The 72,089-nt window shown below is 41.7% G+C and overlaps 1 long non-coding RNA gene across 3 annotated transcripts; it reads left to right on the forward strand.

Annotated features, from left to right (window-relative positions):
• Positions 1-32,051: 32,051 nt before the first annotated feature.
• Positions 32,052-55,459, forward strand: LOC139364295 (uncharacterized). Of its 3 annotated transcripts, none has more exons than XR_011625901.1 (3): positions 32,052-32,091; positions 51,785-51,905; positions 54,371-55,459. It is a non-coding gene; the product is annotated as an uncharacterized lncRNA (long non-coding RNA). The 3 variants fall into 3 exon arrangements; XR_011625902.1 differs by lacking the exon at positions 32,052-32,091 and adding an exon at positions 32,161-32,385; XR_011625903.1 differs by lacking the exon at positions 32,052-32,091 and adding an exon at positions 38,851-39,747.
• Positions 55,460-72,089: the final 16,630 nt, after the last annotated feature.

Raw genomic sequence — 72,089 nt, forward strand, 5'->3', positions numbered from 1 at the left:
TGTGTGGTTGCTTTAACATTGGTAATGCAGGTGACTGACATGAGATGGAATAAATGAAGGTAGGTGAAAATTCTTGGGACTTGACATGCTGTCATCTGGAAGTCTATTAGAAATGCCCTGTTTGGGTATACCCTGTGCCTCCTGAATTGGTGTACATTTGAACAAGAGCCCCTATGTGATCCAGGTTTGGAAAGTAGTGTTCTATCACTTGTGGACAATAATTGTACAAATACTTGAGTTCCTATATGCCAGACAGAATTCTGTAGTGAATGAAAAGTTCTCTTTTGAATTTATGTGTTGATAGAGCAGCAATACATGATAATGTGCGGTATTTGAAGAAAAGCAGGGTAAAAGAGGTATATGTGCCAGATGTTGAGGTCAGAGAAGAAAGCCATACTTATATTTGGCTTTTGAACTTAATAGACGTGACAGCATAGATTGTGTGGGGAAGAGAATTCCTGAATGGAATCAGAAATGGCAAAGTTGTGGATGAAGAGTGAGAAAGTCGGTCAGGGTCTGTAGTAGCCTTGTAGGTTATAGTTAGATATTGTGAGATTAGCATCCATTTGGAAACTTATTTTCGTAGAGGTGGGGTATTACTGTGCTGTCCAGGTTAGTCTGAACTCTTGGGATCAAGTGATCCTCCTGCAGCCTCCCAAATAGCTGGGACAACAGGTGTGCACTACTGTGCCCAGCAGTGAACTAAGTTCTTAAGAACCAAACATATTTCAGTGAGGCAGAGGTAGAAATAAAGCTATTGCAATAGTCTAGGCAAGTGATTTTGGCTTGCATTAGGATAGATGGGAGTGGTTGAGATAGTCACTACTTTTTTTTTTTTTTTTAGACAGGGTCTTGCTCTATCACCCAGGCTGGAGTGCAGTGGTGCACTGCAGCCTCAATCTCCTGGGCTCAAGCTATCCTTCCATTCAGCCTTTTGAGCAGCTGAGACTACAGGTGTTCACCACCATGCCGGGATAATATTTTGTGTTTTTAGTAGAGACGGGGTTTGTTGTCCAGGCTGGTCTTGAACTCCTGGGTTCAAGTGATCAGCCTGCCTTGGCCTCCCAAAGTGGATTACAGGCGAGCGCCACTGCAACCAGCCTTACCGTGGGAGACAAGGTTTGTTGAAGGAACCGATATGGGAGATAGGAGTAGATAATGACTCCTAGGGGCTGGGCGTAGTGGCTCACTCCTGTAATCCCAGCAGCTGGGGAGGCCTAGGCGGGAGTATAGCGAAAATTTAAAAGAGAAAATTAGCCGGGTGTGGTTGTGCATGCCTAGCTACTTGGGAGGCTTGTGCCACTGCACTCTACCTGGGCAACAGAATGAGACCCAGTCTAAGAATGACTCCAAGGATTTTGGCCTGAGCAACTGGAAGGATAGAATTACTGTTGAGATAGGTCTTCCCAGATTTGGGAAGAATAGAAAGTTCAGTTTGGACATGTTGACTTTGAGACATGTCTTATACATCCAAATAGAATCTGTTTTAAGCAGAGAGTGAGTGATCAACTATATTGTGTGCCTCTGATTAAGACAGAATTGGTAACCCCAGTTTCATCTGAGAGGAGGGGAAGTGTGACAGAAGAGAAGCTGGAACGAGCATCTTAACTGGCTGCAGCTAAATTATCTTTGCCAATTTTTGTTTGTTTGTTTGTTTGTTTGTTTTGAGATGGAGTTTTGCTCATGTTGCCCAGGCTGGAGTGCAGTGGTGTGATCTTGGCTCACTGCAACCTCCCCCTCCTGGGTTCAAGCAATTCTCCTGCCTCAGCCTCCTGAGTAGCTAGGATTACAGGCATGTGCCACCATGCTCGGCTCGTTTTGTATTTTTAGTAGAGACGGGGTTTCTCCATGCTGGTCAACGGCTGTTCTCGAATTCCAGACCTCAGGTGATCTGCCCATCTCAGCCTCCCAAAGTGCTAGGATTGTAGGCATGAGCCACCGCGCCCAGCCTTTTTTTTTTTTTTCTTTTGAGATGGAGTGTTGCTCTGTTGCCTGGGTTGGAGTGCAGTGGCATGATTCCAGCTCACTGCAACCTCTGCCTCCCGGGTTCAAGCGATTCTCCTGCCTTAGCCTGCCAGGTAGCTGGGATTACAGGCATCTGCCAGTGTCTGGCTGATTTTTTGTATTTTTAGTAGAGGCAGGGTTTCACCATGTTGGCCAGGCTGCTCTCGAACTCTTGACCTGAGGTGATCCACCTGCCTCAGCCTCCCAAAGTGCTAGGATTACAGGCATGAACCACTGCACCTGGCCGCCAATTTTTTGAAAACATAATTGAACGCATTCCTAGTATGTTTCCCTTAGAAGGAGCTTGTAGAAGATAGGGACACTGGAGCTTAAGTTTCATAAGCTTCATAGTAAATCCACCTATGCGCCTAACCCTGAACCCCAGGTGTATGTGATGATAAAGTTGGTGTTGGGGAAGAGTCTAGGAAAGAACCAGGTTTCAGTCTGGGTAAGGAGGTGGGAAGAATATTGGGAGATGAGGTTGAGGATGTAAAAAACATTTATTGGTATTGGGATGAGCTGGTATTGCAGATAGAGTAGATGAGAAGCTGTGTCAGCTAAGCAAATGTAAAAAAAGTTTGGGAGATGTTGAGAGAAGCTTACATATGTAGTGGTAAGTTAGGTCCACAAGGGTGTGAGATGTGTTTGATTTGGTCATGAGAGTCTCTTGGATGAGCTGGGCTCTGGTCTAGTGGGATGGCCTGGTGTAAATTCCGTAAGAGACGTGCAGTGCCTTAGGTAATGGAAGGGAAACACCTCCTAGCCAGTCCTATCCCTGTGCGTACATGGTGGTAGTAAGTGGGAAGGCTGCTGTGGATAGGTGGTCTGGCTTTTCTAGTAGGGGTTGAATAATGCTTACTTGATAAATATTCTGTTTTAAAATTTGTCATGTGCCAGACATTATGCTAAGTGCTTTATGCACATTGCCTTTTTCAAGTCTTGGAGTACTTTTCAGTAGATGTTATCATCATTACATAACCAAGGAAACTGAGGCTTAGAGATTAAGTAATTTTCAAGGTCTCCCAAAGAAAGAGACAAAATGACTGGAACTGGGTCTGTCTGACATCAGTGCTTATGCTCTTAATATCCATAACACACTTATTGTAAGGTTAAAGGACTGTGCATCTCTTATTCCCAAAGATCACTTAGTTACTTGAGGGCAGGAGTAAATGTTTCCTTTCATATTTACATGTATACCAAGCACATAGCAAGATGCCTTGTAGATTAATAGGTCCTCATTTGTTGGGGAATTGAACTAAATTGCCTAGTAAAAGCTCAATAAGTGTTGATGGCAAAAGATAGTAGGTGCTATAGGAGAGGCCCAAACAACCATTGGAACATAGAGGATCTATTCTTTCTTTTTCAAAATTTATTGTAGAGACAGGGTCTTGCAATGTTGCCCAGGTTGGCCTTATACTCCTGGCCTCAAGTGATCCTCTTGCTGGGACTACATGTGTGAGCCACTACTCTGGCAGAGGATATATTCTTAGGTTTGGATTCTGTCTTAGTGTCTTTGGGCCACTGTAACAAAATCGAGTAGACTGAGTGGCTTAAATAACAGACATTTATTTCTCACAGTTCTGGAGGCTGGGAAGTCCGAGATGAAGGTGCTGGTAGATTTCATGTCTGATGAGAGCTGTTTCCTGACTCATAAATGATGCCTTCTCATTGTGTCCTTACATGGTGGATAGGGCAAATGAGCTTTCCTGGGCTTATTTTATAAGGGGACTAATCCCATAAGGGTTGACCTCTCATGGCCTAATCTCTGTCCAAAATGCCCCACCTCCTAGAACCCATAGGCTAGGGTTTCAACATGTGGATTTTATGGGGAACACAAACATTTTGGCTATGGAATCTCCTTTAATACAACAACTCCCTGAGGTACAGTTCCCATTTTACAAGTGAGGTGACTGAGGCACAATGAATAAGTAACTTTCCCAAGATTGTATAACTAGTAAGAGAGATTCAACCAGGTAGTGTGTCTTGAAAACTGCTCTTACCACTAAACTGTAAATGTTCAACAAAAAGTGAAAGCTGACTGGGCGTGGTGGCTCACACCTGTAATCCCAGCACTTTGGGAGGCTAAGGTGGGTGGATCACAAGGCCAGGAGTTCGAGACCAGCCTGGTCAACATGGTGAAACCCTATCTCTGTTAAAAATACAAAAATCAGTTGAGCGTGGTGGTGTGCGCCTGTAATCCCAGCTACTTGGGAGGCTGAGGCACAAGAATCGCTTGAACCTGGGAAAGGGAGGTTGCAGTAAATCAAGATCATGCCACTGCACTCCAGCCTGGGAGACAGAGTGAGACCCTGTCTCAAAAAAAAAAAAAAAAAAGTGAAAGCTTTGGTAAATATTGGTAGTCTACAAAATTGCCGAAAGAAATAATTTTTTATAAAAAGTGAAAGATTGTATATGTGCTACAATTTTATTATGTTAAACTACACAGGGAAAAAAAATCAGAAGGAAACATGTCATTATGTTAGCAGCATTTGACTTTGGGTGATGTGATTTAAGATTTGATTTGCAGCAGTGTCTGATTAAGACTCATTTAGAGATTGAGTATCCAGAGACTGCAGTATATAATGTCCCTGGTACCAATATTGCTAGCGAGGCTTCTGCTCCTCCTAAAAGAGCTCATTCTATTTTTAGATTGCTTTGATAGTAAGGTTTTTCTTAGGTTGCTATGATTTCATTCTACTGATTTTGACTGATACTCATTGATACTAATTCTGTGTTATCCTGTACAAACCAAGTGTAATCTCTGCCAAAAAAAAAAAAAGGGGGGGGGCTAAATATTTAGGCATGAAGGCTCTCATATATTCCTAGAATCTTCTTATTTCCAGTATAACCATCTCTGATTATTTCAACTGTTTCTCTAAGACATGATTTAGAGTGATCTTTGGTGTTCTCTGAATTAATTCCACTCAATCTAGATCCTGATAGTGACATAACATGTTTCACAGGGCAGGCATGCAGTAAAAATTTATTGAATTTGGTTGGGCATCATTGCTTTTTCACTTTTTGTGGGTCCTCTTTTACCATTACAGAAAGACCTGAGCTCTTTTCTTTGGCACTAGCCTATGGAGGTGACACCCATCTCCTCCATCATGGCCATCCTCAGACCCCTTGTGAAGCCCAAGATCGTCAAAAAGAGCACCAAGAAGTTCATTGGGCACCAGTCAGACTGATATGTCAAAATTAAGTGTAACTGGTGGAAACACAGAGGTATTGGCAACATGGTTCATAGAAGGTTCGAGGGCCAGATCTATGCCCAACATTGGTTATGGGAGAAACAAAAAAAAAAGACAAAGCACATACTGACCAGTGGCTTCTGGAAGTTCCTGGTCCACAATGTTAAGGAACTAGAAGTACTGCTGATGTGTAACAAATCTTACTGTGTTGAGATCACTCATGATGTTTCCTCCAAGAACTGCAAAGCCATCTTAGAAAGAGCAGCTCAGGTGGTCATCAGAGTCACCAATGCCAGTGCCAGCCTACACAGTGCAGAAAGTGAATAGACAGCGAATGTGTTTGTTTTATTGGGATTTAAATAAAACCAATAAAACTGTAAAAACAAAAACAACAAAAACCAGAGACCCTGCCTTTTAGACAGTTATTTGTGTGGCTAATGCCCCCAACAGTTTTATTTTTTTAAATTTTATTATGTATTGTTTTTGAGATGAAGTCTTGCTCTGACTGGAATGCAGTGGATGCAAGCTCAGCTCACTGCAACCTCCACCTCCCAGGTTCAAGCGATTCTCCTGCCCCAGCCTCCCAAGTGGCTGGGATTACAGGTGCCCACCACCACACCTGGCTAATTTTTGTAGAGATGGAGTTTTACCATGTTGGCCAGGCTGGTCTCGAACTCCTGACCTCAAGGGATCCTCCCACCTCAGCTTCCCAAAGTGCTGGGATCACAGGTGTGTATTAGTTCATTTTCACACTGCTGATAAAGACATACCCAAGACTGGGAAAAAAAAAATAGGTTTATTGGACTCACAGTTCCAAGTGGCTGGGGATGCCTCACAATTATGGTGGAAGGCGAAAGGCACTTCTTAGATGGCAGCGGCAAGCGAGAAATGAAGAAGACATGAAAGCAGAAATCCCTTATAAAACCATCAATTCTCGTGATACTTATTCACTGCCACGAGAAAGTATGGGGGAAACACTCCCATGATTCAGTTATCTCCCACCGGGTCCCTCTCACAACATGTGGGGATTATGGAAGTACATTTCAAGATGAGATTTGGGTGGGGACACAGAGCCCACAAACCATAATCAAGGCATGAGCCACCATGCCCGGCCTTCAACAGTTTTAAAGCAGACTGCTTGCATAACCTCTGCTAGGACATCGTTCTTTAAAACTATCTTTAATGGTAATTGGTATATTAGGGATTTGGGTTTTTAGGTAGGCAGAGAAAAAGCACTTCTAGTAGTACGATTAAGAAGGGTATAATAAAGTATTTTAATTTCCTCAATATCCACAAAAATTGAAAAAAAGAGGCCAGGCACAGTGGCTCATGCCTGTAATCCTAGCCTTTTGGGAGGTTGAGGCAGGAGGATCGTTTGATGCCAGGAGTTCCAGATCAGTCTGGGCAACATCAGGAGACCCCATATCTACCAAAATTAAACAAAAGTACCCCAAAACAATTAGCCAGGCGTGGTGGTGCATGTCTGTAGTCTCAGCTACTCAGGAGGCTGAGGTGAGAGGATCACTTGAGCCCAAGAGGTCCAGGTTTCAATGAGTCGTGTTTGTACCACTTAAAAAAAAAAAAAAAAAAAGGCTGTACTATTAGCTGTTTCTCAGGAAGGTTAATGTAGAACATAAAAGTCTCAGTTTGTAATATGTGTGTGTAGGAATCAAGGCTATACAGGGTCCAAAAATTAGCCTAGATTATGTGTGCTAGTTCCAGTTATCTTCTATCTTTTAGAATTTTAAAAAAATAGAGGCAGAAAGTCACAAGCTTAATCTAGATGAGGTAATTATCATTTAATGTCTTGAACATAAAGTCATTTGCTAAATTAGAATTTTTTTTTGGACATGGCCTTGCTCTGTCACCCAGACTGGCGTTTAGTGGCACAAACATGGCTTATTGCAACCTCAACCTCCTGGGCTCAAGTAATCCTCCTACCTCAGACCCCAAGTAGCTAGGACCATAAGTGCGCACCACAATGCCCAGCTAATTTTTATAAAATTTTCCATAGAGATGGAAGTCTCACCATGTTGCCCAGGCTGGTCTGGAACTCCTGGGCTCATGCAATCCTCCCTCCCTGGCCTCCCAAAGTGTTGGGATCACAGGGGTGAGCCACTGTGCTCAGCCAGGAAATAATTTAGAGAAGCCAGAACTGGCTTCCTTTGGTGAAACTCCTTTTGTTAAATTCAGCCTATTATGTATGTCGATGGTGACCACACTTTGAGCAGATTCTAGACTAGACCTTCTGACTGCTATAAACAAATGGTGGATTCCCATTATTAGTTTATGGGACAGAAATATTGAAGGCCTGTAGAACTATAATGCCTTCCCCTTCTTCTTTCACTCACCCACTTCATTGCTCCTATTAGGCCCCTTAGAAAGAGATCCCTGATGCCACGTACAGTGGCTCACACCTGTAATCCCAGCACTTTGGGAGGCTGAGGCGGGTGGATCACCTGAGGTCAGGAGTTCAAGACCAGCCTGGCCAACATAGTGAAACCCTGTCTCTACTAAAAATACAAAAAAATTAGCCAGGCATGGTGGGAGGTGCCTGTAATCCCAGCTACTCGGGAGGCTGAGGCAGGAGAATGGCGTGAACCTGGGAGGCAGAGCTTGCAGTGAGCGGAGATCGTGCTGCTGCACTCCAGCTTGGGCGACAGAGCGAGACTCTGTTTCAAAAAAGAAAAAAAAGAAAAAGAAAGAGACCCCTGGCTGCCCGTATAGCTGTGTAGTTTGAGAACCACTGATCCTGGGGCAAGGACTCAAAGTCTCTGGCTCTAGAAGTGGCTGGTGTGGACCTCAAGTGGACCCTGTTCCAAGGGTCCAAAGGACACATTTCAGGAAGCTGTGCTCTAAGCCTAAATGACCAACTTTGCCTTCACTTTGGACATATACAATCTGGTCATCTTCCTTGATTTCTGTTCTTTCCTCAGGCCTTCCAATTTCTTCGTGGGTGACCCCTCCTCACCAGTGATTTGTTCCGAGTCAGCTCACCAGACCCAGCAGGCTACCACTAAAGGTTTATTGTAAAACCATGATTAATTCAGATAACCTTGAAATACTTACATAACATCACTGACAAATAGGAAAGGGACTACATTTCCATTGATAGAGAGTATGGGCTAGAGTTGCTAAGGTCTGGAAAAAAGGCAGGAAAGTGAAGTATCTGGAGACGCAGGGAGAGAAAGAGACTGGTGTTAAGAGAAAAATCACACCTTTTTCCTGCTTGTATCTTACAGTGGTTCTACCACCAGTAATGCAGGATCCCTCTGGTCTCTCTGAACACATTTTAGGACAGGCCCGTATTCGGGAGCTGACTTTGTAACTTCTTACTGTATGTAATCTAGGTTCGAATGGGATCATCGTAGGTGTGTTTATGACCTTAACTGTAACAGCAATGAAATAGAAAAAAATGGTTTAGTTTAATAATAGTGTTGTAAGAGTATAAGTTCCAGTAGCTTCATGTACATTGTACAACCCAATAATAATTATGCTGACCATGTAAACAGCTCCCTCGTGTAGACTGAGACTCCATTGCCAAACATCAAGCATTAACAGCAAGTGCTAGAAAAATCAATAAGCCTTTACCCAGGGAACCAAAGATATGTGGGTTACTAAAACCCCTAACAGTTGCCCACAAAGAGTAATATCTCATTATTTTAATGCCAAAGGAGGTTTTCATTTCATTTCCTAAATAATAACAAGATCGCATATTAAGGGACAAGTTGATGGAGTGATGAAATTCCTGGCAGCACAGACAAATCAATAAGAGGCTAAAATAAAAAGAAAAGAAACTTGTCTCTTGGCAGTCTATTTAGTTGAATTTCATAGACTGAGTCTGATTCACCCTGGATTTTCTTTTCACACACCCACACTTCCCATTTCATGATGACACTTGTGCATCTGTTCTTCCTTTGATGGTAATTAACTCTTATTAACATTCATGAAGACTAAGTGTGGGCCTCTAGCACAGATGACATATTCAGACAACCACAAAAAGATAGGGTTTATAAAAACTAATGCATATTTGGAACCGAGGCCAAAAGATGGTCCACTCCAATAGTGCTGACATGCTTGAGAAATCCAAGGGGTGCTGACCCAATGTAAAAAGGATATAGGAGCCAAACTTTACCATTGTATAATTTTGTCTTAGGCCAGTTCTGTTAAGTATAGCTTCTGAAATTCTGAATAGTCCTCTGCCCAGTGTGGTTTAATTGTTGGTGTTGTCAGAACTCTTGGGGAGAAGTCACCTTTCTCTTTTTTTTTTTTTTTTTTTTTTTGATTCTAGCTCTGTCGTCCAGGCTGCAGTGCAGTGGTGCGATCTTGGCTCACTGCAGCCTCTGCCTCCTGGGTTCAAGAGATTCTCCTGCCTTAGCCTCCGGAGTAGCTGGGATTACAGGTGTGCACTATTACACCCAGCTAATTTTTATATTTTTAGTAGAGACGGGGTTTTGCCATGTTGGCAAACCTCTGACCTCAAGTGATCCGTCTGCTTTGGTCTCCCAAAGTGCTGGGTTTACAGGCATAAGCCACCATGCCTGGCCTATTTTTTTTTTATTTTTTGTATTTTCTTTTGGTAATTTTCTTTCTCTCTCTCTCTCTCTCTCTCTCTCTCTTCTTTCACAGGGTCTTACTGTGTCATGCAGGCTGGAGTGAAGTAGTGTGATCTTGGCTTACTGCAGCCTCAACCTCCCAGGCTCAATGCAATCGTCCCATCTCAGCCTCCCAAGTATCTGGGACCACAGGCATGCATCACCAGCCTGGCTAATTTTTGTATTTTTGGTGAGATAAAGTTTTGCCATGTTGCCCAGGTTGGCTTTAAATTCCTGGGCTCAACAGATCCACCTGCCTTGGCCTCCCAAAATGCTAGGACTACAGGCATGAGTCACCATGCCAGGCCAGGGTAATCTCTTTAAACACAATTTTCTTTAAAATTTTCTACATGGTCAGGAGACTTCAATATCTGATTTCTGAGCGCCATAGCTTCTTTACTGCCAAGGGAGCAAAGCATGATGACAATGACCATTTCTCATTTGTGTCCTTCATTATAGATTTTTCTAAATACACTTGCTCCTTGTTAATGACTTTAATTTGTTCCTGAAAACTCCACCACCAAGTTAAAAGCTATTAAGTGAAAAAATTCCATTGAGTTTTCAGAAAAAAATTTTTTTTTCTATGACACTACAAGGTACTTGAGTACTTTTCACAAAAAGAAGAATATACTAGTTAAACTGAAAAAAAGCTAATAAAAGTAATGTACAATAATTTGAAAGTATTCTGACCCCAACTGGTATATTGAAATTCAATTCTTGCACTAACTAGGGTTAGAGAAGACCCCACAAGTTAAAGGGCATGATCCCAAACGAGGTTGTCCTCACTTTTGATGCCAGTCACACTTTGGGAGTCCCCAGTCAATTGGCTACAAATCTAGGGGTTTGGCCGGGCGTGGTGGCTCACACCTGTAATCCCAGCACTTTGGGAGGCTGAGGCAGGTGAATCACCTGAGGTTAGGAGTTCGAGAGCAGCCTGGTCAACATGGTGAAACCCCATATCTACTAAAAATACAAAAATTAGCAGGGCATGGTGGCTGTCGCCTGTAATCCCAGTTACTTGGGAGGCTGAGGCATGAGAATTGCTTGAACCTGGGAGGCAGAGGTTGCAGTGAGCTGAGATGGCGCCACTGCACTTCAGCCTGGGCAACAGAGTGAGACTTGGTCTCAATAAAACAAAACAAAACAAAACCAAAAAAACTCAGGGGTTTCCTTCAGGTTTGCCGTTTTGCTAGAATGACTCACATTACTCAGGAAAATGCTGTATTTACAATTGTGTTGTATTATGAGATACAAGTTAGGACCAGCCAATGGAGAGACACATAAAGTAAGGTCTAGGAGGGCCCTGGATGTGAAGCTTTTATGTCCTGCATTGTGGAATCAGGGTGTGTCACCCTCTCAACACATTGATATGTTCACCAGCTAGGATGCTTCACCATGCTTCAGTATCTAAAGTTTTTATTGGGGTTTTATGATATATGTATAATTGATTGAATCACTGGGCAAGTGATTGAACTAAATCTCCACCCCTACCCCTTACTCTGGAGGTCAGGCTGACTCAAAGCACCAACTATCTAATCACATGGTTGGTCTTGCTGGTAACTGGCCTCCATCTTGAGTCATCTCATCTTCCAGCATAAATTCAGGTGTGATCCAAGAGGCTCATGAAAAACAAAGATATCCCTGTTAGTTAGGGAATTCCAATCATTTTGAGTCTGCCTCCTAGGAACCAGAGACAAAAGCCAGTAAATTCTTTACTATAAAACAGAAAGCATATGAAAAAATATTGTGCACACTATGTCACATCACAAACACAAGTTTATTGAACTTGCCAGTGGTGGAGTGTTGGTTGATAGGAGAGGTCTGAGAGCATCATTCTTCGCAAAGTGTATTCTTTCTGTACCATTTTCTTGACCAATTTTCACCTTTTCCAGGGATTATTACTGTTTTGCACTCAAACTACGGTTAAAAATAAAGTTACAGTGCAGGAAAACTTCTTCAGGGCACAATAAAGGCTAAACTCATGGAAATGGTACTCATTCATCCACACAGAATGAAGTCTCTCAAGATGTTTCCTTTTATTCCTACTCAGTTGGTGCATGTACCCAAAACAAACATTTTGAGTTCATCCAAACACAGTTCACTTTTGTTCTATATGTCCTCTGTTTTGTTGTGTAAATTGGTGAGTGTCTCTTTGCCTGAAGTTGTAGTGTTGAAAGATCAGTTCTGATAGTGTATTTATTTAGAGCGTTTTAGAGCAAAAAAAATGTATATTGGTATCCTGGGGGTTCCTAAGACCACTTTCAGACTCAGTGATTTACTAGAAGGCCTCAAAGGACTCAGAAAAGCTATTATACTCACCGATATGGTTTATTACAGTGAAAGGATACAGGTTAAAATCAGCAAAGGGAAAAGGCACATAGGGTGGAATCCAGGAAAAATTGGGTGGAAACTTCCAGTTGTCCTCTCCAGTGGACTCACGCGGACACTGCCTACTTCCCCGGCAAGGATGTGTGACAGCGCGTGCAAAGTGTTGTTAATCAGGGAAGCTAACCCAAGCCTTGGCGTTTAGGGTTTTTATTGGGGTCAGTCACATAGACATGCAGCACCCACTGACCTCAGCTCCTCAGACACTGCTCCTCAGAACTCACATTGACACAAAATGACCCAAGGCTTCAGCAATAGAAAAACATTCTTAATAGGCTTGTTATTCCAAGGGCTCAGAGTTTATCTTTTTGGAATGAGTCAAGGGCCAGTCCTCCTGAAGACAGGACTTTCTTTGGAATGTGTAGTGCCTGAACCACCTGGGCCTGCTGACTTACTGCTTTACTGCATAACTGAGAAAGAAGGTATTTTTTTTTCTTTCTTTTTTCTTTTGAGATGGAGTTTTGCTCATTGCCCAGGCTGGAGTGCAATAGCGCGATCTCGGCTCACCGCAACCTCTGCCTCCCAGGTTCAAGCGATTCTCCTGCCTCAGCCTCCTGAGTAGCTGGGATAACAGGCATGCGTCACCACGCCCAGCTAATTTTGTATTTTTAGTAGAGATGGGGTTTCACCATGTTGGTCAGGCTGATCTCAAACTCCCGACCTCAGGTGATCTGCCTGCCTTGGCCTCCCAAAGTGTTGGGATTACAGGTGTGAGCCATGGTGCTCGGGCCAAAAGAAGGTATTTTCAAGAGCCATTACGGTGGAAAATCATTTATGAACAATTGATGTGCAGGATACATCTGTACTTTGTTTAGAAGCTGGAGTCAGTGGACCATTTGTGCTGTATAGAAAGAACTAAAAACACTGGTTTGGGAGTCAGGATTCCCAACACTCCTGTCATAACCGTGGTGCGTGACCTTGACCTAGCCTCATTTGTATCTTCTGTGAAATGAAAAGGTTATTAGACCTTTAATAGCTAAGGTTCTTTCTGGCTACAAAAGTCTTTTTCTACAAAGCCTTGTGTTATGGTTGGAATGTATCCCCCAAAGTTCATATGTTGATCTCCAGTGCAGCAGTATTGGGAGCTTTAAGAAGTGTTTAAGTCACAAGGGCTCCACCCTCATGAATGGATTAATGCCATTATCTAGGGAGTGTGTTTGTTATCTTGGGGCTGGGCTCCTTATAACTGGGTTTGGCCCCCTCTTGCACTCTCTCTCTCTTTACCCTTCTGCCATGGTATGACATGGCATGAAGGCCCTTGCCAGATACTGGCACCCAGATCTTATACTTCCTAGATTCCTGAGCTGTGAGAAAATAAATTTATTTTCTTTATAGATTGCCCAATCTATGGTCTTCTGTTATACAGTACAAAACAGACCAAGATACCTTGCTAACTTGCTATATGCAATAATACCTCCTTCCTCTATACCAGATTTCTTACCTCTTTTTCGAAATTTAGAATAGCAGACCCAGGTGACTCATCAAGATTTCTATAACAGGCAGTTGTTAAACTTAGACTTTTCTGAGGCAAGAAAGTTACGACTCTACGACTCTGTGCTGGTTTATATCATGTTGCTCCTTTCTATTTTGTCTCTATGTGAAGAGCAAATGAACAGAATGGCTCTGAGGGTCTCACTATTTCCTGACTCTGTCATTCACTCTTTGTATGATCCATTTCTTAACCTCTGGGTGAAAAACATCAGGAAAATGGTGACTTCCTACTTCTGTTTTTTTTTTTTTTGAGACAGAGTCTCACTCTGTCACCCAGACTGGAGTGCAGTGGTGGAATCTTGGCTCACTGCAACCTCCACCTCCCAGACTCATGCAGTTGCCATGCCTTAGCCTCCCGAATAGCTGGGGCTACAGGCGTGTGCCACTACAGCTGGCTAATTTTCGTATTTTCTTTTTAGCAGAGATGGGTTTTGCCATGTTGGCCAGGCTGGTCTTGAACTCCTGGCCTCAAGTGATCCACCCACCTTGGCCTCCCAAAGTGCTGGGATTACAGGTGTGAGCCACCGCACCCGGCCCCTACCTCTTTCAATACAATGTTGAAAAAATGAGACAATATCTGTAAAGTTTCTTGAGAGTAATTGGCCTGTAAGTGCACATGCTCTGCCTTGTTATAATTGCAGGGGATGCTAGGTTTTGAGACCTTAACTAAACCTAATTGCATTATGTGGATGCCTGTGCCGAGAAGAATCCTCAGGCCTGCCTGGAATTAGTAGGTCTGCTTTTGGGCAAGACTGAAGGTGAATCTTCCTAGGAGATGAGGGAGGGAAGGGTAGAGATGGGGAGCGGTGAAGATAGAGGAGTTGGGAGATGCAATAAGTGAAGCTCATTTCCTGAATTTCTGTAAGGCAGGATAGATCAGCATCTGATCCAGTGGGGGCAACCTTCAGGCAAGAATATTTATTAAACTTTCTCCTGGTTAGTCTGAGACCAGCCTGGCCAACATGGTGAAACCCTGTCTCTATTAAAAATATAAAAATTAGCCAGGTGTAGTGGTGCATGCCTGTAATTTCAGCTACTCAGGAGGCTAAGGCAGGAGAATTGCTTGAACCCGGAAGGCGGAGGTTGCATTGAGACGAGATTGCTCCACTGCACTCCAGCCTGAGCAACAGACAAACAAACAAACAAAACCCTCTCCTGGCTGATATTGAAAGCTTAACTTCTTTTTTTCTCTTTTTGGTCTGTATTTACACAAAGACTAGCTGGTTTACAGTTATCTAATCACTAAAATAATCCTTCTTGTCCTAGTGAAAAATTCCCAGTTGGATAGTTGTTTTCATAATACAATGTCAATGAAATGCGGGTCAGTCTAGAAGATAATCTCATGTATAAAATAAGCACCGAAGTGTTGCAAGTACCAAATGAATTAATGTGTAAAAAGGGCACAGATAGCTGACTGTGGATGGTTTTGATGGTGCAGGACCTTGAAGGCTGGGGACTTGAGGTATAAATCATCTCCAGGCATCTGAGGACTCAAGGGGAGGCTGTACACATGAGGAATAAACATCTCACCCTTGTTGTTTTGCCAGATAATCAGCTAGAATGGGAATTACTATGACTCTGGGGGCCTGAAGAGTATGTTGGTCCTCCTGGCAAATCTTCAGGGAGCACAATCTCAACCCACTATGGAATGAGTGCCTCGGTCACCCCAAGGAGTCACACTTTTTCCAGAGATGCCTTCCTATTTTCATTGCCGCTGTTCTCATTCCAGTGGTCCTTGCAACATCCAGGCTCCTGATCGGGAGTGTTAGGCCTGCAAATAAACGGGCTTAGCATTTATTAGACTGAAACACTGAGATGATGGACTACTCAATCTCAGGACAGCACACGGGGGAAAACCAAAAGTGAATGAAACCAAACTGTCAAGAGCTTGAAGTTGAAAACATTATTGAGAAAGCTGTTGACAAGAACATTTTGAAAGCATTTGAACACAGGAAAATAGGGGGCTTAATTCGTTATTATTATTTTTATTTTAGAAATGGAGTCTCGCTCTGTCATGCAGGCTGGAGTGCAGTTGTGAAATTGTAACTCAGTGTAATGAACCCCTGGGCTCAAGGGATCCTCCTGCCCAGCCTCCCCAGTAGCTGGGACTACAGTCGTGCAACACCACACCGGACTAATTTTTTTTTTTTTTTGAGACGGAGTCTCACTCTGCCGCCTGGGCTGTAGTGCAGTGACATGATCTTGGCTCACTGCAACCTCCACCTCCCAGGTTCAAGTGATTCTCCTGCCTCAGCCTCCCGAGTAGCTAGGATTACAGGTGCCCAGCACCACGCCCAGCTACTTTTTGTATTTTTAATAGAGACGGGATTTCACCATGTTGGCCAAGCTGGTCCTGAACTCCTGACCTCAGGTGATCCACCTGCCTCAGCCTCCCAAAGGGCTGGGATTACAGGTCTGAGCCACCTCTGTGCCTGACCTTCTTCTTCTTCTTTTTTTTTTGAGACGGAGTTTCGCTCTTGTTGCCCAGGCTGGAGTGCAGTGGCACCATCTCAGCTCATTGCAATCTCTGCCTCCCAGGTTCAAGTGATTCTCCTGCCTCAGTCTCCTGAGTAGCTGGGATTACAGGTGCCCGCCACCATGCCTGGCTACTTCTTGTATTTTTAGCAGAGATGGGGTGTCACCATGTTGGCCAGGCTGGTCTCTAACCCCGACCTCAGCTGGTCCACCCTCCTCGGTCTCCCAAAGTGGTGGGATTACAGGCCTGAGCCACCTCTGTGCCCAGCCTTCTTTTTTTTTTTTTTTTTTTTGAGACAGAGTCTCACTCTGTCACCCAGGCTGGAGTGCAGTGGTGCAGTCTTGGCTCACTGCAACCTCCGCCCTCCAGATTCAAGCGATTCTCCTGCCTCAGCCTCTGGAGTAGCTGGGACTACAGGCGCCCACCACCATACCTGGCTAATTTTTGTGTTTCTAGTAGAGACGGGGTTTCACTATGAGCCACTGCGCCTGGCCTCTTTTTTTAAAGATGAGATCTCACTATGTTGCCCAGGCTGGTCTTAAATTTCTGTCCTCAAGTGATCCTCCCCCTTCATCCTTCTGAGTAGTATCATTTTAGAATCTGTAAATATCTGTTGGTCTTTTGTTTGATGCTTTAAATCTGCAAGGGCTGTATAGGACCATATTGCTGCCACACCAGGGAGGTATTGCTCGGCATACTATAGACTGCCGTTGCCTAAACCAATGATTTCATCAGCTTATTCTATAAGTTCAATTTTGTTTCTTTCCATAGCTGACTAGAATAGACTCCCATTCCTCACAGCAGTGAGGCACCAAAAATTTCTTTAAAGCAAAATCAGTTAGAATCCAGAAACTGTTGTCTTCTCCAGTGCACATATCCTTTAAAATCTTCTACAAAGATGCCAGCAAGGTGCTGAAGAGGGTAAAAGTTTCTATATTTAGGATGAAAGAGAAAGAATGAGTGAGAGAGAGAAAGAGAAGGAACCAATATGAAAAAAAATTTTTTTTGCTTTGATTGAAAGAGCCAACATTTTTGATTACCCATTAGATGAAATTCCTGGACCAGGAACTTTCTAAGTACCATCTGCTTTTACTTTTTTTTTTTTTTTTTTTTGAGACAGAGTCTTGCTGTGGCGCCCAGGCTGGAGTGCAGTGGCATGATCTTGGCTCACTGCAACCTCCGCCTCCCGGGTTCAAGCAATTCTCCTGCCTCAGCCTCCTGAGTAGCTAGGATTATAGGTGTGTGCCACCATGCCCAGCTAATTTTTGTATTTTTAGTAGAGACGAGGTTTTGCTATGTTGGCCAGGCTGGTCTCGAACTCCTGACCTTGTGATCCACCTGCCTCAGCCTCCCAAAGTGTTGGGATTACAGGCGTGAACCACCGCGCCTGGCTTTCTGCTGATAAACATTTGAGTCAGGCCAAAGCAGGCCAATCGGTTGAGCTCAGACGTTTGAGACCAGCCTAAGCAACATGGTGAACTCCTGTCTCTATAAAAATGCAAAAATTAGCTGGGCATGGTGCCATGTGCCTGTAGTCACAGCTACTTAGGAGGCTGAGATGGGATATTAGCATGATTTTTTTCCAAGTCTTTTTGTGGACACATGTCTTTATTTCTCTTGGATAAATTTCCAGGAGTAGAATCACTGGCTCATATGATAAGTGTATATTTAATTTTTTTTTCAGAGATGGGGTCTTTCTCTGTTGCCCAGGCTGGAGTGCAGTGGCATGATCATGGCTCACTGCAGCCTCAAACTCGTGAGCTCAAGTAATCCTCCTGTCTCAGTCCCCCAAGTAGCTGAGACTACAGGTGTGTGCCACGACATCTACATAATTATTTTTGTTTTTGTTTTAAGTAGAGATAGTGTCTCACTTTGTTGGCCAGGCTGGTCTCGATCTCCTGGCCTCAAGTGATCCTCCCACCCTGGCATCCCAAAATGCTGGTATTACAGGCATGAGTCACTGCATGCAACCTCCTCCTATACTTCAAAAAATAAGTGAATTATATAGGCATGAGTCACTGCATGCAACCTACTCCTATACTTCAAAAAATAGATGAATTTGCGTATCTAAAGGTTGTGACCTGGCATAACTACTCTTCAGCTACATCTCAGCTTAAATGTCCAGTTTTGCTTATATTGTAGTTTAAGACATTTGGAATTAGAAACATTTAATGCGTCATCATCTTAAACAATTTTGACAACTTTTAAAAATATCGCTATGATTTATTCATATTTGTTGGGTGTTGCTATATGTCATCATTTATGACTGTTGTACAATGTTCCATTATGTGAATATATCCCAGTTTATTTATCCAGGGTTTTTTGTTTGTTTTTTTTGAAACAGTGCCTCACTCTGTTTCTCAGGCTGGAGTGCAGTGGCATGATCTCGACTGACTGCAACCTCTACTTCCTAGGTTCAAGCGATTCTCCTGCCTCAGCCTCCCAAGTAGTGAGGATGCCAGCCACAACACCCAGCTATTTTTTTTGTATTTTCAGTAGAGACAGGGTTTCACCATTTTGGCCAGGCTGGTCTCGAACTCCTAACCTCAAGTGATCCATCCGCCTTGGCTTCCCAAAGTGCTGGGATTACAGATATGAGCCACCACGTTCGGCCCATCTAGCATTTCTTGAAAGGCATTTGCTTCCTTAGCATGTTTTTGCCATTGTGGAGAGTACTGCTATGTACATTATCGTATGTGTTTTTTTTTTTTTTGGTGTACATTCTTTTGGGTCTATTCCTAATAGTGGATGGAATGCTCTTTAGCATATATATTTAGCTTTAGTAGATATTGTCAAGTGTTTTTCCAAAGTGATTGTATCAGTTTACACACCCACTCTTAAGCTTAAAGATATTCCATGGATCTACCTCTTCATCAACACTTGTAATTGTCAGTGTATTGTTTTAATTTTGCCAGTAAAACAGGCATAAAATGATACAACATTAGAGTCTTGATTGTTATTTTCCTGATAATCAGTAAAATTGAATATCTCTTCATATTTTTACTGTCCATATGTTTTTTACTATTCTGTGAAATGCCTGTTCATGTTGTTAACCCAGTTTTCAATTGGGCTATTTGTCTTTTTCTTATTAATTATAGGAGTTCCTTATATATTATTATTATTTTTTTGAGACAGAGGACCCAGGCTGGAGTGCAATGGCACAATCTCAGCTCACTGCAATCTCTGCCTTCCAGGTTCAAGCAGTTCTCCTGCCTCAGCCTCTTGAGTAGCTGGGATTACAGGTGTGCATCACCACGCCCGGCTAATTTTTGTATTTTTAGTAGAGAGTATTTTTCACCATGTTGACCAGGCTGGCCCTGAACTCCTGACCTCAGGTGACCCTCCTGCTTTTGCCATCCAAAGTACTGGGATTACAGGCATGAGCCATGGTGCTGGACCCTTATATATTATTAATATTAATCCTTTTACAGTTATGCCCATTGAAAGTAATTCTCCCAGTTTATAATGTCACACTTTCTTTAAGATGTATTCAGTGAATGAAAGTGATGGTTTTAATATACTAAATTTGTTAATCTTTTATAGTTTGTACTTTCGGGTCTTGTTTAAGAAATCCTTGACTTCACTAAAGTATCAGGATACCAAATCAATCTACAAAAATCAGTAGCAGTTTTATATACCAAAAATATTCAAGCTGAGAGCCAAATCAAGAAGCAACCCCAGCCAGGAGCAGTGGCTCAAGCCTGTGATCCCAGCACTTTGGAAGGCCAAGGTGGGTAGATCATTGGAGGTCAGGAGTTTGACACCAGCTTGACCAATATGGTGAAACCCCATCTCTATTAAAAATACAAAAATTAGCCGGGCGTCGTGGCACATACCTATAATCCCAGCTACTTGGGAGGTTGAGGCAGGAGAATCGCTTGAACCCGGGAGGTGGAGGTTGCAGTGAGCTGAAATTGTGCCATTGCACTCCAGCCTGGGACACATAAGCAAAACTCTGTCTCAAAAAAAAGAAAAAAGAAAAAAAAGAGAAGCAATCTCATTTACAACACACACACACACACACACACACACACGCACAAAATACCTACGAATACATTTAACCAAGGAGGTGAAAGATCTTTACAAGGAGAACTATAAAATACTGCTAAAACAAATAATAGATGACACAAACAAATGAAAAAACATTCCATGCTCATTAATTGGAAGACTCAATATCATTAAAATGGCCATACTGCCCAAAGCAATCTATAGATTCGATTCCTATCAAACTACCAATAACATTTTTCAAAGAATTAGAAAAAACCAATAATATGGAACAAAAGAAGAGGCTGATTAGCCAAAGCAATTCTAAACAAAAAGAACAAAGCTGGAGGCACCACATTACCCAAGTTCAAACTATACTACAAGGCAACAGTAACCAAAACAGCATGGTACTGGTACAAAAACAGACACATAGACAAATGGAACAGAATAGAGAGCCCAGAAATATAACTGCACACCTACAGCCATCTGATCTTTGACAAAGTAGACAAAAACAAGCAATAGGGAAAGAACTCCATATTCAATAAATAGTGCTGGGATAGCTTGCTAGCCATATGCAGAAGAAAAAGACTAGACGCCTACCTATCACCACATACAAAAATTTACTCAAGATGGATTAAGATGTAAATGTAAGACTCCAAACTATAAGAACCCTAGAAGCTAAATAGCTAATGTATGCAGGGCTTAATACCTAGGTGATGGGTTGATAGGTGCAGCAAACCACCATGACACATGTTTACCTATGTAAGAAACCTGTGCATCCTGCACATGTGTATTAGTCCATTTTCACACTGCTGATAAAAACAGACCCGAGTCTGGGCAATTTACAAAAGAGGTTTATAAATGGACTTACGGTTCCACATGGCTGGGGAAGCCTCACAATCATGGCAGAAGGCAAGGAGGAGCAAGTCACATCTTACTTGGATGGCAGCAGGCAAAGAGAGAGCTTGTGCAGGGAACCTCCTGTTTTTACAACTATCAGATCTCATGAGACTTATTCACTTTCAGGAGAACAGCATGGGAAAAACCTGCCCTCATGATTCAATTACTTCCCACCAGGTCCCTCCCACAACATGTGGGAACTCAAGATGAGATTGGGGACACAGTCAAAATATATCAACATGTATCCCAGAACTTAAAAAAAAAAAAAGAATCCTAGAAGAAAACCTTGGAAATACCACTCTGGACATCAGCCTTGGGAAATAATTTATAACTAAGTTCTCAAAAGCAATAGCAACAAAAGCAAAAATAGACAAGTTGGACCAAATTAAACTACATAGTTTCCACACAACAAAAGAAGCTATCGACAGAGCAAATAAACCACCTACAGAATGGGAGAAAATATTCACAACTATGCAACTGACAAATTTCTAATATCCAGAGTCTATAAGAAACTTAAACAACTGAATAAGCAAACACCAAATAACCCCATTAGGCCGTGCGCAGTGGCTCATGCTTGTAACCCCAGCACTTTGGGAGGCCGAGGTGGGCAGATCATAAGGTCAGGAGATCGAGACGATCCTGACTAACAAGGTGAAACCCCATCTCTACCATAAATACGAAAAGAAATTAGCCGGGCGTGGTGGCGGGCGCCTGTATCCTAGCTACTCCGGAGGCTCAGGCAGGAGAATGGTGTGAACCCGGGAGGCGGAGCTTGCAGTGAGCCGAGATCGCGCCACTGCACTCCAGCCTGGGCGACAGAGCGATACTCCGTCTCAAAAAAACAAAAAAACAAACAAACAAAAACCATTAAAAAGTGGCCAAAGACAGGAACAAACACTTCTCAAAGGAAGACATACAAATATCCAACAAACATATGAGAAAATGCTCCACATCACTAACCATCAGTGAAATGTAAATTAAAACCACAGAGATACCATCTCACACAAGTTAGAATGGCTATTATTAAAGAGTCAAAAACCAGCACATGCTGGTGGGGCTGCAGAGAAAAGAGAATGCTTATGCACTGTTGGTGGGAATGTAAATTAGTTCAGCCACTGTGGAAAGCAGTTTGGGGAGTTTTAAAGAACTTAAGACAGAACTACAAATAGACCCAGCAATTCCATTATTGGATATGTATCTGAAAGAAAACAAATCTTTCTACTAAAAAGACACATGCACTCACGTGTTCATCACAACACTATTCACAATAATAGCAAAGACATGGAATCAACTGAGGTGTACATCTATGGTGGATTGGGTAAAAAAAAAAAAAAATGTGGTGCTTATACACCATGGAATACTATGCAGCCATAAAAAACAATGAAATCATGTCCTTTGTATAGCATCATGGATGCAGCTGGAGGCCATTATCCTAAGCGAATTAATGGAGAAAGAGAAAACCAAATACTATATGTTATCACGAGTGGGAGCTAAACATTGGGTACTCATGGACATAAACATGATAACAATAGACACTGGGAACCACTAAAGAGGGAAGGGAAGGAGGGGGCCAAGGGTTGAAAAACTATTGGCTATTATGCTTAGTACCTGGGTGGTGGGATCATTCATAACCCAAACCTCAGCATTACCCAATATACCCGGGTAACAAACCTGCATATGTATTTTCTGAATGTAAAAGTTTGAAAAAATAAAAAAGAGATTCTTTAATTTGTATTTTCTGAATGTAAAAGTTTGAAAAAATAAAAAAGAGCTTCTTTAATTTCCCACATTCTAAAAGATATTCACCTATATTTAATACTTAGAGTGTTCAAGTTTGTTTTTGATACCTAAATTTTTACTTCATCTGGAGTTTATATGTATTTGTAGTTATTCATATGAAAAGAGATGAAATACCATATATGAATATATGGTATATATATACCATTTATATATGGTTCTTTTAATTTTATTAAATAGTTCTTTTTATTTTATTAAAGTCTCTTTTCTTCCCATTCATGTGTCAAAATAATTATTGAAATGTGGAAATAGCAGAAAGAGATTATTGGGAATCCTTCAAGTGAGGTTCTGGGCTTGATTCTGTAGCGGTTGAACAATTTACAACTGTAGGAAGAGAGATTAACTTAAATATTTTTTTTCTACTAGAGATGTAAATAATTTCTATCTAATATAACAAATAATCTTAGAGAAATAGGAACTGATTTTCCATAAACTCAAAACTACCTAAAATTTCTTTTTTTACATTGCCTCTATACACATCTAACTTATTAAATGTTCTTTGGGCTAATTTTAGCATCTGACAGATTTCCTCATTGATCAATGAATTGAATAAAATCTTTTGCATAATAGAATTTTTTTAATCCGTTAGAAAATTATACTTTAACAAATCTGATATGCAACCTCTCTCATATACCGAAGTTTCAAACATGCTTGGGTCTGTTTCTGAGCTCTATTTTCTATTTTAGTGCTCTATTGGTCTATTTTTGATCATACTGTTATAATTGCTACAGCTTCATAATAAGTCCTCACATTTGGTAGGGCAAGTCTCCCCCTGCATTTTCTTATTCAGAAATATTCTGGCTATTCTAAAATCTTTACTTTTCCATATACATTTACAAATCAGCTAGTGAAGTTCAGTGAAAAATCCTGTTGAGATTTTGTTTGGAATTTCATTGAATCTGTGGATCAGTTTTGGGAAAATTAATATCTTTTTGAAGTTGTCCTATCAGCAAATATAGTATACATCTAATTTGGATCTTTTTTCATGTCTCTTAATAAGTTTTTATTTTTCCCTGTAGTGTTCTCGTACATCTCTCAGTAGAATGAATCTTAGGTACTTGATTTTCTCTAATTCTATTTTAAATGGTGTATTTCTTCAAATTACATTTTCCAGTTGTTTGTTGCTGCATATAGAAAAGAAATTCAGATTTTGCATAAAAATCTTATATGTAATCACTTCGTAAACCCTCCGGTTATTACTTATTTTAATGTAGTATGATTTATCAATATTTATGGTTTTTAAAAAAACTTACTTAAAAATATTTCCCTCATTGAAGATCATGAGAATGTTTTTCTGTATTATCTTCTGGAAGTTTTATTGTTGCTATGGTCTCAATGTTTGTTCCTGGCCCCTTCTTCCCTCCATCCATGTGTTGAAACCTAATCTGCAGTGTGATACAGTGTGATGGTATTAAGATGTGGGGCATTTGAGAGGTGATAAGGTCATGGGATTAGTGCCTATGTTAGTCTGTTTTGTGTTGCTATAACAGAATGCCATAGACTGGGTAATTTATGATGAACACAAGTTTGTTTGGCTCACAGTCCTCGAGGCTGGGAAGTCTAAGACCAAGGCACCAGCATATAGCATGGGCCTTTGCACTGCGTCATCCCATGCTGGAAGGACAAGAGAGGGTGTGAACAAGAAAGCAAGAGAGGGCTAACTTTGCTTTCATAAGAAACTCACTCCCTTGATAATGACATTAATCCATTCATGAGTGCAGAGCCCTCATGACCTAATCACCTCTTATTAGGCCCCACCTCCAATACTTGTTACGTTGGGGATTAACTTTCCAACCCTTAAACTTAGGGAGCACATTCAAATTATTGCAGTGACCTTATAAAAGAGGCTCCAGTGACTGGACCTTAGGAATGGGGCATGGGAGGGGTGGGCCTCAAAATGTAATGAAAAGTATTTGATCACAAAGCCTTCAGCCTCAACTCCTATCCTATTTACTACTGTAAGATAGTATAGTTATATGTTTGTTTTAAGATGGAGTCTCGCTCTGTCACCAGGCTGGAGTGCAGTGGTGCGATCTCAGCTCACTGCAACCTCCACCCCCTGGGTTCAAGCGATTCTCCTGCTTCAGCCTCTCGAGTAGCTGGGACTGCAGGCATGCACCCCACCATGCCCAGCTAATTTTTGTATTTTTAGCAGAGACGGGTTTCACCATGTTGGCCAGGATGGTCTCGATCTCTTGACCTTGTGACCTCGTGATCCGTCTGCCTCGGCCTTCCGAAGTGCTGGATTACAGGTGTAAGCCACCGTGCCTAGCCAGTTATATGTTTTATATAAAAGAAGTATAGAATATAATAACAGTAATATTAACTACCATTTGTTGAGGGTTTACTATGCATCTGTTCCTGCCAAACACTTTAAAATTCTCACCAAAACTCTGTGAGGGAATTATTATTAGTTTCATTTAACACATAAGGAAATTTGGGATCCAGAGAGGTTAGGTCAATTACTTCTACAGTGCTACAAAAAAGGTAGAAATGGGATTTGAATTCAGGCTGTCTGACTTCAAAGTTCAAGGTCTTAATTACACTGCCTGCGACAATGCACAAAGGGATGTTAAATAAACTGAGTATTTTTTTTCCTCAATTTTGTCTCAGTTTTTGGGAAACTCTGGTTACTGTATTGTATGAATGGTCATGGTCATGTCTTTGTTAAATAAGTAGTATGCTTTTGGAATACTCTTATTTAAGCTAAAGGGAAGTTATCATTGTGCTTAGTACATTGTCCACAATGTGATATCTGAGGTTCCTGACTCTTCTGGGAAAAGCCATGATTCATCCAAGCTGGTTTAATAAGAAAACTGGGAAATCAAAGGGATCCCTGAGCCTAGATGTGACCCCTTCAATGACACTCAGGCTGTGAGGCTCAGACCTGAGGCTGAAAGTCTGGGTGAATTGCCGTGTTGCCTCTTCTCTTATTTATTCATTTATTTATTTGTTTGTCTGTTTATTTTATTTTATTTTGAGATGGAGTCTTACTCTGTCTCCCAGGCCGGAGTGCAGTGGTGTGATCTTGGCTCACTGCTACCTCCGCCTCCCAAGTTCAAGGGATTCTCCTGCCTCAGCGCCCTGAGTAGCTGGGATTACAGGCATGCATCACCATGCCTCGCTAGTTTTTGTATTTTTATAGTAGAGATGAGGTTTCTCCATATTGGCCAGGCTGGTCTCAAACTCCTGACCTCAGGTGATTCGCCTGCCTCACCCTCTCAAAGTGCTGGGTTTACAGGCGTGAACCACCATGCCTGGCCTGTTTGTTTATTTAGACAGAGTCTCACTCTGTTGTCTAGACTGGAGTGCAGTGGCAAGATCATGGTTCACTGCAACCTCAACCTCCCAGACTCATGTGATCCTCCTACTTCAGCCTCTCAAGTAGCTGAGACTATAGATGTGCATCACTACATCTGACTAATTTTTTATTTATTTTTATTTTTTTGTACAGACAGCATTTTGTTGAGATGTTGCCAGGGCTGGTCTCAAACTCCTGGGCCAAGAGATCCTCCTGCCTCGGCCTCCCAATGTATTGAAATTACAGGTGTGAGCCACTGCACCTGGCTGTCCCTTCTCTTTTAAACTGAGTCTGGGGACTTTAGAGAAACCCAGTGGAATATATAGCCCTTTATTCTCTTGCTACCTGATTTCCACTTCTCTCCTAAAATGGCTGGTAAAAAAACAAGGTCTCTTAGAGGAAAATTAAAAAAAATAAATAAATGGGGCCGGGTGCGGTGGCTCATGCCTGTGATCCCAGCACTTTGGGAGGCCGAGGCAGGCCAATCATGAGGTCAGGAGATCGAGACCATCCTGGCGAACATGGTGAAACCCCATCTCTACTAAAAATACAAAAAATTAGCCAGGCGTGGTGGCGGGCGCCTGTAGTCCCAGCTACTCGGGAGGCTGAGGCAGGAAAATGGCGTGAACCCAGCAGGCAGAGCTTGCAGTGAGCCAAGATTGTGCCACTGCACTCCAGACTGGGTGACAGAGCGAGACTCCATCTCAAAAAAAAAAAAAAAAAAAAAAAAAAATGGCCGGGCACGGTGGCTCAAGCCTGTAATCCCAGCACTTTGGGAGGCCGAGACGGGCGGATCAGGAGGTCAGGAGATCGAGACCATCCTGGCTAACACGGTGAAACCCCGTCTCTACTAAAAAATACAAAAAACTAGCCGGGCGAGGTGGCGGGCGCCTGTAGTCCCAGCTACTCGGGAGGCTGAGGCAGGAGAATGGCGGGAACCCGGGAGGCGGAGCTTGCAGTGAGCTGAGATCCGGCCACAGCACTCCAGCCTGGGCGACAGAGCGAGACTGTCTCAAAAAAAAAAAAAAAAAAAAGGTAAATTCGTGACTTTCTTACAGGCATAACTCATTAATTTATGAGGGAACCAGAAAGATTTTACAGCTATTTCAAAGACGAACTTGAAAGAGTAGAAACAAAAATAGGCCATGAAATAAATTTACAAATGAATGTAAAACTGGCTTTTCCTACTGACAAAGATTCTTTGCTTGACTAAACTGTAGTCAGGCTCTTGAAACTTCTCCTAGGCCCATTTATGCACTTGTAAAATCCAATTTTAGCAAGAACTCTGGTAAGGCATTTTAACAAAAACCCCCTACTCTCAATGTCTGATCATCTTCTACCTTTGATCCTCCATCATCCCCTAGGTGATGTCTGATCACCCTGGTCTGTCTTCAGCAAGACTCCTGTTAGGTGGGTTTATGCAGAGTCCCCTTTACACCTTGATGTTTCCTCATAGTAATTTTCCATCCACTGACCTCCACCCTGGTTCTTGACTGTAAATTTTCTCTTGCCTACACTGGATTTGGAATTGGGCACAATCTCTCTCCTTCACTACAAAATCCTGTTGTAGTGGTCCCTATATTTATCGCAATGGTTCTGAATCTGTATCTTTACATATTTTAACAAGTATCATTGAATAATTTTTCTTTACTTCCCTCCACCCACAGTGTTAAAGAAAAAATTATGGTGCTTTAACAAGTATCACTGAATAATTTTTTCTTTCTTTTTTTTTTTTGTTGAGATGGAGTCTTGCTCTGTCGTCCAGGCTGGAGTGCAGTGGCACGATCTCAACTCACTGCAACCTTTGCCTCCCGGGTTCAAGCGATTCCCATGCCTCAGCCTCCTGAGTAGCAGGGATTACAGGCACCCACTACCACACTTAGCTAATTTTTGTTTTTTTAGTAGACATGGGGTTTGCCATGTTGACCAGGCTGGTATCGAACTCCTGACCTCAGGTGATCTACCCACCTCAGCCTCCCAAAGTGCTGGGATTACAGGCATGAGCCACTGTGCCCGGCCATAATTTTTTCTTTAACACTATGGGTAGAGGGAAATCAGTGTTTCCTCCAAGCAGTCAGAATCTACTTGCATGTCTGTAGACAAGAATTTTTGCTTTGCTATCAATTTTTGCTTTGCTATCATTTGGGTAATGATATCATTTTGGTATCATTTTGGGTAATACCTGAGGTACCTCTTGCCAAGGAAATCAAGGATGCAGACACACAAGGAGTGAGTTTAAGAGTGGAAGTTTAATAGGCAAAAAAGAAAAGCTCCCTTGTGCAGAGGGAGGTGGTTCCAAGCAGATCTCCTGGTTTGCAGCAAGAATTGGTTGGTTTTATAGATGTGTTTGAGGAGACAGTGTCTAATTTACATATGGTGCAAAGGATTGGTTGGATCAGGTGTGCCATTTACATTGTACCCTAATCTTTCACCACCCTAATCCTTTATTATGCAGATAGGTTCTCTACCTCACCAGCGCCATGTTGTCTGCTTCTTTACTGCATACTTCGTGACAAAGAAAAGGGAAGATGGAGCTTTCTATTGGCACAGCTGCCAGCATTTACCTATGCGGATTCCAGCTTGCTTATCTGTCTGCAACTTGATTTTTCAGGCTGCTCTTTGTTAGAAAAGCAATGATTTTGGGGCTGCTTTTTATTAAAAGGGAAATCTTGCTGAGGACTCTCTTATCCTCACTATCTGCCTAAATAATTTTTTTCTAGCTCCTGTATCAATAGAATTAGATAAGCCAGGAGACAGTACTGGACACAATACATTTTTTCTCATTGAAATGTTGATTTAAAAAAACCAAACTCTGGAATATATTTAAAGAGGTTTATTGTGAGCCGATACGAGTTACCATGGCCAAGGGAACAGTCTTAAGAGGTTCTGAGAAAGTTTGCCCAGAATGCTTGGGTTCCAGGTTGGTTTTATACATTTGAAGGAGAAAGGCATTACAGCTGAAATTATAAATCAATACGTGCAATATGTACATTGGTTCAGCATACAGAGGTGAGATATATTGAAGAGGGGGAACTTACAGGTCATAGTTGGATTCAAAGATTTTCTAATTGGCAATTGGTTGAAGAGTTAAGCTTTGTCTAAAGACTACAGAAAGAAATGCTTTAGTTAAGATAAAAGGGGTTTAGGGGACTAGGTTCTTTTTTTTTCTTTTCGTGACTCAGCAGAAGAGACCAAGGTTCTTGCTATGTAGATGAAGCCTCCAGGTAACAGCCTTCAGAGAGAATAGATAGTAAATGTCTCCTTTTGAATCATAAAAGGTGTCACACTCTTAGTTAATCTCTTCTATATCCAGGAAAGGCCTGACTATATTAATAAAGATTCTCTATGATGCAAATTTCTCCTGTGAATGATAGCTTTTCAGGGCCATTTCAAAATATGTCAAATAAATATGTTTGGGGGCAAAATATTTTCATTTTCTTTAGGGTCTGCTCTCTGTTATGTGATGCTATACCAGAGTCAGGCTGGAATTTGGTATCTTATTGCCACAAAGAGTCTGTTTTGTCAGTCTTATGATCACTGTTTTAATGTTAATGCTAGTCAGTTGTGCCTAAACTCCAAAAGGGAGGAGGGTGTAACGAGGCGTATCTAACCTCCCTTCTAGTCATGGCTGGGAAGTCAGGTTTTCAGGTTTCTCTGTGGCTCCCTTGGCTCAGAGGGAGTCTTCAGTTGGTGGAGGGGCTTAGGATTTTGTTTTTTGTTTACAGAAAATGCTCAGCTATCTTTATGGTTCACTCTTCCCATCTGAGTATTAACCAGGCCTGACCCTGCTTATCTTCTGAGATCAGATGAGATTGGCATGTTCAGTGTGGTATGACTGTAAACTTTTTGGTCTATTTCTAAGTCTTTCACAATTTTTTCTGACAAATCACATTGTGTATCTGATCACTTTATAATTGTTTCTTGCATTACAATTGCTCATTGAAAACTGCTGATGGCATAGGAAGCATACCTTTTTCCTACTCATTTTAAACTGAAAACATCTTAGAATTAGGTGTCTTAACAGAGAGAAAGAAATGTGTGTGTGTGTGTGTGTGTGTGTGTTGTGTGGTGGGGCCACTCTGGAAAAACACAGTAGAACACCAAGACCTCCAGGGCAACTGAGTACAAATCCTTTAATAACAAAGGAGCAATTTCATAAGAAAAGATTCAGGTCCCATGTGGTATGAGAATAGCCTTGTCTCTATTTGCCACTCATGTGTTCACACTCTGCTGGCAACAGGGTCCCCTATCCTGAGGGAGATGAGGACATTTATTTCCTGATATTGATGACTCTACTCAAGGACAGTGTTTGCTTTTTTTTAAAATTTATTCGGAGGGATCTCACTATGTTGCCCAGGCTGGTCTCAAACGCCTGGGTTCAAACGATCCTCCCATCATAGCCTCCTGAGTAGCTTGGACGACAGGTGTGCGCCACCATGTCCAGCTCTAAGGACTGTGATTTCATATGGTCTCAAACCCAGGTTCAGGCCAAAAGTAGAGATTTATCTTCATTTCCTAAGTGATATGTTACTATTGTCTAGGAACAATAGTAATTTTTAGTAGAGATGGGGTTTTTACCATGCTTGCCAGGCTGGTCTTGAACTTTTGGCCTCAAGTGATCTGCCTGCCTCAGCCTCCCAGAGTGCTAGGATTACGGGCATGGGCCACTGCACTTAGCTCTGGAACAGTAATATTTCTATAATAAACACTATTCTGGGTAACTTAAGGGTATGTCCCATGACATACACAGACAACTAGAAAAAGCTTTCTCTTTTCATCTAAATTGATACGATTTAGTCAAACAACAGATGGATGAATGCTCAGTGATTTATTTGTTGGCCTTTCATGTTAACTTTACACAGTTTAAGTCCAAAATCTGCATTCCAGACACTTGAAAAGAAAGAACGCTGTTCAGTTGACCTTTATTTAACAAGAAGAAATTTCAACTGGCTCAGGGGTTCCTTACAACATTGTAGACTGACATTTCAAACAAGGACTGTTTCCTGTTGAGAAGGAGACGTGATGATTACTGTTATTGTCATGTGTGTGTGTGTGTGTGTGTGTGTGTGTGTGTGTGTATGTGTATGATCATTGAACATTAAAGTAATCTAAACCAAGGCATTTTAAACCAAAGCAGTGCTTATCCCTAATATACCCCAGGAGTATCTCATGAACAGCTATATAGGCTTAGGAAGCTAGATGGCAGAGCAATCACACAGTTAAAAGGCTTTGTATGCAGTTGCAGGGAAAAACTAAGCTTTTCTTCAGTTAAAAAAAAAAAAAAAAAAAAAAGACATTCCTGCTTACCTGTTTGAATGGTAAAAAAAAAAAGGTAGTCTAATATGATGATTTAAAAGGAACAATTTTGAAGGTTAAAAAATCAGAAAAATTTCCCTTATGCCAGAGATTTGGTAATAATAACCAACTTCATGCATTAGGGTTCTTTAAAAGAGTAATGGAGTGCGTTTAGAGGCATGGACTTGGCAGCAGCCTGAGTGAGTAGTCTCTCTTAAGTCTTTCTAATGATTAGCCTGTTACTTAAGTTTCTACCTATTATATTTCTTTCTTTTCTTTGTGGCTCTCATCTGTAAAGTATGTATCAATCCTTTACATTATGATGATCAGGGATAAATCCAGATGACTAGAAAGTACCTAAGATAATTGATGAAAAGGTTATGCAACCAGGGGGAAAATATAATAAGTTAATAGGTACCTAGAGATCAGGAGTTGAACTACCAAGCTTCAAATTCTCAGTCCTGTGACCTTGGCCAGGTTGTGTAACTTCTTAAAGCACTGCTTTTTTTTATTAGTAAAAATGAGGGTCATAATAGTACCATGTCATAGACTTGTCATGGTTATTATGAAGACTGACCACCGTTATGTTGTAATATAATAAGAAATATATATTTAGTCTCTGCCATTTGTTTCCGGCACACAGCTCCCAAATCCCTTGAAATTTCTTAAGTGGTAAGTGTCTTTTTGTATGCTATTGAGATGACTGGTGGCCGGGGCTCTCAGATAGCCTTAGGAGTGGGGGTGCTGGTTGCCAAGGATACCAACCATGTGATTAGAGTCTTGGGACTTTCAACCTCACCCCTCAACTTTTGAATAGGGGAAAGAAGCTGAAGGTTAGGTTGATCTTCACTGGTCAATGATTCAATCAATCATGCCTATGCAGTGAAGCCTTCATAAAAACCCAGAATGACTGAGCTTGGGGAGCTGAACATGTGGAGCTGCCTGAAGCCTGGTTCTCCCAAGAGGGTATGAAAGCTCTACGCCCCTCCCCAGTACCTTGCCCTATTCATCTCTTCCATCCAGCTGTCAATCTGTATCCTTTGAATATCCTTCATAATAAGTGGGTAAATGTAAGTAAGGTGTTTCTTTGAGTTCTGTAAGCTGCTCTAGCAAATTAATCAAGCCCTGGGAGGAAGTCATGGGAACCCTGACTTACAGCCTTCTGGGCAGAAGCACAGGTCACAACCTGGGGCCTGCAATTGGCATCTGAAGTGGGAGGCAGTCTTGTGGGACGAGCCCTTAACCTGTGAGGCCTGATGCTATCTCCAGGTTGATAACATCAGTGTTGAATTGAATTAGAGGGCATCTATTTGGTGTCTGCTGGAACACTGATTGCTTGATGTGTGGGAAGAAATTCCCACATACCTGGTGTCAGAGTGTTTTGTTGAGTCTGAGAGAGAAGGAAAAACACTTATTTTTTTTTCTCTATCTCTAAGAACCACAGTTCCTGGTGTGTAGAGAACAGTCTGTACATGTTAGTTATCAGTACTACTGCATTTTGTTTATATAACTTTGCACTTAAGTATACACATTTCTTTAAATCCTCACATAATTTTATCAGGTAAGTATTATTGTCTTCATTTACCTATGGTGGAGACTAGGTCAGACAGGTCATCGGCTTGAAGTGGGAGCCTGGAACTCATCCAGACCCAACTCCATGTCCAGAGCTCTTCCCAGCCACCATTCTGCTTTCCAAAACCGAGAAAAACTGCAAATGAAGAACCCTGGGTTCTTTTTGAAATGCAAGCAATTCTAAACCCTCCAAGAGGTAAAACCTCTTAAGGCATGACCAGGTAGAAAAAGGTGTCCACTAGCAAACCATCCAGAGAGCCGGGGGTCTGTAGGATTAGAGAATACTTATGGTTTAGGTGCACAGTATAAACTGTCTGGAGGAGTGGGCAGAGTGTGGCTCAGTCCAGGATCTTGATGAGCCTGCTATAAGGTCCTTGAAAGCAGATATCGTGATCTTTGTACTCCCTGTCTTATTGCTTGGCACAGTAGGTGCCTCATAAGTGTTTGTTGACTTGTATGTACTAATACCCTATGAAAAAACTTCTTTCTATTATAATAACTATGTTGGGATGGGGTAAAAATTATTAATGTGATAGTGTATTAGTCTGTTTTCATGCTGCTGATAAAGACATACCTGAGACTGGGCAATTTACAAAAGAAAGAGGTTTATTGGATTTACAGTTCCACATGGCTGGGGAAGCTTCATGATCATTATGGAAGTCAAGGAGCAGCAAGTCATGCCTTACGTGGATGGCAGCAGGCAAAAAGAGAGCTTGTGCAGGAAAAATCCCCCTTATAATAACCATCAGATTTTGTGAGACTATCACAAGAATAGCTTGAGAAAGACCTGCCTCCATGATTCAATTGCCTTTCACTGGGTCCCTCCCACAACACGTGGGAATTCAAGATGAGATTTGGGTGGGGACACAGCCAAACAATATCAGGGAGTATTCACGGACATTGCACCCCATACCCTGGAGCCCACTGAAAGAATTCTGCAGGGGCCAGCCCTAGTTCTCTATTGCCTTCTCTGCTGGTAAGTATTTCTCTCTCTCTCTCGCTGTGTGTGTTGGACAGTTATAAATTAGACCCCTGTATTTTTCAGCTCAGGCTGCCATAACAGAATACCACAGACAGAATAGCTTAAACAATAGAAGTTTATTTTCTCGGCCGGGCGCGGTGGCTCAAGCCTGTAATCCCAGCACTTTGGGAGGCCGAGACGGGCGGATCACGAGGTCAGGAGATCAAGACCATCCTGGCTAACACGGTGAAACCCCGTCTCTACTAAAAAGTACAAAAAACTAGCCGGGCGAGGTGGCGGGCGCCTGTAGTCCCAGCTACTCAGGAGGCTGAGGCAGGAGAATGGCGGGAACCCGGGAGGCGGAGCTTGCAGTGAGCTGAGATCTGGCCACTGCACCCCAGCCTGGGCGACAGAGCAAGACTCCGTCTCAAAAAAAAAAAAAAAAAAAAAAAGAAGTTTATTTTCTCATAGTTCTGGAGGCTACCAGTCTAATATCAATGTGCTGGCCGAGTTGGTTTCTGGTGAGATTTCTCTTCCTGGCTTGCAGATGGCTGCCTTCTCATTGTGTCCTCACATTGCCTTTGTGTACATGTATTTCTAGTGTCTCTTCCTTTACTTTTTTTTTTTTTTTTTGAGACAGAGTCTCGCTCTGTCACCTAGGCAGAAGTACAGTGGTGTGATCTCGGTTCACTGCAACCTATGCCTCTCGGGCTCAAGCTATTCTTATGCCTCAGCCTCCTGAGTAGCTGGGGCTACAGGCATGTGCCACCACGCCTGACTAATTTTTGTGTTTTTAGTAGAGATGGCTTTTCACCATGTTGGCCAGGCTGGTCTTGAACTCCTGACCTCAGGTGATCTGCCTGCTTTAGCCTTCCAGAGTGCTGAGATTACAGGCATGAGCCACCATGCCTGACCTTCTCTTTCTTTCTTTTTTTTGAGACGGAGTCTCGCTCTGACGCCCAGGCTGGAGTGCAGCAGCGCGATCTTGGCTCACTGCAAGCTCTGCTTCTCAGGTTCATGCCATTCTCCTGCCTCAGCCTCCCAAGTAGCTGGGACTACAGGCACCTGCCACCATGCCCGGCTAATTTTTTGTATTTTTAGTAGAGATGGGGTTTCACCATGTTAGCCAGGATGGTCTCAATCTCCTGACCTCGTGATCCTCCTGTCTCGGCCTCCCAACGTGCTGGGATTACAGGTATGAGCCACTGCACCTGGCCCCTTCTTTTTTTTTTTTTTTTTTTTTTAAATAAGGACACAGTTCTATTGAATTAAGGCTCTTTCCTTACAGCCTTATTTAATCTTAATTACCTCCTTAAAAGCCCTATCTCCAAAAACAGTCACACAGGGTGTTAGGGCTTTAATATAGGGATGGTGGACGGGGAGCACAGTTCAGTCCATATCAACCCCCTTCAATCCTAATTGAGATGTGTGGAGAAAATCTCTTCAACAATTATTCTGACTACTAACTACTGTACTTTGTGGCACAGTTCCAGGGCAGGCCCACGTGGTTTGCTAGTGGTCACCTTTTTCTACCTTGTCTAGCCTTAAGATGTTTCACTTCTTGGAGGGTTTAGAATTGCTTGCAGTTCAAGTCTACACCTTTCTAGAGTCACAAAGTGTCCTAAGTAGCAGAGCTGCCTTTGTGCATACCAGCACAGCTGGAGAAAGCTATCCTGGAACACAAGTTCTCTTTGGCTTTGAAGTTCACAGTTGGTTGACTCACTTTGGAGTCTCATCCTTCACTGGTGTTTTTGATTCCCTCATACCCAAATAAAACCCAGAAAGGATGACTTAGCACTATGTGCATTTGTTGATTGTTCAGTCAATGTGTGAACTGCATTTACCTTTTAAACCTCAGTCTCTAATTGCAGGAGAAAAGGTTTTTTAAGAATCAGCAAGTTGGTGGAGAGACATTTCTTTGGGTAGGGATCCTTGAAATCATCCTAGGCCTCCTTTAATATTGGCCTTGAGAATAGCCCTGATTTAGTCTTTTTGGATAGGGCCAGGAGGAGGGGCAAAGGAATATGTGGTTCTTCCAGAAGGCATCCTCAAGTTTGTAGGGGCTGCTGAAATCTATTCCTGGGTCCTGGGAAGCCCTGCCCTGGCACCTATGATGTGGTGGGACATCTCTCTCTCCTGACTGCCCCTCCTTGCTGTCTATTGCTGGCCCTCCTTTTCAACTTTACTAACCTTGCCCCAAGTTTTATCTGTTTTAAAGATCAAGACTTCCAGGTGTACATTTTTGCAATTTCCAGCCAGATGACTGTAATTAGAATCTAATGACTTTTATCTGATTACCTTTTAACCGTAGAATCTTCTCACTACCACTCGGGAACACAAGTCTATATCTCTTTTGTTATTTCCATTTCTGATAATTTTACTGACAAAGCATTGTTGGAGCTGTATCCTCTTATTAGTTGGACCATCTCTAGAAAATACAAAGGGAGCTCCAAGGAAAGCCTGGCCCACTGCTGGACCCTAAATGTGGCCAACACCGATCTGTTCAGTGTTACTCACTGGCGTATCCTTATATTGTTTCAAAATTCAGCATCCACATGACTGGGCCTATATAAAGGTAAAGTACTTTTTGGTAAAGTACTTATAATAAGTCACAAAATCAGCAAATAAAGACTGCTCAGGCTAAATGGCATCACGTGTAGAAAGGTAATGAACAGCACCAGGAAGAACATGACAAGTAAATGAATGGTTAAGACAAGGCCTATGAAGTTCTAATGAAGAAGACCTCATTGTAGGAGGGTGTGGCAAGAATAGCTTTGCAGAGGGGGTGGGCCCTGATGGGCTTGTTAGCATCAGCAGGAAGACAGCGAGTGAGAACTTTGAAAGAGAGGAAGGGAATGCGGCAGCAGGAGTGCAGGATAGCTTGAGAGAAGAACTGAAACCTTGTGAACAGTAATGATCACTGATTAGTTAACATTTATGGAGCCATTTCCTGTTCCTGGTACATTTTTTGGCACTCTATGTATGTGGTCCTATCTGACACATACCTGTGACCTTGGGAGGCAGACGTTATCCTCATGAAACAACCGGAGCCCAGAAAGTTTAGGTCATTTGCCCAGGGTGACTCATTCTATTCTCAACCCCTTCTTCTCTTTCTTTCTTCCTTTCGATGGAGTCTCAGTCTATTGCCCAGGCTGGAGTGCAATGGCGTGATCTTGGCTCATTGCAACCTCCACCTCCCGGGTTTAAGTGATTCTCCTACCTCAGCCTCCTGAGTAGCTGGGATTACAGGTGTGCACTACCACACCCAGCTAATTTTTGTATTTTTAGTGGTAACAGGGTTTCACCATGTTGGCCAGGCTGGTCTCACACTCCTGACCTTGTTATCTGCCTTCGTCGGCCTGACCTGAAGCCCGTGTTCTTAATCACCAACTGTCTCCCTGTGGGAAAGTGGTGTAGGCCAGCTTGGTAGGGGATAAGATCTCCTGGAATTTAAAACACTGGAGAATTTGGTGCCTTAGGAAAGCGAGAAAGTGTTGGTCAGAATGTAAGTATCCCTGGTCTACAGGCAGTACTGGACCGCACTGGCCCAGGTAATTCAGACCTGATGTTTAGGCTTGTGGCACAAACCCTCACTGGGCAGGTAGCTCTCTGAAAAGAGATAACAGAATGACTCCACCATGGTTTTTTCAAGAGTAGGCCTGAAGCATTTACTGGGGAGAAATGTCTCCCATATGGAGGAAGGCAGAGAGAGTAAAAGGAAATGGAGAGCAGGCTCTGAGAAGGCAGAAATAATAATGTGAACAACAGGAGAGGAAAGGAGGTGGGCGGGCGGGTGGGTGAAAGCACAGATACATTGTTATTGTTATAATCAAAGGGAGAGTGGATACTGGAGAGAACATTTTCTATTAATAAAAGATCTAAAATGATGGGGGAAAGGACAGTAGCTGAGAGGCGGCCTTCTTTGAAAAATATGGCCACTAAAAGGAATTCACCTTTCCAATTTGCACTGCACTTTATAGTTTCCCAAGTGCTTTTTCATCTATTATTTATTCTGACATCAGTGCTGTGAAGTATGGCATTATCAACTCTGTTTGACATATAAGGAGGTAGGTTTCAGAAAGGAAAGGTCCTATTTGAGGTCCTATGACTGGTTAGATAGAGCTGGCACCAGAACTCAAGTCTTAGCTCTGCTGGACTTCACCCCCATCATAATGCCAGGAGGAAACATAGTAATTCAAACTTTGGGAAAGAAGCTGTAAGAGCTGCCTAGGAAAAGTTGAACGTGGTGGAAAATTTCTGGGGACTCTATTAATATATAATAATGGAAAGTTTATTGAAATTTATCCAGTTAAGATTGAATTTATACAAACACTTTATTAATTTATATTCAGGTGACCAGAAAAAGTGACTCTGAATACAAAGAGTTTGTATTATCTGGTATTCCTTGTTCTAGCTGCAGAAGAGTAAAGATTAATTCTTGATCTTTTTTAATGGTCTGATGATTTGCCTTTGCTCTCTTTCCCCAAGGAAAAAAGTTTCTTCTCACTTTCTCCTTAATGATAGCACTTTGCATTTGTTTAATGTTACCGAGTTTCTATTGGTAGTGTGCCCTACAGTAACAGAGGCCTCAATAAATTTAAGAGTCCAGTTTCCACTGAGCTTGCCATAGTTCATATTTCTTTCTGCTTTTTCTATATTGGCATACTGATATCTGGAGAAGCATCAGTTTGCTTCTCCCAACGGCCTTTATTCACACAGATAACTCCATTTCCAGTGTAACCCCTCTTATTCCTAGTCTTGCTATTTCGCCCTTATTCTTTGATCAAACCATGATATCTGGAATTTTATTGTCTTTCCACATTATTAGTTATTTATTGCTGTGTAACAGATTACCCCAAATTTTATAACAAATTAAAAACACATTATCTCTTTTTTTTTTTTTTTTTTTTTTTTTTTGAGACGGAGTCTCGCTCTGTCGCCCAGGCTGGAGTGCAGTGGTGCGATCTCCGCTCACTGCAAGCTCCGCCTCCCGGGTTCACGCCATTCTCCTGCCTCAGCCTCCCGAGTAGCTGGGACTACAGGCGCCCACAACCGCACCCGGCTAATTAAAAACACATTATCTCATAGTTTTTGTAGGTTGGGAACCAAGACACTGGGTTGATGTCTCTCACAAGGTTGCAGTTAAGCTATTGGACTGCCATCATCTGAAGGGCTCCAGGATCCACTCCCAGGTCTCTCATGGCTGTTGGCAGGAGGCTTTAGCTCACTCCCATGTGGGCCTTTTTATAGGACTGCTTATGACATGGCTTCCCTCATAGTGAGGGATCTAGGAGAAAGAGGGAGAGTGAGAACAGCAGGTGGAAATCCCAGTTGGATAACCTAATCTTAGAAGCGACATTTCTATCACTTCTTCCATATTCTAATCAATATACGTGACCCAGTAAGTTCAGTCCACACTCAGAGGGAAATGAAACTCTACCTTTTAAGGAGAGGAGTATCAAAGAATTTATGGACATATGTTTAAAATGACCACATTAAACAATTATGTATAGTTTTGTTTTTTTTTTAAGACAGGGTCTTGCTCTGTCACCTAGCTGGAGTGCAGTGGCATGATCATGGCTTGCTGCACTATCAACCTCCTTGGCTCAAGCAATTCCCCCACCTCAGCCTCCCTAGTAGCAAGAAGCACAGGCACACACTATGCTGCCCTACTAATTACAATTTTTTTTTCTTTTGTAGAGACAGGATCTCGCCATGTTGCCCAGGCTAGTCTCAAACTCCTGGTCTCAAGTGATCCTCCCACCTCAGCCCCCCAAAGCGCTGGGATTACAGAGGTGAGCGCTGTGCCCAACAATTATTTACAGTTTTACAACTATGTGCTAGACATTTGCTAGGTTTTAGGGATTTCACAAGGTTCTTGACCTCATAAAAATTTGAGTCGAGAAGCCATGCTATTTTCTTCTATTTCCTTTTTACTCCCTTTTGCCCAGGGATATGCCACTGAGATCTAATCTGGGAACTCACCTCTTCTCTAATACCATACTAATGGCAGCTGGTGGCCTAACTCAGTGTTGGAAAATTTTCATTTATCTGGAGCCTGAACTGGAGGAAAACTGAGGTCTTTTTAAAATATTATGACTCTATCTGAGATTTTTGGAAAGTCAGGGGTTTTGTGGTTGTCCCACAGTTCTTTGGATATTTCGATTTTCTTTTTAAAATCTTTTTTCTCCTTGTTCTTTAGTTTCAGAAGTTTCTATTGACATACACTGTAGCTCAGAAATTCTTTCCTCAGCTGTGTCCAGTCTACTAGTAGGCTTGTCTAAGGCATTCTTAATTTTTGTAATGTATCTTTGATCTTTAGCATTTATTTTTGGCTATTTCCCAGAATTTCCTTTCTCAGTTTACATTACCCATTTGTTCTTGCATGTGGTCTAATTTTCCCATTACAGCCTTTAGCATATTAATCATAGTTGTTTTAAATTCCCAGTCTGATAATTCCAACATCTCTGCCATATCTGACTCTGGTTCTGATGTTTGCTCCGGTCTCTTCAAACTTGACTTTTGTCTTTTATTTTGCCTTGTCATTTTGTTGTTATTGTTGTTGAAAGTTGACATGATATACTGGGTATATTAGTTTGTTCTCACATTCCTATAAAGAAATACCTGAAACTGGGTAATTTATGAAGAAAAGAGGATTAATTGGCTTACAGTTCTACAGGCTGTACAGGAAGCATGGCAGCATCAGCTTCTCAGGGGAGGCCTCAGAAAACTTCCAATCATGATGGAAGGCAAAGAGGGAGTTAAGCATCCCACATGGCCAGAGCAGGAGCAAGAGAGAGGGGGAGGAGATGCCACACACTTTTAAATGACCAGATCTCACAAGAACTCACTCACTATCATAAGAACAGTACCAAAGGGGAAACCCACCCCCATCATCCAATCACCTCCCACCAGGCCCCACCTCCAACACTGGGAATTACAATTTGATATGAGATTTGGGCAGGGACACAGATCCAAACCATATCATTCCACCCCTGGGCACTCCCAAATCTCATGTCCTTCTCACATTGCAAAATGCTATCATGACTTCCCAACAGTCCTCCAAAGTCTTAGTTCATTCCAGCATTAACTTGAAAGTCCAAAGTCCAAAGTATCATCTGAGACAAGGCTCGTCCCTTCTGCCTATGAGCCTGTAAAATAAAAAAAAATGTTAGTTACTTCCAAGATACAGTGGTGGCATAGGCATTGGGTAAATACTCCTGTTCCAAAAGGGATAAATCAGCCAAAAAACGGGGATACAGGTCCCATGCAAGTCTGAAACCCAGCAGGATAGTCATTAAGCTTTAAAGCTTCAAAATAATCTCCTTTGACTCCACGTTCCACATCCAGGACACAATGGTGTGAGAGGTGGGCTCCCAAGGCTGTGGGCAGCTCCACCCCTGTGGCTGCTTTCATGGGCTGGTGTTGAGTGCCCGTGGCTTTTCCAGGTGCATGGTGCAAGCTGCCAGTGGATCTACCATTCTGGGGTTTGGAGGATGGTGGCCCTCTTCTCACAGCTCTGTTAGGCAGCGCCCCAGTGGGGACTCTGTGTGGGGGCTCCAACCCCACATTTCCCCTCTGCACTGCCCTAGAAGAGGTTTTTCCATGAGGGCTCCACCCTTGCAGCAGGCTTCTGTCTGGACATCCAGGCTTTTCCATACATCCTCTAATATCTAGGCGGAGGCTCCTAAGCCTCAACTCTTGCACTCTGCAAACCCATAGGGTTAACACTTCATCAAAACTGCCAAGGTTTATGGCTTGCACCCTCTAAAGGGCCTGCAGCAGCCCAAGTTGTACCTGAGCCCCTTTGAGCTATGGCTGGAGCAGCCGGGATGCAAGGAGCAGTGTCTTGAGGCAATACAGGGCAGCGGGGCTCTGGGCTCAGCCCATGAAACCATCCTTCTTAGGCCTCCAGGAGGGTCTGCTTAGAAGGTCTCTAAAATGCTTTCAAGGACTTTTCCCCATTGTCTTGGATATTAGTACTTGGCTCCTTTTTACTTATGCAAATTTCTGCAGCCTTTGAGAGAGTCAGGATGGAGGTGCCACACACTTTTAAATGACTAGATCTCCTGGGAACCTACTCACTATCACATGGAAAGCACCAAGGGGGAAATCCACCCCCATGATCAAATCACCTCCCACCATGCCACACCTCCAACACTGGGGATTACAATTTGACATGAGATTTGGGTGGGGTCACAGACCCAAACCATATCACTGGATAAAAATAAACCTCTCGTAAATAGGCCTTAAGTGATGTGGTGGTAAGGTGTGGGAGGAGGGGAAGCAATCTGTAGTGTATGATTTGCTATGATTAGGGCTTTTAGTGAGCCTGTGCCCTTGGACTGTGAACTTCACAAGTGCTTCTCAGTTTATTCCCTTCTGAGGTTGGACAGAATGGCTAGGGAGTGCTGCAGTTGGGCGTTTCCCTTCCTTTGGGTTTGTTAGGTCTAATAAACCCCAATAGTTTAGGCTCTAGTAACCATAGTTTCTCTTGAGGGCAGGCCTTGATAAGAAAAACAAAATGCTCTGGTGCATTTCAAAATGATTCTTTTCCCCCTTTCCTGACTGGAAGCCAGAAGGGATTTTTCTCCAGTCTTCTCTCTGAGAATTTGGTAGAGGTTCTGGAGGTTAAACTCACAAAAATGTGGGGACCCCCCATGACTGGATACCCTGGGAGTTTGTCCACACTGAGCCTCCAGCAGTTCATTTTTCCTACCCTAGAACTGGTTCCTGTGGAAGTTTCTGCTCTGATAAGTTGCGATTCTCTGTATCTGTCTGTCTGTCTCTTCAATTTTATGGGCAGAAGTTTGCTTCATGACCTCATTTCTCTGACAGATCTAGGAAGAGTTTTTGGTTTTTCAGTTTTTGTTCATATTTCACTTGTTAGAATAGAGTAGTGACTTCCAAACCTTACATGCTATACCATAAGCTAGGGGTTTTGTAACATCATCACCACAATCATCATATCATATTCTTTCTGGACTAATCATCATATCACATTCTTTCTGGACCATTTTCTGCTCAGACTTATTGAGCAATCACTATGTTCCAGGAGGTATTCTGAGTATTCTAATTGTATTGTGAACAACCCTATGAGAGTAGCATGTACTGATTTAGTTTGAGTTGCCTAGGAGCAGAGCCTGCAACAACATTTTGTATACATGAGATTTATTAAGAGAATGCTTTTAGGAAAACCTAGTAAGGGAGAGAGGGAAATAGAATAAGGAAAGAAGGTGCTACTTAGAGGTGGGATTTCAGGTGTGGTCTCAGCCTGATCCACTGGGAGCTCTTGAGTGTAAATTGCACTATGTCCCATTGTTGAGGAAGGGAGCAGGGCTATTGCACCCTTGTCCTATTAGTTACAAATCATGGTGAGGGCCTTCCTGCTTTTTCCATTTTTACAAACGAGGAAATTGAGGCACAGAGAAGTTGAAGAATTTGCTTGAGGCCACATGGCAAGTTAGTGGCGGAACTGAGTTTGGATCCCAGACATTCTGGCTCTCAAGTTATATTTTTATATTGCATTTTATAAGGAACAACCAACTACTTCTCTTATTTGATCTTCCAAAACTCTATGAGGTAGTTGGGTACCAATGATTATTCCTATTTTTAAGATAAGGAAACTGAAGATCAGATCTAAGTTTTTCTTTTTTTTTTTTTTGAATTCCAGGTCCAGGTCTTCTGTCTCTCTGTAGTGTCATTCTCTCATAAATCACTTAGAGATTGTTTCACTGACCAAATTACATAAGATAAAATAACAATCACCTGATTTAGGAACATACAACTTGAAAACCATAGTGTTTCTGTATTCAGGTGATTCACATGATTTAATGGAAAACCTTATCTGGTCAGTAGGGGAGTGTTTTTAGCTCTTATTCATATGTTACTTTAAATCACTGGCTGGTTTTCTCTTAAGTGAATAAATTTCCTGTTTTGTAATTACAAAGTAATAACAAGAACACCATTCTGGTATTAAAAAAATTATTTATTTATTTATTTAATTTTTTCAAGACAGGGTTTCGCTCTGTTGCCCAGGCTGGAGTGTAGTGGTGCAATCTCAGCTCACTGCAGCCTCAACCTCCTGGGCTCAAGCGATCCTCCTACCTCAACTTCCTGAGTAGCTGGGACTACACGCATATGACACCATGCTTTGCTAATTTTTGTATTTTTTGTAGAGATGGGGTCTCACTATGTTGCCCAGGCTGGTCTCAAACTCCTGGGCTCAAGTGACCCTCTTTGGCCTCTTTGGCCTCCCAAAGTGCTGGGATTACAGGAGTGAGCCGCCACACTTGGCCCAGTATTCTGCATTTAATTCCTGATTGAAGAATAGTTAGAAGAGCTTATACCAGGTGGGAATTCAGGATGTTATTGGGGAGAATCATACAATTATTTATTATCTTCATTAATATTCTGGGAAAAAAAGGAATTATAAGTTAATGAAGAGGTTATAAATTTCAGCAGAAAAGAGGAAGGAGAAACTTGGGAAAAAGCTATTTCATCTGGGGCAGCATAATTTGAAACTGAACTTTTTAATAAGTAGGCTTTTTGAAATTAGTTTCTTGAAAATCTTAAGAATACAGGAAGAATGCAAACAATGGAAGTTTGCGCTGAAATACTGAAACAGCGCAAACTGCTGAAATGTGTGGTCTACATCTGCTGCTTCTGTTTCTTATTCCCCAATTCCTTTAAAATCCCGCAAAACCTGATTTGTAGTCATTTGTCATTTGCTCCTAGACTTATTCTCTACTCTTGTCCTGTTTTTTCTGTATCAAACCTACATTTCTGAGTAAGTGTGGACAATGAAAGGAACTGGCAGAGGATGTCAGGTGGTTTCTTTGGCAGTGGCTCAGTCTCCTTCGTGATTCTAGGTTCTACAGCCCCTTTTCTGTAGTTCCAACTCAAGGTAGGTAGTCTCTGCCTTTCCGATTTCCACCGGCAGGCCTGGCTCCTGGCTTTGGTATCACCCCCCTGTCTTGTGTCCTATCAGCCCCAGCAGTAGCAAAACTTCCAGGTATTGCTAATCTCTGCATTAACTCGTTGTCTGTTTAGCTTCTCAGCTCTTCTATCACCCAAGTAATGAATTCCCTGTATTAAATTCTTCCTGCTTGAATTGTCTCCTTTCAATTTTATTTGTTGTTTTTATTATTATTTTTATAGAGATAAGGTCTCACTCTGTCACCCAGGCTGGAATGCAGTGGTGTGATCATAGCTGATCTTGAACTCCTTGAATTCCTGGGCTCAAGCAAGCCTCCTGTCTCAGCCTTCTGAGTAGCTGGGACTACATGTGTGAGCCACTGTGTCTGGCTAATTAAAAAAAAATCTGGTAGAGATAGCATCTCACTATGTTGCCTAGGCTGGTCTTGAACTCTTGGCCTTGAATAATCCTTCTGCCTTGGCCTCCCAAAGTATTGGTATTACAGGTGTGAGCACCATGACTGGCCTTCAATTTTTAATTATTTGTGCCTGTTATGGTTTTGTTCTTGCACTCTTCTTCTCCCCTCCCCTCTCCTCCCCTTTCCTCTCCTCTCCTTTCCTTTCCTTCTTTGACAGGGTCTCACTCTTGCCCAGGCTGGAGTACAGTGGTGTAATCTTGGCTCACTGCAACCTCCACGTCCCAGCTTCAAGCGATCCTCCTGCTGCAGCCTCCCTAGAAGCTGGGACTACAGGCATGCAGCATCACCACTGGCTAATTTTTGTATTTTTAGCAGAGACAAGATTTCACCATGTTGGCCAGGCTGGTCTCGAACTCCTGACCTCACGTGATCCGCCTGCCTCGGCCTCCCAAAGTGCTGGGATTACAGGCATGAGCCACCGCTCCTGGCCTCCTCTGCATATTCTTTAAGTGAATTAATAGACTCTCATGCCTTCAACCATCATCTCTGATTTATGTGTCCTTTTCCTTAGTAACATTTTTCTGTCTAAAGGATGTCCCCACCTGGCAATGCCTCAAAACCTTTGAGCTCTAGATGCCCCAGGTTACTTAGAGGATGAAGGTAGCTTCTGGGCTCAGAAACATACAGAGGTTTAACACCAGTGGCAGGGTATAGCGATAAGTAATAAAGAATAAAGAATACTGTGGGCAATTATATGAAATTTAGGTGATTTTTCTGTTTTCTACCTGCATGGCTCTGGTCTGAGATCTCAAGATGAAATGCCAGCAGAGTCCAGGCAAATACTGTAACTGAGTGAAGGGATGGGTAAAAGACAAATGGTCCCTTTTTTTTAGGAGATGGAATCTCGCTCTGTTGCCCAGGCTGTTCTCAAACTCCTGGGCTCAAACAATCCTCCTGCCTCAGTCTTCTAAAGTGCTGGGATTACAGGCATGAGTCACTGTGCCCAGCCTATTTTTTTTTTTTAAAGAAAAAAATCTTTTGTTTTAGGTTTAGGGGTACATGGGCAGGTTTGTTATATAGGTAAGCTTGTGTCATGAGGGTTTGTTGTACAGATTATTTTGTTACCCAGGTATTAAGCCTGGTTACCCGATAGTTATTTTTTCTGATCCTCTCCCTCCTCCCACCCTCCACCCTCTGGTAGGCCCCAGTGTCTGTTCCCCTCTTTGTGTTGGTGTGTGGTCATCATTTAGCTCCCACTTGTAAGTGAGAACATGCCATATGTGGTTTTCTGTTCCCATGGACAGACGATCTCTTCATTTATGTTCATTTGATAAGGAAATACTTTGTGTGCATATTAAAACATAGGAATACTCTTCCCTTTCATAAGAAACATGTTCTCTTCCATTTTTCAGGAATAATTCTGCCTTCTCGGTCTATCTTTTGTTTTCCCACTTAGTAGAGACATAAATACAGAAAACGACTTTTCTCTTACAAGAAAACACCCTGCATGCCTGACGCTGATTGTCAACTCAAGGGTGAAAACTCACCCTCAGCCTCACGTGGGAAGGTGGTATTCCCTGGGGAAAGCTGGAGATGGCATTCGCTATCTAGAGCAGCTGCAGTTACTCAGTTCCAGTTGAGTGCTGCCCTACAGAAAATAGATCTGGTGTTGCCAGATTAAAACAATTTTTTGTTTGTTTTGTTTTGAGACGGAGTGTAGCTCTATCACCCAGGCTGGAGTGCAGTGGCGTGATCTCGGCTCTTTATAAAGAATAAAGAATACTGTGGGCAATTATATGAAATTCAAGTGATCATCCTGCCTCAGCCCCCTGAGTAGCTGGGACTACAGGCGCCCGCCACCACGCTTATCTAATTTTTGTATTTTTAGTAGAGATGGGGTTTCACCATGTTGACCAGGCTTGTCTCAAACTCCTGACCTCAAGTGATCCCCATCCCCAGCCTCAGCCTTCCAAAGTGCTGGGATTACAGGCATGAGCCATTGTGCCTGGGGATCTTTCGACTTTTAGGAGAAGCCAGGAATCTACATTTTTATGTGATTATTTCCTGATTTGAAAACACTTGGAGACGTGTACTATATCTGATTTTTTCTTGGATTTTCCAGTTATATCAGCAAACCTCCGATTTGAAAACATATTTACACCTATGTTGTATGGAATGTACTGCATCCATGGCCATTTTCTGGCATCCTATTGGGTTCAGCCAGTAAGAGGAACAGGTAGGAGGTGGAGGGAGGGAGGAGAATGGCGTCTCCAAGTAGATTGCTCTCATGGCTGGGCAATGAAGATCACTCCTTTTGGACCATGGCTTTGGCTGTCACTGAGGAAATTATCAATCAAGTAACATTTCAACTTGATGCCTTAAAAAGCTAGATCTACAACTCACAGGCATGTCCTTGACCAATCTTAGTATAGATTTTTGCTTTCAATTATTGTTAGAAGCATGAGTTTACTTCTCATTGATCCGTTTTCATCAGAAGTGGGACCTTATTTCTCATTGGCTTCACTGCTTCCAGCTTTTTTATATAATAATGCCAGTAACTGGCCTGTCTTTTGCAATTAGCGGTTTTAGATGAGTAGAAAGTTACTTTTTTTTTTTTTTAAATATTTAATTTTTGTGGGTACACAGTAGGTGTGTATATTTATGAAATACATGAGAGATTTTGATACAGGCATGCAATGTATAATAATCACATCGTGGAAGACAGGGTATTCATTCCTTCAAGCGTGTATCCTTTGTGTTACAAAAAATCCAGTTATACTCTTTCAGTTATTTTAAAATGTGTAATTAAAGTATTTTGAGTATAGTCACCCTGTTGTGTTATCAAATACTAGGTATTATTTATTCTTTCTACGTTTTTTATACCCATTAAGCATCTCCATCTCCCCTCTGCCCCCCACTACACTTCCCAGCCTCTGATAATCATCCTTCTACTCTCTATCTCCATGTGTTCAATTGTTTTGATTTTACATCCCGCAAATAAGAGACAACATAGAATATTTGTCTTTACGTGCCTGGCTTATGTCACTTAACATAATGACCTCTGCTTCCATCCATGTTGTTGCAGATAACAAGATCTCATTCTTTTTTATGGCTGAATAGTACGCCATTGTGTATAAGTACCACATTTTCTTTATCCATTTGTCTATTGATGGACACTTAGGTCACTTCCAAATCTTGGCTATTGTGGACGGTGCTGCAACAAACACGCGAGTGCAGCTGTCTCTTTGATATACTGATTTCCCTTCTTTTGGGTGTTTATCTAGCAGTGGGATTGCTGGATCATATGGTAGCTCTATTTTTAGTTTTTCAAGAAACCCCCATACTGTTCTCCATAATGGTTGTACTAACTTACATTCCCACCAAGAGCATATGAGGGTTCCCTTTTCTCTACATCCTCTTCAGCATTTGTTAGTTATTGCTTGTCTTTTGGATACAAGCCATTTTAACTGCAGTGAGATGATATCTCATTGTAGTTTTGACTTGCATTTCTCTGATGATTGGTGATGTTGAGCACCTTTTCATATGCCTGCTTGCCATTTGTATATCCTCTTTTGAGAAATGTCTATTCAAATCTTTTGCCCATTTAAAAAATCAGGTTATTAGATTTTTTTTCCTATTGAGTTATTTGAGGTCCTATATATTCTGATTATTAATCCCTTGTCAGATGGGTAGTTTGCAAATATTTTCTTCCATTCCATGGGTTGTCTCTCCATTTTGTTGATTGTTCCCTTCACTGTGCAGAAGCATTTAAACTCGATGTGATCCCATTTGTCCATTTTTGCTTTGGTTGCCTGTGCCTGTGGGGTATTACTCAGGAAATTTTTCTCAGACTAATGTCCTCGAGATTTTCCCCAATGTTTTCTTGTAGTAATTTCATAGTTTGAGGTCTTAGATTTAAGCCTTTAATCCATTTTGATTTGATAGAGATCAAGTTTCATTCTTCTGCATATGGATATCCAGTTTTCCCAGCACCGTTACTGAAGAGACTATTTTCTCCAATGTATGTTCTTGGCACCTTTGTCAAAAATGAGTTCACTGTAGGTGTGTGGGTTTGTTTCTGGGTTGTCTATTCTGTTCCATGATCTATATATCTGTTTTTATGCCAGTACTATGCTGTTTTGGTTACTATAGCTCTGTAGTATAATTTGAAGTCAGGTAATGTGATTCCTCAGGTTTTTTTCTTTTTGCTCAGGATAGTTTTGGCTTTTCTGGGTCTTTAGTGGTTCTACATAAATTTTAGAATTGTTTTTTCTATTTATGTGAAGAATGTCATTGGTATTTTGATAGGGGTTGCGTTGAAACTGTAGAATGCTTTGAGTAGTATGGACATTTTAACAATATCAATTCTTCCAATCCATTAACATGGAATATCTTTTTGTGTGTGTGTGTGAAAAAGTTTCTTGCATCAGTGTTTGATAGTTTTCATTGTAGAGATCTTTCACTTCTTTGGTTAATTTCTAGGTATTTAATTTTATTTGTGGCTATTGCAAATGAGGTTATTTTTTGATTGATTTTTCAGATTTTTGATTGTTGGCATATAGAAATGCTACTGAGTTTTATCTGTTAATCTTGTATTCTGCAACTCTACTGAATTTGAATTTATCACTTCTAGTAGTTTTTTGGTAAAATCTTTAGGTTTTTCCAAATATAAAGTTATATAGGCTGGGAGCGGTGGCTCATGCCTGTAATCTCAGCACTTTGGGAGGCTGAGTGGGTGGATCACCTGGAGTTGGGAGTTCAAGACCAGCTGACCAACATGGAGAAACCCCATCTGTACTAAAAATGCAAAATTAGCTGGGCGTGGTGGCACATATCTGTAATCCCAGCTGCTCGGGAGGCTGAGGCAGGAGAAACACTTGAACCTGGGAGGCAGAGGTTGTGGTGAGCTGAGATTGCGCCATTGCACTCCAGCCTGGGCAACAAGAGTGAAACTCCATCTGAACAGCAACAACAAAAAAATTAAATAATTTGGAAATAAGGATAATTTGACCTTTTCCTTTCCAATTTGGATACCCTTTATTTCTTTTCTTCTCTTGTCTGATTGCTCTAGCTATGAGTTCTAGTACTATGTTGAATAACTGGTGAAAGTAGACAGCCTTGTTGTGTTTCAGATCTTACAGGAAAGGCCTTCAGTTTTTCCTCATTCAATATGATAGTAGCTGTGGGTCTGTCATATGTGGCTTTTATTATGTGGAGGTATGTTCCTTCTATATATACTTTTTGGAAGGTTTTTTTTTTTTTTATCATGAAGGGATGTTGAATTTTATCAAATGCTTTTTCAGCATCAGTTGAAATGATTAAATGTTTTTATCCTTCATTCTGTTGATATGATATATGATATTGATTGATTTGCATATGTTGAACCATCTTGCATTCCTGCAATAAATCCCACTTGGTCATGATGAGGGATCCTTTTTTTTTTAACTTTTATTTTAAGTTCAGGGATAAACGTGCAGGTTTGTTACATAGGTAAACTTGCATCATGGGGGTTTGTTGTACAGATTATTTCATTACCCAGGTATTAGGTCTAGCACCCATTAATTATTTTTCCTGATCTTCTCCCTTCTCCTATCCTCCATACTCCAATAGGCCCCAGTGTGTGTTGTTCCCCTCTATGTGTTCATGTGTTATCACCATTTAGTTCCCACTTACAATTGAGAACATATGGCATTTGGTTTCTGTTCCTGTGTTAGTTTGCTAAGGATAATGGTCTCCAACTCCATCCATGTCCCTTCAGGGGATATGAGATGAGTGATCATTTTAATGTATTGTTAAATTTGGTTTGCAAGTATTTTGTTGAGGATTTTTGCATCAATATTCATTAGAGATAATGACCTGCACTTTTCCTTCTTTGATGTATCTTTGTCTTGTATCAGGGTAATATTGGCCTCATAGAATGAGTTTGGAAGGATTCCCACCTCCTCTATTATTTAGAATAGTTTGAGTAGGATTGGTATTAGTTTTTCTTTAAATGTTTGATAGAATTCAGCAGTGAAGTCAGGTCCCAGGCTTTTGTTTACTGGGAGACTTTTTATTATGGCTTCGATCTTCTTACTTGTTGTTGGTCTATTCAGGTTTTGGATTTCTTCATGGTTCAATCTTGGTATGTTGTATGTGTATGGAAATTTAACCATTTCCTCTAGATTTTCCAATTTATTGGCACATAGTCGCTTATATTTGCCACTAATAATCTTTTGAATTTCTGTGCATCATTTGTAATGTCTCCTTTTTCATCTCTGATTTTATTTATTTGAGTTTGCTTTCTTGTTTTCTTTATTAGTCTGGCTAAAGGTTTGTCAACTTTGTTTATCTTTTCAAAAAACCAACTTTTTGTTTAATTGATCTTTAGTGTTGTTTTCTTCATTTCAAAGTCATTTATTTCTACGCTGATCTTTATTATTTCTTTTCTTCTAATTTTGGGTTCAGTTTGTTCTTGCCTTTCTAGTTCTTTCTTTCTTTTTTTTTCTTTTTTTAGATGGAATCTTGCTCTGTCACCAGGCTGGAGTGCAGTGGCGTGATCTCAGCTCACTGCAACCTCTGCCTCCCAGATTCAAGTGATTCTCCTGCCTCAGCCTCTCGAGTAACTGGGACTACAGGTGAGTGCCACTACGCCCGGCTAATTTTTGTATTTTTAGTAGAGACAGGGTTTCCCTATACTGGCCAGGATGGTCTTGATCTCTTGACCTTCTGATCCACCCGCCTTGGCCTCTCAAAATGCTGGGATTACAGGCATGAGCCACCGTGCCTGGCCGCTTTTCTAGTTCTTTAAGATGCATTGTTAGGTTATTTTTTGAAGTTATCTTTTGACTTTTACTTTTTAAAAATAGTATTTGCAGTTCATAAACATACTAGGTCTTTGCTCTCATTCCCTCATTTCCCAAGATAGAATAATCACAATAAAACATTTTGGTAGTACCCCAAATTAGAAAACATAAGATCTACCTCTTAACACGTCCTTTAAGATGGTTTTAAAGATCTGCTTGTTTTTGCCCTTTGTACTCTGCAGTTTCCTGATCCCTCATGTTTCTTTCAATTTTGTCAGCTCCTTCCTGGTTTCATTTCTTTATCATTCCAGATGAAATTTCATGGCACATCAATCCTTCAATCTTCCTTGCTGGTATCCTTAATTCCTTTGTTCCCTTGTCTGTCTGTTAGACCTGTCCTGCAACTTCCAATTCATATCTTCTTAACATCTAGGGAGCTCCATCTCCAAAACCTGACAGTCTGAGAAATGCTGGAGGCAGTCACACAACATACACATATACTGGTGTAGATGAAGGTTTATAGCATCCGGTGTCAAGGCAATGTACAACTCTGGCAACCCTTTAACATTTTCTTCCACCTCTCCAAGTCTTTCCAGACTTCCAGGTCCCCTCTAGCTACCTCACTTTCTGTGGACAATCTTACCTACCATTTTCCTACCTACTGAAAAGACAGACAGTAATTGCTCCATGTCTACATTTGTCTCATCAGCATCAGCCTTCACCTCCTGCTGCCATGCTTTCAGGATGAGTCTCTCCTTCCCACGGCTCATCTGTGAGCTGAAGTACTACCCTCCAGTCTCTTCCATGACCTCACTCTATCGAATTTCCCTTCTATTTTCTGTATTTTTATCCTCTTCCTGTTCAATGGCTTCTTCCTTGCCAAATATAAACACTTTCAAATCTACCCCATAGAAAACAATGGCAACAAACACACATCTGCTGGTGGCCCAATGCCTCTTGTAGATATTCCCCTGCTCACTTCCAGCTCTCTTCCCTTCACAATCAAATCTCATCACACAGCTGTCTACACTGCCTCACCTTTGTTTGCTCTTCAGTCATCAGAAATCTATTTTCTTCCCCATCTTGGAAAGGTTATCAATGACTTTCCAGTTGTTAAATTCAATAGACACGTTTCAGGTGACATTTTATTTAAACTTTCTGGGGCATTTGACCTTTTTGATCACTCCTTTCTTGAAATTCTTTTCTACATTTTCTTGGCACTATTCTCCTGTTTAATCTAGTTGTCTCAGTCCTTCTCAATCTCCTTTGTTTAGTCTTTAAATATTAGTTTCCCTTAGGGAAATCTTCCTCAACCTCTTTCCTCTCAACCTTCTTGTATTCTTATTTTCTACCTTCTTCTTGGGTAGTCTCATCTCTGCTCATGACTTCACTCACTTACATGAGTTACTTCCAAAGTCACTGTGTTTAGTCTACTGTCTCTGGAACTCTAATCTAGCGTATTTAATGTATTTTATTTATTTTTTTTTTTTTGTGAGACAGAGTCAGCTCTGTCGCCGAGGCTGGAGTGCAGTGGTGCAATCTCAGCTCACTGCAACCTCCATTTCCCAGGTTCAAGCGATTCTCCTGCCTCAGCCTCCTGAGTAGCTGGGATTACAGGCACATGCCACCATGCCCAGTTAATTTTTGTATTTTTAGTGGAGACAGGGTTTCACCATGTTGCTCAGGCTGGTCTCGAACTCTGACTTCAAGTGATCCGGCCGCTTCGGCCTCCCAAAGTGCTGGGATTATAGGCATGAGCCACCACGTCTGGCCTATTTAATGTATTTTTTGGTGGCATATTCCAAAGGTACATGAAAACAACACTTTTAAAACTTAACTAGCTCATTATCTCTCCTTCTGGTGATCTCCATCCCCACTCAAACTTCCGGGAATTCCCACCAGTCCTTATTTCTGTGAAGTACACTATCAAAATCCAAGTTCCCTGGATAGGAAATTTGGGCATCATTCTAAATTCCTCCATTTTTTTTTTTTCTTCTTAGAGGTAGAGTCTTGTTCTGTTGCCCAGGCTGGAGTGCAGTGGTGTGATTGTAGCTCATGGCCGCCTTGAATTCCTGGGCTCAAGCCATCCTCTTGCCTCAGTCTCCTGAGTATCTGTGACTATAGGCACACACCACCGTATCCGGCCTAAATTCTTCCTTTTACTTTGCTTCTTTCTGAGCTTGAAGTTAATTAATCTTTTCTATTCTGTTTTCTAAAAATCTTTGGTACTTTTCTCCTCTTTTCCATAGCCGTTGCTTCTCCTCTTTAAATTTAGACTCTCCTGCTTTTTCTTTCAGAAGATTTCTGAAGCTGTGTGACCTGCCTCCTTGCAACTGCCAGAGCTGCTCAAAGCTCCAGGATTCCCTGCTGGGCAGCCACATACCTGCCAAAGCATCATGTTCAAGGCTCTCAAGAAACTGCCATGGAAAGCTTCCCACTTCAGGAAAAATCCCTTGCATGACTTATTCAGAAATCATGGAGGCCAATACAATTGCAGACCAGAGGAAAAAAATCTGGCTATGTTGCTGTTAAAACGCAATTCAAAGACTCAGGCTCCTTGAGCTCCCTGCAGGGTGATTTTACTATTTCCCCAGAGGTAACCCAACTGGAGTCTATCTGACTGTGCCAGTCCAGATTTTCACATTTTGTCTTTTTCCTCTATCTTGTCACTGGGGGAAACAGCTTGGAGTTTAGGTTCATGAATACAACCTCATTGTTTTGCTTTTTTTCCCTAGTGTCTCAAATCTTTTCCTGCTTCTCATCCTCTCCTCAGTTGCCAGTGTGATTTTTCTACATTCTCTTGGATCCTTTCTTCCCATTTCCCATACGCAGCACTTGACCAAGAACGTAAAGGTGGGCTACTGGGCCTGGGGGAAAAAGTGTAACATGTAGTTCCTCCTGCCCAAATTTAGGGCTCTGTAATACCAACCTTCTTCATTCCATTAGGCAAAGCTCTAAGCTTATTTTCAGTTTCAGCTCAAGCTCAATTTCCACCATGGTTTTCCCAGGCAGATTGTGCCTTCCAGCCTGCTCCTCACGCTTTGTACAAACCTCTCCTGCCCTTCAGCAACCCCTTCATTGTCATTGCTCTTTGCCTGTGTGTTTTCCCACAGCAATATAAGCTCTGTGGGGGCAAGGATTTGCTTGTTTTCTTCTTGATGTTTCCAGGGCCAAGCACATTCTAGGCAGTTAATTAAAGCTTGTTGGATGAGTGAGTCAAACTTTACATCCCTCTCCATAAGCAATTCAAAAAATCCAAATCAACAAAACACAGGCATCCTCTCTCATTTGGATACATCACCATCTATCTGGTTATTTAGAAATATTCAAACTTCCATTTTTTTCATTTCCCAAATCCCCAAATTAAAAAAATTCAAAGTCTTGGTTTTTGCTCTCCTTCTGTGTTTTTTTTTTTTTTTTTTTTTTTTTTTTTTTTTTTAAAGACAGAGTTTCACTCTTGTTCCCAGGCTGGAGTGCAATGGCATGATCTCGGCTCACTGCAACCTCTACCTTCTGGGTTCAAGCAATTCTCCTGCCTCAGCCTCCTGAGTAACTAGGATTACAGGCATGTGCCACCATGCCCGGCTAATTTTGTAGTTTTAGTAGAGACAGCGATCTCCATGTTGGTCAGGCTGTTCTCAAACCCCCGACCTCAGGTGATCCACCCACCTCGGCCTCCCAAAGTGCTGGGATTACAGGTGTGAGCCACTGCATCCGGCCCCCTCCTTCTTGAATGGCCTAGAGTTTACTTCCTATCTTCCATTCCATTAGTACCATTTACTACCATGCTTATCAAGTTCTGTTTTCTTTCACCAGAGACTAAGTAGATTTTTTTTTTTGTGTGTGGGATTAAACACTACTGCTTTAGCTCAGGTTGCTATCCTAAATGACCATAGATGGGGTGGTTTAAACAATAGACATTTATTTCATACACTTCCAGAGGCTCAGCAGTTTAAGATCAAGGTGCCAGCATATTCACTTTTTGGTGAGGATCCTCTTCCCGGCTTGTAGATGGCTATGTTCTTGCTGTATCCTCACATGGTGGAGAGCAGGAAGAGCTCTGGTGTCTCTTCCTCTTCTTACAAGGGCACTAATCCCATAATGGGAGCCCACCCTTATGACCTCATTTAAAACTAATTACCTTCTAAGGGCCTATGTCCTAATACCATCACATTATGGGTTAGGGCTTTGTCTTAGTTCAGTCTGGTTTTTTTTAAAAATACCTTAGACTGGGCAATTTATAAATAATAGGTATTTATTTCTTGTGGCTGGGCATGGTGACCCATGCCTGTAATTCCAGCACTTTGGGAAGCTGTAGTGGGAGGATTGCTTGAGCCCAGGAGTTCAAGACCAGCCTGGGCCACATAGCGAGACCTTCTCTCTCTCTCCCTCTTTTTCTTTTTAGAGAAATTTATTTCTCATAGTTCTGGAGGCTGGGAAGTCCAAGATCATGGTGCCAGGATATTCAGTGTCTGGGGAAGGCTCGCTCTCTGCTTCCAAGAGAAGCACTGCATCCCCACTGTGTCCTCATATGGCAGAAAGACAAAAGGGACTAGCTAGTTCTCTTGAGCCCTTTTATAAGGACACTAATCTCATTTATGAGGGTGGAGCCCTCATGACCAAATCACTTCTTAAAGATTCCGGCTGTTAATATTATCTCATTGGGGATTAAGTTGCAAAGGGAATTTTGGAAAGACACATTCAAACCATAGTAGGCTTTAACAAATAAATTTTGGAAGGACACAAGCATTCAGTGCATAACAACTACCATTTGGGTGACCACCCTATGCCAGGTGCTGATTGGTTGTAAGATTCTGCTCCAGGGATTTTTAACCTAAAGTTCAGGGATGCCCCAGAAAGTCCTAGGAATGGGCTCTAAAGATCTGTCAACTCCCTGAAATATTATGCAAAATTTTCGGTGTTATTTTTTCCCCCTGGACCAAAGGTTTACCTTTCTTCTGAGTTTCAGAGGGGTCTGTGCTCCCTTCACTGGTCTTCTCACCTCCAAACCCTTCTCATCCCAACATGGTGTACCTGGGCCAGAACCCCTCCTGAAACATCACTCTTATGCCAATCTCCTGTTCAGACTTGTCTGCTTCCTTGATCTTGTTGCATCCTATTTTTCCAGCCTTAATTTACACTCCTCTCTTGTCCTGAACCCTTTGATCTGGTAGCCTTATCTCCTCTGTCATGGTTTTGACTCTTCCTGCACTTGGCAGAGATCCTGGGCAGTGGCGACAAGTGGGGGGCTCTCACTGGAACACCCATGGAGAGCTGCAGAGGGCAATGTAGAAGAGGGAGGAAGCTGGTACACGTTGCTAAATGTGCCTAGTGGATCCTTGTTGTCTGAACCTGGATAAGTGAAGTTTTAGAGCAGGAGATTTATGGAATATGTGTTTAACAGAAGAGCTCCCAAACATTTAATGATCTAGTTTAATCAGCCAAAAAGACGGAAACAGGGTGGTAGTTTGGCTGATGTTTTGGACCTGTCTGCTCACAGAGGGTGGCAGGAGGGCTCAGATGTGGGCAGTAAGGAAGCAGCCGCCGAGTGCAGGTGAGAGAGCACAGAGCAGCGTGTATATGGGGCACCATTCTAGGTCAGGATCAAGGAGACCAGTAGAAGGTAGCTGGGCAGTCAGTCAATGAGTATTTCTTGTATGGCTACTGCATACCTGGCAGAACTCCATCCATGGGTCTGAATTTCAGAAGCTGGATTTTAGTAACCAGATGGAGACTAAAGGCATACAGCCTATGGTAGAGGAATTGGACATTGGGCAGATTATAAAAGCAGGGACAGTTACAGGGGCCCCAGGTTGGAATCTCATTTATAACAGAGTAAGGCAGGAGCATAACTGGTGTCTTAACTTGAGAACATGAATAGAATATAATAGAATATATTTAATAGAATATCCTTGACTAACATCAAGGATAGATTCTTTCCCTCACTTACAAGGGTTAAGTCTTTAATAGGTAGAATTTCAGACATCATGAAAGATAATAGATAATATCTCACATTTATTGAGCACTTACTATGTGCTAGGTACTGTTCTAAGCACTTAATGTGTATTGTTTTATTCAGTTTTCACAACAGTTCTGTGAAGTCAGATGTACTATCATCTTCATTTTTTTAGAGGAGGAAACTGAAGAATGGAATGATTAAGGACTAACTTATTCAAGGTCATGTACATATTTAGTTAGTGATGGAGGTGGTGTTTGAATCTAGGCTAGCCATTTTTTAGCAGGAGACCCTACTTCAGGCCCTCAAATTCACCATATAGGTAGTTGACAGCTTTGCGAATCTGACTCCTGGAGGTACTGTAGCCTTCAGGGCACAGACAATGCTCAGTGAATATTGCTGTCTTACTAAGTGTTATTTGTCTATTGCCTCCACCCCTCTATTTCCTCTGCATACCCCACTGTCTTCTACCCTGTGGATGGTCCTGACGTTAAGCATTGAAAAGGCAAAGACAGAATGGGGAAGGTTGAGAGTAAAGCAACAAAAATGATTCAGGAAAGAAAGGGATTGACATATGTGGGAAGATAAAAAGAGATATATTTATCTGACTGGGTTGGGTGATAGCTAAGAAAGGATGTGAACACCCAAGAGGGCAAAGAATGGGCCAGATCTGTCTTTTCTCTAAGGCACTTTACAGATCCAGCATCAATCCTTCTTTCTCTGCAGTCTCTTACTGAAATCCAACAAGGATTTATTGAATGTAGGAGGCTTCGCTTTTAGATTCAATGTGTTTTCAGAGGCTGTGTCTTAAGTGGATCAGTTGTAAGGCAAAAACGCGAGGGCACCTGAGCTAGTGCCTTCATCTGAGCTGATGTGTTTTGGCATCATTGTTGGAAGTCATCAGATGAATGGGATAAGATAGGAAGATATGATTTTTATACCTGAAAGGGACCTTAAATATCATATAATCTTCATTTTATAGGTGCAAAAAAGAAGCCCCAAGCAGTTAAGTGATCTGTGCAAAGTCATATAGTGAATTGGTGATGGGGGCGGTGGGGAGGCATCCTGATTGGAAAGAACAGCTTAAATAAAAGCTGCAAAAAAGGGTCAGGTTCAACCATCACACAGATATATTGAGGGACCCCTTTGTACAAAGCCCAACTCTAATCTCTGAGATCCTGCCAAAAGTGCGACAGACAAGGTCCCTGCTCTCCTAGTGCTTTCATCTTCATAGAGATGATAGGAGCTGTTGGCAAAGCCCATGTTACACCCAACCATCCTCCTTCCTGGATCGGTACCCAAGCAGCCAAAAGTCGATTGATAAAAACATAGCCCTGCCAAAGGGTCTCTCTTTAATTCATGAGTACCTATCTCCAATGAGCACTCAGTATGGCCCAATGGTTTTATTATACTTCTTTAATATTTTTGTTTTTCTTTCCACTTGTAGTGATTTCAAAATATCTTGGCAAATTCTTGGGCATTTCTTTCGTTAAGAGATAGAGTCTATGTCCCATTTTCTGGAATATGGGCAGCTCTTCATGACTGCTTTCATGACTTGAACACAGCTGAAAGGACATCAGGTAACTTCTGAGGCTAGGTTAGAAAAAGCCATGAAGATTCCATTTATTTATCTTAGGACATTGGACACCTGAAGCTGCCATGTGAACACACACACACACACACACACATATATATAAACAAATTCTATATGTATGTGTATGTATATATATGAATAAATATTTAAAAATATATATAAAGAGAGAGAGAGACATCTTTGAGGAGCCCCAGCTGTTGCCTCCCCAGCCCAGGAGCTAGCCTTACATGTGAATAGGCCTTCACGATGACCCCAGTACCACCCACCATCTGACTGCAAACTTATGAGGGCCCCTAAGTGAGAACTGCCTAGCAAAAGGGCATATTTGACTTCCAGAATCATAAGTAAAATAAATTATTATATTCTTGTAAGCCACCATTTTGGGGTCATTTATTATGTAGCAGTAAATAACTGGACCACCCCCCTCCAAAAGTGCGATTTCATACCTTTTCTTTTTTCAAATCTCTAACAGTGCTTTCTCACTTCTTACTTCAAAGGAAATGATAGTCCTTTGTCATAATGCATTGAGAAAACAGAAGCAAGCAATCAGATTTCTTAATCTCCCTTCTCCAAACCCACCTCCCTCCCAGCATCTGTATCCAAACTATCTACCCTCTTGCCAGAGAGAATGAGGGGGTGAGGTATCCCTCCCTCATCCTACCAAAGGCCAACCCTCTACTTGGGCAGATAACCTCACCTTGGCTAAATGGTTGCTTCTACTCTGAACTTTGAACCTTGAGGTTGTGAGGTAAAGATACAAGAGGACCAGAGCAGACTCACTGTGGCAGCAGAGTTGAGGACTCAATGGCTCAATGAGAGCATCAGTGTGGCCACTGTCTGTGCATGTCCTAGGTGGCGTGGTCATCACCATAAGTTTCTGTGGCATCATGGTGGTGCTCTGGGCTGCCTTGGACCCTGATCATTTTTAAGCTCATTCCCCAGCCTTCCCATCAACTTTGTTAGCCATTTGATGCCTTCAGATGCATTTCTTTTCTGTTTAACGTAGCTAGTTAGTTTCTAGTTTTTTTTCAACCAAGAACCCTGACATGTAGAGGAGTGATCACTCATTCTACAAAAGGTCTTGTTAAGGAATTTTTTTCTTCTTTCCATGTTTCCCTCCCTCTTTTCTTTCTCTACTTCCTTCCTTTCCTCCCCTCCCTCCCTCCCTCCTTTCCTCCCCTCCCTCCCTCCCTCCTTTCCTCCCTTTCTTTCCTCCCTCCTTTCCTTTCTCCCTCCTTCCGCCCCCCTTTCCTTCCTTCCTTCCTCCCTGCCTCCCTCCCTCCTTCCTGCCTTCCTTTCCTCTCTCCTTTTCTTCCTTCTTTCCTTTTTTTCTAATGGAGTTTTCTCTTAAAATGTTTATTTATTAAAGAAAGATATAAAGGAGAAAACAAAAGGGCTCATAAGTATGCTTTGCAATAACCTTTTGTGGACAATTTCCATTTCTACTTTGTTAATGAAATAACTGCCGCATAAACGTGGTTAGAAAATCTAAACAGTGCCAGTAGACATACACTGAAAAGGTGCTGCCTTTCCTAGTCTCTCCCTCTTAAGGAAACTTCATTTATATAATCACACACAGACGTATCACATACTTTAAAAATAGCACCATTTGTGTCATTCATTCATTCATTTATTTTTTGGGTCTAGGTTCTGTTTTAGGGATATACTGATGAGCAAGACAGATATAATTCTCATCTCCAAAGAGTTTACATTTGTGGGGCATACAGTAACCTTCATGAGGACCTTCAAAATGCATCACTTTTCCTTGCCCAAGTTCTGATCAAATTGAAATATAAAAGAAAAGTTTGAGAGATTACATCATTTACCTCTGTTATTGCTAAAGGCTATGTTGGAAATATAGGATAGTATGCAAATCACATGGACTTCCTAACTCTGATGTCCGGAGTTGGGCAGCTGTACCCACCTAGTCACCAGCAGGGCTGACTACAGCAGATTTCCCCACTGCGGGGACTGCCTGGTGAATATCCTGGAGAGAAGAGAGCTCCTGTTCCCTGTGGACTTCTCTCTCTAAAGAAGTAAAAGGGAGTTGCTGAGCAGAGCATGTCCAGTTATTCTTCTGAAATTCGCCAATCACACAAGTCCCTCTATCTCCCCTGGGTTGAGTGCCTCAAGGGGCAGAGAGAGCTCAGCAGTGTATCACTGCCAGGGTTCTCTCCATACAAAAGGAAAGTTCAGAAGAGGGAACAAGTGTTCTCTTTGCACAGGGAATAAAGAGTAATCATCCCATAACCAAACATACAAAGGTAAAATCCCACTGTGACAAGTCCTGTAAGTGGGGGTTCATGGTAATTAATCATTTGTTGATGGGCATTTGTCACCTTATTTTACTATTACAGAAATGTAGCAGTGAACATTCTGGGACATTGATCTAATAACATATTGTCACCTAGCTAGTGATAGGTGAATTCCCAGGAGTGTAGTTGCTGGATCAAAGGAAATGTGCATTTCAAATTTTGATAGCTATTACCAAATCGCTGTCCAAGAATGTTGTACCAATCTCTATTGTCATTAACAGTATAAAAAAGTAGTTACAAGCTAAAACAATGGATGTCCAAAGTCTGTTTTATGTTATTATTATTATTTTTCATTGTATAGGCAGAATCATTTTAAAACACATTTTTTACAGGCAGTGTCAACCAGATGCAGAATCAATTTTTTTGACTGTAGATGATTTAGAGTTAGGGTCAATTGTGTTTGGTGAGACATGCTCCTCTATCTTCTTCCTGGGATTGAGCGGTTCTTTGGGTTGATGAGTAGGAAAGAAGTTGTGCTATGAGCTGCTTCCCTGCATGAGCTCTGAGACTTCCTGTTTAAAAGCACTGCAAGACCTGCTGACCCCGTTTCTTTCCCGATGTAATTATTCTTTTGGAAAGTTGGAAAGCTGGCACTAACCTTAAGGTATGTGAAACACAAGGATCCAGTATGGTTGAAGCTTTAGAACCAAGATAACCATTCCTTTTTCTATCAAACAGCCTGGCAGGGGATTAGTTTGCCCCTTGACTCTTGCCCTGTCATTTAAAAAAAAAAAAAAATCAGATATATAGTTTTTATTTATCTATTTATTTTTCCATAGGTTATTGGGGTATAGATGGTGTTTGGTTACGTGAATAAGTTCTTTAGTGGTGATTTGTGAGATTTTGGTGCACCCATCACCCGAGCAGTACACACTGCACCCTCTTTGTAGTCTTTTATCCCTCGTCCCTCCCACCCTTCCCCCAAATCCCTAAATTCCATTGTATCATTGTTATGCCTTTGCATCCTCATAGTTTACCCCACGTATTAGTGAGAACATACCATGTTTAGTTTTCCATTCCTGAGTTACTTCACTTAGAATTATAGTCTCCAATCTCATCCAGGTCACTGTGAATGTCGTTAATTCGCTCCAAAGTCTGTTTTAAATGATTCATATGGAAAGTTCAATTTATGTAAAGTAATATAAAATGGTAACAGGTAAGTTTGTAGAGTGTTTTCTGGGTACTTGACTCACATGATCTTATCTAATACTTATTCCTATGACGTGAGTATTATGATTTCCATTTCACAAATGATGATATTGAAGCTAAACAAGGTTAAACTGCCCAAGGTTGCAGAGTTTTTTTTTTTTTAAGACAGGGCCTCACTCTGCTGCCCATTGGGGTGAACCTGGCTCACTGCAGCCTCCGCCTCCCGGGTTCAAGCAATTCTCCTGCCTCAGCCTCCTGAGTAGCTGGGGCTACAGGCAGGCGCCACTATGCCCACCTAATTTTTGTATTTTTAGTAGAGATGGAGTTTAACTATGTTGGCCAGGCTGGTCTTGAACGCCTGAACTCAGGTGATCCGCCCACCTCAGCCTCCCAAAGTGCTGGGATTGCAGGTGTGAGCTACCGCGCCCCACCCAAGATCAGTTTTTTTGGAGTCTCGCTCTGTCGCCCAGGCTGGAGTGCAGTGGTAGGATCTCGGTTCACTGCAAGCTCCGCCTCCCGGGTTCACGGCCTTCTCCTGCCTCAGCCTCCGGAGTCGCTGGGACCGCAGGCGCCCGCCACCACACCCAGCTAATTTTTTGTATTTTTCGCAGAGACGGGGTTTCACCATGTTAGCCAGGATGGTCTCGATTTCCTGACCTCGTGATCCACCCGCCTCGGCCTCCCAAAGTGCTGGGATTACAGGCGTGAGCCCCCGCGCCCGGCCCAAGATCACAGTTTTAAATGACAGAGACAATTTAAACCTAGGCTGGCTGGTTCCTGCTGTTGTTCTCAACCTTGGACTCCACAACCCTGCATGGTAACTCTGCGAAGAAGAAAAGATGGTAATAAAATGTGATGCTGAAAGAAGATGAATTCTCTTAAGAAAAGGTACTGCTTTCATGCAAATAGTCCTGATAATAAAGACTATGAAGAAATCCTTGACATTGTGTAGCATATATAAGAAGAACTGCTAAATAAAATGTTCTCCAAAGATTTGCCTGAAACATCAGCTGGGTTTTGATGCTTGCTGGTTGTTTAAAATGTTTATTCATGTTGAACAATGTTTATTTATTGAAAGTACCATCTATTTAAATCAAATTATCTCCATAACTGAATATTTATATGGATGCTTTATTGAATATTCCTAAACATTTTGCCCAAACCACAAACGATTTATTCACAGTTATAAATGTTTACTTCTTTAGAGTAAAAAATTGGTTAAAAGGAACTTACAAGCAAATTGACATTTCTGTAGTTTGTGAACATCTGCAATGCGTTCGGCACATTAGCTGCTAGATATTTCTGCCTTAGCAAATGGTTAGATATTCTAATTATTTATGTTCAATAAAATATTTGAAATTTACACAGCATCTCTTTTATTGTGTCATATAACAGCAGCAGCTCTTGGCTCAGGGACAGGCCACTAGATGGATTTAGAGATTTTTCAAACACCTCAGCTTTGTGCCAGCATTTAATTAGCTGAAGCCCCATTTATTTCACTGTACACTCCAGCACCATGAACATTAGGCCTTAAATAACCCTGAGCTGAACAGATGCCAGTTTGAACTGTGCAAAAAGCAATAAACAACGTGATGTAGTGTCTCACAATTTTATTCACTGTACTGACGGTTCCAAGAAACCAGATTTGGAAACTTTACTGATATCTATAAAGGATCATTGAGCCTCTGATTGATGGACAACGATGTACTTGCTTAGGGGATGATGAGGGGTCTGGAAGTCCAGAGGACTAGGGGGAAGCCTTGATGTCCTCACCTGTAAAATGGGGCTTCAGGGGAGGATGACCAATGGTCCTCTGGACGGAACTTTGGTGACCTATTTTGCTATCTCATCTATGACGCCAGTGATTTGACAGGATTCTAATCATTGAGTCCCAAGCCTGAGAGGGACTTTGGTGCTTCCTTTCTTTGTAAGTATGTCAACTATGTTGTTGCTGTTTCAATGATCTGTATTTTATTGCTCTTGAATCAGATGGGGGCCCTGTTTTCCAGGATTACACTGAACATCTTTGCTCCCCAAACACAGGGACCTTTTGGTGTCAGCCTTAAAAGTGCTCTGTCTTGGTAGTGAACATGTTGCGCAGACTGACAATGAGCCAGGTTGGAGCAAAAAGGGACATACGTGCCAGGAAGGTGGCTCGGAAGCCTGACTCTAGATGTCTTAACTAGCGCTCCTCTCCTTCCCACTCCATCGTATGAACCTCACATTTTTTCTCTCTATCTATAGTTTCTATTACAAAATTTTCATGCAGAGGCATAGGTCTTTTCATTATTTTTCCATTATAATATCTGTGATTATTGATTCTCAGTTACTCCTTGAGAGTGGTGATAATTTATTACTCATCTTTGGAACCCTAGTGTGTAGAACAGTGGCCCCTTCCTAAGAAAGAAAAGATTTGTTGAATGAATGAATGAGTTCTGGAAGGATTTTAGGGAGCAATAATGATATCTTACATCTGCTTATACAGTAGCCCCCCTTATTTTCAGGGGATACATTTGAAGAACCCCCAGTTGATGGCTGGAACTGAGGATAGTACCAAACCCTCTATATATATTATGTTTTTTCGATCTCATAACCCAGAAGGTGACTAAGTGACTAATAGGTAGTGTAGGCAGTGTGAATATGCTGGACCAAGGGTTGGTTCATGTCCCTGTTGGGATGGAGTGGGATGGTGAGAAATTTCAACATGCTGCTTAAAATGACATGCAATTGAAAACTTATGAATTGTTTATTTCTTGAATTTTCCATGTAACATTTTTGGGCCATGTAGTTAATCGTGGATAACAAATCTTGGAAAGCAAAATCTTGAATAAGGAGGGACTACTATATAGGGCTTTTCCAGTTTTTCAAAGAACTTTGATATTCTCATTTGTTTCTCAAAATTATCCTATATTTGGGCTACCCAATCTTTCCTATTTTTACAGATGAAGAAATTGATATTCAAAATTTGTGATAGAAGTGAGTCTAGGTCTCCTAATACTAAAGTGTCATGTTGTAAAAAACATACAATTTTAGTCTTTTTTGTTTATATGATTTTAAAGAGTTACAAAAGTAATAGATAAATGTGTTTTTGTTGTAAAACTTCAAGTAATACAGAAATATAAAGAGCAAAATGTAACTTCCCTTGTCCTACTGACACCGTTCTTTGTCCTCTGCACTGCTCCTCCTCACCCAGCCTCTACAGTGTGGTATGTATATACATACATAGGATCTGATTTATTATTTATTTATATTATACTTTATGTTCTAGGGTACATGTGCACAACGTGCAGGTTTGTTACATATGTATACATGTGCCATGTTGGTGTGCTGCACCCATTAACTCGTCATTTACATTAGGTATATCTCCTAATGCTATCCCTCCCCCCTCCCCCGACCCCACAACAGGCCCTGGTGTGTGATGTTCACCTTCCTGTGTCCAGGTGTTCTCATTGTTCAATTCCCACCTATAAGTGAGAACATGTGGTGTTTGGTTTTCTGTTGTTGCGATAGTTTGCTGAGAATGATGGTTTCCAGCTTCATCCATGTCCCTACAAAGGACATGAACTCATCCTTTTTTATGATTGCATAGTATTCCATGGTGTATATGTGCCACATTTGCTTAATCCAGTCTGTCATTGATGGACATTTGGGTTGGTTCCAAGTCTTCGCTATTGTGAATAGTGCCACAATAAACATATGTGTGCATGTGTCTTTATAGCAGCATGATTTATAATCCTTTGGGTATATACCCAGTAATGGGATGGCTGGGTCAAATGGTATTTCTGGTTCTAGATCCTTGAGGAATCGCCACACTGCCTTCCACACTGGTTGAACTAGTTTACAGTTCCACAGTGTAAAAGTGTAAAAGTGTTCCTATTTCTCCACATGCTCTCCAGCACCTGTTATTTCCTGACTTTTTAATGATTGCCATTCTAAGTGGTGTGAGATGGTATCTCATTGTGGTTTTAATTTGCATTTCTCTGATGGCCAGTGATGATGAGCATTTTTTCATGTGTCTGTTGGCTGCATAAATGTCTTCTTTTGAGAAGTGTCTGTTCATATCCTTTGTCCATTTTTTGATGGGGGTGTTTTTTTTCTTGCAAATTTGTTTGAGTTCTTTGTAGGTTTTGGTTATTAGCCCTTTGTCAGATGATTAGATTGCAAAATTTTTCTTGCATTCTGTAGATCACCTGTTCACTCTGATGGTAGTTTCTTTTGCTGTGCAGAAGCTCTTTAATTTAATGAGATCCCATTTGTCAATTTGGCTTTTGTTGCCATTGCTTTTGGTGTTTTAGTCATGAAGTCCTTGCCCATGCTTATGTCCTGAATGGTATTGCCTAGGTTTTCTTTTAGGGTTTTTATGGTTTTAGGTCTAACATTTAAGTCTCTAATCCATCTTGAATTAATTTTTGTATAAGGTGTAAAGAAGGGATCCAGTTTCAGATTTCTACTTATGGCTAGCCAGTTTTCCCAGCACCATTTATTAAATAGGGAATCCTTTCCCCATTTCTTGTTTTTGTTAGGTTTGTCAAAGATCAGATGGTTGTAGATGTGTGGTGTTATTTCTGAGGGCTCTCTTCTGTTCCATTGGTCTATATTTCTGTTTTGGTACCAGTACCATGCTGTTTTGGTTACTGTAGCCTTGTAGCATAGTTTGAAGTCAGCGTGATGCCTCCAGCTTTGTTCTTTTGGCTTAGGACTGTCTTGGCAATGCGGGCTCTTTTTTTGTTCCATACGAACTTTAAAGTAGTTTTTTCCAATTCTGTGAAGAAAGTCAGTAGTAGCTTGATGGGGATGGCATTGAATCTATAAATTACTTTGGGCAGTATGGACGTTTTCACGATATTGATTCTTCCTGTCCATGAGCATGGAATGTTCTTCCATTTGTTTGTGTCCTCTTTTATTTCATTGAGCAGTGGTTTGTAGTTCTCTTTGAAGAGGTCCTTCACATCCCTTGTAAGTTGGATTTCTAGGTATTTTATTGTCTTTGAAGCAATTGTGAATGGGAGTTCACTCATGATTTGACTCTCTGTTATTGGTGTATAAGAATGCCTGTGATTTTTACACATTGATTTTGTATCCTGAGACTTTGCTGAAGTTGCTTATCAGCTTAAGGAGATTTTGGGCTGAGACGATGGGGTTTTCTAAATATACAATCATGTCATCTGCAAACAGGGACAATTTGACTTCCTCCTTTCCTAACTGAATACCCTTTATTTCTTTCTCTTGCCTGATTGCCCTGGCCAGAACTTCCAACACTATGTTGAATAGGAGTGGTGAAAGAAGGCATCCCTGTCTTGTGCCAGTTTTCAAAGGGAATGCTTCCAGTTTTTGCCCATTCAGTATGATATTGGCTGTGGGTTTGTCATAAATAGCTCTTATTATTTTGAGATACATCCCATCAATACCTAATTGATTGAGCGTTTTTAGCATGAAGGGCTGTTGAATTTTGTCAAAGGCCTTTTCTGCATCTATTGAAATAGTCATGTGGTTTTTATTTTTGGTTCTGTTTATATACTGGATTACGTTTATTGATTTGCATATGTTGAACCAACCTTGCATCCCAGGGATGAAGCCCACTTGATCATGGTGGATAAGCTTTTTGATGTGCTGCTGGATTTGGTTTGCCAGTATTTTATTGAGGATTTTTGCATCGATGTTCATCAGGGATATTGGTCTAAAATTCTCTTTTTTTGTTGTGTCTCTGTCAGGCTTTGGTATCAGGATGATGTTGGCCTCATAAAATGAGTTAGGAAGGATACCCTCTTTTTCTATTGATTGGAATAATTTCAGAAGGAATGGTACCAGCTCCTCCTTGTACCTCTGGTAGAATTCGACTGTGAATCCGTCTGGTCCTGGACTTTTTTTGGTTGGTAGGCTATTAATATTGCCTCAACTTCAGAACCTGTTATTGGTCTATTCAGGGATTCAAGTTCTTCCTGGTTTAGTCTTGGGAGAGTGTATGTGTCCAGGAATTTATCCTTTTCTTCTAGGTTTTCTAGTTTATTTGCATAGAGGTGTTTATAGTATTCTCTGATGGTAGTTTTTATTTCTGTGGGGTCGGTGGTGATATCCCCTTTATCATTTTTTATTGCATCTATTTGATTCTTCTCTCTTTTCTTCTTTATTAGTCTTGCTAGCGGTCTATCAATTTTGTTGATCTTTTCAAAAAGCCAGTCCTGGATTCATTGATTTTTTGAAGGTTTTTTTGTGTCTGTATCTCCTTCAGTTCTGCTCTGATCTTAGTTATTTCTTGCCTTCTGCTAGCTTTTGAATGTGTTTGCTCTTGCTTCTCTAGTTCTTTTAATTGTGATGTTAGGGTGTCAATTTTAGATCTTTCCTGCTTTCTCTTGTGGGCATTTAGTGCTATAAATTTTCCTCTACACACTGCTTTAAATGTGTACCAGAGGTTCTGGTATGTTGTGTTGTTGTTCTCATTGGTTTCAAAGAACATCTTTATTTCTGCCTTCATTTCATTATGTACCCAGTAGTCATTCAGGAGCAGGTTGTTCAGTTTCCATGTTGTTCAGCAATTTTGATTGAGTTTCTTAATCCTGAGTTCTAGTTTGATTGCACTGTAGTCTGAGAGACAGTTTGTTATAATTTCTGATCTTTTACATTTGCTGAGGAGTGCTTTACTTCCAACTATGTGGTCAATTTTGCAATAAGTGTGATGTGGTGCTGAGAAGAATGTATATTCTGTTGATTTGGGGTGGAGAGTACTTTAGATGTCTATTAGGTCTGCTTGGTACAGAGTTGAGTTCAATTCCTGGATATTCTTGTTAACTTTCTGTCTCGTTGATCTGTCTAATGTTGACAGTGGGGTGTTAAAGTCTCCCATTATTATTGGGTGCGAGTCTAAGTCTCTTTGCAAGTCTCGAAGGACTTGCTTTATGAATGTGGGTGCTCCTGTATTGGGTGCATAAATATTTAGGATAGTTAGCTCTTCTTGTTGAATTGATCCCTTTACCATTATGTAATGGCCTTCTTTGTCTCTTTTGATCTTTGTTGGTTTAAAGTCTGTTTTATCAGAGAGTAGGATTGCAACCCCTGCCTTTTTTTTGTTTTCCATTTGCTTGGTAGATCTTCCTCCATCCCTTTATTTTGAGCCCATGTGTGTCTCTGCACATGAGATGGGTCTCCTAAATACAGCAAACTGATGGGTCTTGACTCTTTATCCAATTTGCCAGTCTGTGTCTTTGAATTGGAACATTTAGCCCATTTACATTTAAGGTTAATATTGTTATGTGTGAGTTTGATCCTCTCATTTTGATGTTAGCTGGTTATTTTTCTAATTAGTTGATGCAGTTTCTTCCTAGCATCAATGGTCTTTACATTTTGGCATGTTTTTGTAGTGGCTAGTACTGGTCGTTCCTTTCCACGTTTAGTGCTTCCTTTATGATCTCTTGTAGGGCAGGCCTGGTGGTGACAAAATCAGCATTTGCTTGTCTGTAAATGATTTTATTTCTCCTTCAGTTGTGAAACTTAGTTTGGCTGGATATGAAATTCTGGGTTGAAAATTCTTTTCTTTAAGAATGTTGAATATTGGCCCCACTGTCTTCTGGCTTGTAGAGTTTCTGCCAAGAGATTCGCTGTTAGTCTGATGGACTTCCCTTTGTGGGTAACCCGACCTTTCTCTCTGGCTGCCCTTAACATTTTTTCCTTCATTTCAACTTTGGTGAATCTGACAGTTATGTGTCTTGGAGTTGCTCTTCTCAAGGAATATATTTGTGGCATTCTTTGTTTTTCTTGAATTTGAATGTTGTCCTGCCTTGCTAGGTTGGGGAAGCTCTCCTGGATGATATCCTGAAGAGTGTTTTCCAACTTGGTTCCATTCTTCCCATCACTTTCAGGTGCAGCAATCAGGCGGAAATTTGATGTTTTTACATAGTCCCACATTTCTTGGAGGCTTTGTTCATTTCTTTTTACTCTTTTTTTCTCTAAACTTCTCTTCTCACTTCATTTCATTCATTTGATCTTCAATCACTGATACCCTTTCTTCCAGTTGATAGAGTCAGTTACTTAAGCTTGTGCGTTTGTCATGTAGTTCTCATGTCATGGTTTTCAGTCTATCAGGTTGGTTAAGGACTTCTCTACATTGGTTATTCTAGTTAGCCATTCGTCAAATCTTTTTTCAAGGTTTTTAGTTTCTTTGTGCTGGGTTTGTACTTCCTCCTTTAGCTCTGAGAAGTTTGATCATCTGAAGCCTCCTCCTCTCAACTCGTCAAAGTCATTCTCCATCCAGCTTTGTTCCGTTGCTGGCGAGGAGCTGTGTTCTTTTGGAGGGGGAGAGGCACTCTGGTTTTTAGAATTTCCAGGTTTTCTGCACTGCTTTTCCCCCATCTTTGTGGTTATATCTACCTTTGATCTTTGATGATGGTGACATACAGATGGGGTTTTGGTGTGGATGTCCTTTCTGTTTGTTAGTTTTCCTTCTAACAGTCAGGACCCTCAGCTGCAGGTATGTTGGAGTTTGCTGGAGGTCCACTCCAGACCCTGTTTGCCTGGGTATCAGCAGCGGAGGCTGCAGAAGAGTGAATACTTCTGAACAGCAGATGTTGCTGTCTGATCGTTCCTCTGGAAGCTTCGTCTCAGAGGTGTACCCGGCCGTGTGAGGTGTGAGGTGTCAGTCTGCCCCTAGTGGGGGATGTCTCCCAGTTAGGCTACTTGGGGGTCAGGGATCCAGTCTGTCTGTTCTCAGATCTCAAACTCTGTGCTGGGAGAACCAGTACTCTCTTCAAAGCTGTCAGACAGGGACATTTACATCTGCAGAGGTTTCTGTTGTCTTTTGTTTGGCTATGCCCTGTCCCCAGAGGTGGAGTCTACAGAGGCAGGCAGGCCACCTTGAGCTGCGGTGGGCTCCACCCTGTTCGAGCTTCCTGGCTGCTTTGTTTACCTACTTAAGCCTCAGGAATGGTGGGCGCCCCTCCCCCAGCCTCATTGCCGCCTTGCAGTTAGATCTCAGACTGCTGTGCTAGCAATGAGGGAGGCTCTGTGGGCGT

Source organism: Macaca nemestrina, chromosome 7 (genome assembly GCF_043159975.1).
Source record: "Macaca nemestrina isolate mMacNem1 chromosome 7, mMacNem.hap1, whole genome shotgun sequence".
Lineage (NCBI taxonomy): Eukaryota > Metazoa > Chordata > Mammalia > Primates > Cercopithecidae > Macaca > Macaca nemestrina.